The 72,089-nt window shown below is 40.6% G+C and overlaps 1 protein-coding gene across 1 annotated transcript; it reads left to right on the forward strand.

The window, feature by feature from the left end:
- The first annotated feature begins 4,978 nt into the window (after nucleotides 1–4,978).
- Nucleotides 4,979–58,416, forward strand: SENP1 (SUMO specific peptidase 1). Its single transcript, XM_080659077.1, has 18 exons — nucleotides 4,979–5,610; nucleotides 8,787–8,834; nucleotides 10,812–10,942; nucleotides 12,168–12,252; nucleotides 19,822–19,981; nucleotides 24,444–24,615; nucleotides 29,771–29,874; nucleotides 29,954–30,237; nucleotides 32,050–32,104; nucleotides 38,989–39,027; nucleotides 40,319–40,403; nucleotides 40,636–40,791; nucleotides 41,950–42,081; nucleotides 53,089–53,292; nucleotides 54,533–54,612; nucleotides 55,737–55,821; nucleotides 56,349–56,444; nucleotides 57,447–58,416. The coding sequence occupies exons 1-18, from the start codon at nucleotides 5,559–5,561 to the stop codon at nucleotides 57,507–57,509; spliced, it is 2,031 nt and encodes a 676-aa protein (XP_080515203.1). The 5' UTR covers nucleotides 4,979–5,558; the 3' UTR covers nucleotides 57,510–58,416.
- The last annotated feature ends 13,673 nt before the right edge of the window (nucleotides 58,417–72,089 follow it).

Consider the following 72,089-nt stretch of genomic DNA (forward strand, 5'->3'; position numbering starts at 1 on the left):
CTGGCCTGCGCCCTCTCGCAATCTGGGACCTCTGGGGGGGGGGGGGGGGGATGTAGTAGTGCGCAAAGCAGCCTGAGCCCTGCTCCCGCTCCTCCCAGCCCCGCTGTGGCTGCCGAAGCTGCTGCAGTTGCGGCAGGAAAGGCTTGCACCACCACAGCTGTGCTCACCAGCCATAAACCTGGTATCTGGCACCCATCAGTCAGATGAGCGGCGCTCCTGCTGTGGGAGCTCACTGACCACCAGGGGGCAGCTCCTGCGTTGAGTGTCTGCCCCCTGGTGGTCAGTGCGCATCATAGCGACCGATCCAATGGTCGACCAGTCGAAGGGTTGCTTAGGGTTTTATATATATAGATGTATGTGTTGATTACTATCTTACTCCCACAAGACTGTAAATTTCATGAGGGTGGGCAATGTATCTATTTTGTTTATAATGCCTGACACAGTGTGTGCAAATTTTCTTGGAAGAAATGAAAAGAAGGAGGGAGATAAGAAGGAAAGAGGAAATATAATAGGGAAGCAGGCAGAGAGAAGACAGAAATGGAGGAAGGGAGATCCCAATGGGGCAAATAGGGAAGATGTATATTTGATACTTCCTCTTTAGTGGGAAAGCTGGAAGAGTTAGATATAGCTCTTATCTGAGGCCTTAATGCTTAAAGGCAGAAGTTGAACATCGGAATTTTTTCCATGGGATACTGCTGAGTTCAAAACACAGAAGTAGGTCCAAATGGGTCATCAGAGCAAAGGGAGTCTGAGGAGAGTATTAGGTATAGAGCAAAATGAGAATGGGAAAAGCAGGAAAGTTGAGGGAAAATAAGAAAAACCTATCCCTGCCAGGTGGCTCAGTTGCTTAGAGTGTGGTCCCAACACGCCAAGGTTGAGGGTTTAATTTCCTGTCAGGGCACATACAAAAATCAACCAATACATGCATAAATAAGTGGAACAATGAATCAATGTCTCTCTCTGTCGCTGTCTCTCTTTCTCTCTAAAATCAATAAATAAAAAGAAATAATCTATACAAATTCAAAAGAAATTGTAGGACAAGGCCACCAACTGGGTTTATTTCTTGTACCTAGTGGCTTTTCATTCATGGGCAAGCAAATCTGATTAAAGGGACATAAACCACACACACACTTGATATATATGAACAAAAAAGGAGTCACATACTATAAGCAAAGAGGAGGCCAGCATCATAGGCCCTACAAACTCAGAGACTAAAAGTAACCATATCAGATGGTCTGAACATAAGAATTCCTAACTAAAAGGGGCTCATGGCAGGTCCTAGGCCTGTAACTTCCTTGACAAAGATCAGTCTTTATTTGAGTAAGCCTGTCTATGGCCTTTTTGAATCTAAGATAACATACCTCTGGGTTGTTTCTGGTGGGTTTTTTGTTGTTATTGTTGTTTGTTTTTCCTCTTTGGAATGTCAGAGTAATCTCCTTTTCCAGACCCTTCAGGGCACCAGAGTAGAGACCACAGAACCCCTCATTGTTATGTTGTTCCTGAATACCATCTCTCTGTGCTGTAAATGTGAATTGTTAACTATCCTATACCCACCAATGTAAAAGATGTGTCTCTCCATTTTATTCTTTATCCAATCTTAGTGATTTCCCCACTTTGCTTTCTCCAGTAAATTTCATGTAAACCCCCTTATGGCTCCTCCTTTGAGTCTAATGTATAAAACAAACTGTAAAATAGACATTCTCCAGAACATTTTCTCAATTTGTTGAGATTTTGCTTCCTGGCAACTGTGACATATCTTTTGAAATTCAACTTTTTGAACCTAAGTAATTTAACATTGTCTTCTATTATTTCTCTCCTTAACCCACAGCTCCTGGGGGACAGGGAGTCTCTAGTTCATTTTCTCATCTCCTGCTGAGTCTAGTACAATGACTTCAAATAGTAAATGCTCAAAAGATTATTGAATAAATAGTATTATATATTTCACAGGTGCTGGGAGTAATTACTTCAATGAATTTAACTTCTTGAGGAAAACCTTTGTAGATCTGAATTCCTTCTGAAAATATAAAGAGTTGGAGTAAATAAACTCTAAGGCATTTCCAAAATACAAACTATTGGGACAATGGTAAGGTTATGTCATATATATATATATATATATATATATATATATATATATATACACATACATACATACATACACACACACACACACACACACACATATATATATATATATATATGTATGTGTATATATATATATATATATACACACACATACATATTTAACCTCTTTATCATTTTTAGTATATTACTGGGCACATAGTGGGAACTCAATAAGTGTTTGCAATGAACTCCAATATGTCAGACATATTTAAGTTGAGAAGAAACAAAGATGTGTTTCTGAAGTTTCATATAAATTGCTTATGAGATGAACACTACGTAAATCATACAAGAGAAATTTGTTATTAAATGGTTCCTAAGGTGAATTTTTTTACAATATTTGGAATTACTTTGCAATATAATAACTCCTTAATCTAATCCATTTTAAAATTTCACATTTTTATGTGTCAAGGTTGCTGATAATAGGATAAACCATATTGGTAGCTTACAATTATAAGGGCACCAATCGACTTAACTATTGACTAAATCAAGCAATTATTCTGAGAGAATTTTCCCTCTTTCTAAAGTTCCCAAGATGGTATCTATTTATCTCTCTCCGTCTCTCTCAATCCCTGTGTTTTAACTCATAATTCAAATTTGGTAGATCTATCCTAAATTATAATGCTATGCATAAACTTTTCACTTTCCAATACTCCTTTCCACATTCCTCCCCCTTGTTTAACCACACGCCTCACCATTTGCGACAATAGGTATGCCTTCCATGGTGTCTGGATCATCCATAGTGTCTAGACTCTTCGAAACATCTGCCTCAGGTGGCGGCTTTTGTATGAGCATGCTGGAAGTTGAAGCTTCCTCAGCTGAGAAACAACATCTTTAGGTCACCCTCAAGGTGAGATTCAGGAAAGGGAATGCTCCTTATTCACTTTTACTTTCTCTATGCCTCTCGGCTGTCCAGGGCCTTTTCACCATAAATCCAGTGAAAAATTAGAAAAGTAATGACTCTCCTCAACAACTATCTTATCTCAAAAAGGTTCTACTTCTTTGATACAAATGGGGAAAAGCAGAAAATGTAACTAGATTCTTTGAGACTGGGGTAGAAGAGAAAGCCAGTTTTCTTTGGGACTCTTTATTTTACAACTTTTAGAGTATCAATTACAATGGGAACAAGGACTCCCATAGATGAGCCCAGAAAGGTTAAAATAATCCACAAAGGACAAGAAATCAACTACTAGCTCATGTACTATAAATCTCATTCTCTCTCAATTCCCAAGTCCTCCTCATCTGCCTAGGGCTTATCTGTACATATCAGGCCAAAATCTCACCTGATACTTGTACCATGAAATAAAACGACTGAGTGACAAATATTTTATCATGGAATAAATAAGTCAGTTGACCCCGAAAGCCTGCATTTACATTAGTTAAGTCTCACATCCTGTATCGAGCCTCCATTCAAGAGACAAAGGTACCTGTTCTCTGAGGAGTCCTGACTAATTGGCGAGATTGAATCACACACATGAAAAATTTCAGATGCAATTCCTCTTTATGCATGGCTGACTCCTAAAAATAGAGAGAGTTTAATCCGAACGAACAGATTTGTGAAGTGATTAAGATGAACGAAAGTGACACAGACCAGGTATGATCACTAGTAACAGGACTTATGACCTGACAGTCTAAACTTCAACCTATGAAGTGATACAAAGAGTCTACTTTTGTCCATGTGACAGAGCAAGATCCCCTGAACTCAGCAAGCACTCCTTTCCCAGCTGCTAAGAGTAGGTAAGAGGCTGGGGGCCTCCAGAGGCTTCCATTCTTCAAGTCTGAGCTCAGACTATGGCTATCAGTTGGGTTTAGAACACCTACTCAGGAGCATTTTTCCTGGCCCAAAGAGCTGAATGAACAAACATATTTCTCTCCATTATTTCCTCTTAAAAAGTATGGCACATTTAAATAAACCTGTAATATTTTATCTGAAGAAAAAAAAAAAAAAGGATGGCACAGATTACAGGTTAATCAATTCAGTCACAGGAACACCACCAGGGCCATTTAGTTCTACAGAGGACAGACTCTTTGGTCCTTTCCTCTATTTAGGAAAGTAGATCTCTGGTAGATCCCAATGGCTTTCCTCACACCTACACCCCTGTTTCAAACTCCTCAAGAGTTCTGGACGTTTCTACATGTTTAGAATCTAATCTATGCCAATCCTAAACTCCCCCCCTCGCCCAACCCTTTTTTTTCCTTTCCCCTAATGGCCAATCAAGCATCATATGGTGCAGAGTACAGGTCTGCAAGTTAAGAAACTTATTTCCTAATCCCAGATCTGCTACACACTTTATAACTTTGGGAAAATATTTCACTTTTCTGAAACTATTAGATTAAACTATCTCCAAAATCCTCTACAATCACTAACGTTCTGTGATTCTCAAAAGACAATATAGCCTGAGCTTGATTTAGCTCTCAGGTCTAGATCTGCCAAGGTGACAACAGGTTCCAGCAGATGAAAGGCCACGGAGAAGGCTGCCATGGAAACCGGAGCTGTAAGCAATAATCGCCCCCGGAACCAGAAGACGGCGGGTGAGGGGGTCGGGGGAACAGAGAAATGCGAAGGACGAAAGGCACACTAACAGTATTCCGGGAACAAGAAAAAGCCCAAACTGAAAGTTCAGAGAAATTATGACTACAGCCTTAGATGCTTCCTAGGTTTCTGAGCCTCGCCATACTGCGCAGGCGTTTCACGGTACTTCACTGTGCTCTTTGACCTCCCGCCCCAACCCCTTCTTCCTCAGCCACCGAGCGGCTCTTCCGGTGTTGGGGAGGCGGTTCCGGTTCGCGGCCGTTCCCGGGTTTTGCGTTCCGCGCCCGGCCGGAAACCCCTTCGTATAGCAGCCGGTTCCGGTTCGGTGAGTGGCGGCGGGAAGCTGGGGGAGGGGGAGGATGGAGGGATCCTGGCCCGGAAAGTTGTGCTGCTTCGGGCCCCGCAACCTGGGCTGCGCTGGGCGGAAGCGAGGACGGCTGTGGGGACGGCGCTTTTTCCTCTGCCCCGCCCCCTGGGACCACCTCCCCTCCCCGGAGCTGTCCACCGGCGACCTGGCCGGCGGCCGTTAGGCTCCTAGAGCCGTTCCTTCAGGCCTTTTCCTCTTCGGCGGTGGGGAGGCGGTCTCCCTGCCATTACGGAAGCCCCCGTCTCAGCGCCCAGCCCTCCTTGTGGGGAAACAGGCCGGTTGGGAATTCGGAGCTTTCCCGCCAGAGCAGGGTCATCTCACGGGAAAGCTGTTTTCGCCGGGAAGATCAGCTTATTTATTTATTTTTTTTTACACCTGCTTCCTCTCCCGCCTTCCTTGAGACCTGAATGGTATTTCTCGACTACTTCTGCGTCTCACGTAAACATTTCTCCAACTCGTTTACGCTGTGGTATCTCCCTGAGATGTGAGATCGCTAGTGCCACCACCAGAAAGAAACGTCTGGACCCTCCTGCCCAGGCTATGAAAACCCCCTTACCTGCCACGGTTTGCTTACCTGGCTCATCGCCTTCTGGTAATTCACTTGAGCCGTCTCTCTCGGTGTTCCCTAACGTGGTCTCTCTGGGTATATGCCCAGCTCTCTTGAGCTTGGTGATTTCTGTTTATCGCTGCCTCTGCAGTATTTGCACTATCTTGTTGGCAATAACTTGCTCCTTTATCACTTTCAAGTCAGCCTTGTTAAAGTCATTTCACTTCACGTTTGGTACACTTATTATAATTGGAGTGGTGGTGATTCTTATAAAATTTATGTAAAACCTTTTATAGCCTACCAACCATTTGACTTAGGGTTCTTGTTGGGCATTTTGGATGAAATAGACCGGACCTTTATTCTTTATAAAGATAATTTGTGTTAAGGACGCCTATTGAAAGATAAGTTACACTAAATTGGGAATTACATTTATAGTGAAACTTTAAGCATCTCTTTAAGCATGATTCCTTAACTTTCTTCCAATTTAGAGATTCCCTACCTTGCCCACCCCACTCCAGTTCCATTTTGTGTGTGTGTTTAAAGAATTAATCTTTTTTGGTTTTTGTTAATCTTCGGCTGAGGATATTTTTCCATTGATCTTTTAGAGAGAGTGGAAGACATCCATGTGAGAGAAACACATAGATTGGTTGCCTCCTGCACACAACCTGACTGTGACCCAGGCGGGGGAGGAGCCTGCAACCAAGGTACCTGCCCTTGACCGGAATCGAACCAGGACCCTTACACCGGCAGGCCGAAACTCTCTCCACTGAGCAAACCGGCCAGGGCTCTAGTTCCATTTTTGGAAGCCTCATTCATTTTTAACCTGATTACAATTAATATATCCCAACCGGCTAGGGCTCTAGTTCCATTTTGGAAGCCTCATTCATTTTTATCTGGTTACAATTAACATGGTCTTCATATCACCCATCTGATGAGATAAATCTAGAGGGAGCAAATGGATTAAAAAACTGGTTCTGCTACTTCAGGCTAAGATGATGTAACTCTTAACTACTGCTTTGGAAGTCTTTACCTGACTCCCACATCTACTAATCGAATTAGCTTTATTGTCTTGCTATAAATATCCATTTATAGATCTTACTTCCCCCAATAGACAGTGATCTTCTCAGCAGCAGGGACCAGTTTTTATTCTTCTTATCCTCAGTATCTTGTATGTAATTGGTATACAGTAAATGTTTGTGTGTGCAAGAAGTTTCTTAGTGTATAAGGTGTTAGAGTGTTAAAGTGTTTCAGGTGTTAGAGTCTAATTGGGAGATAATAGATGTAAAAATATCAAAAACAAAAACATGATACAGTACAAACTGTATCATATACAAAGTTTTCCAGAGCACAAAGTAGGGTGATTCACATGATCACTTCCACACCCTTTTCTTTTTCTTTTTTAAAAAAATATATTTTATTGATTTTTTACAGAGAGGAAGGGAGAGGGATAGAGAGTTAGAAACATCAATGAGAGAAACATTGATCAGCTGCCTCCTGCACACCCCATACTGGGGATGTGCCTGCAACCAAGGTACATGCCCTTGACCGGAATCGAACCTGGGACCTTTCAGTCTGCAGGCCGACACTCTATCCACAGGGCCAAAACAGTTAGGCTCCACACCCTTTTCATATCATAAATGGTTCTAATCACATCTTGGCCCTGGCTGAAGCTAATTGTACAGTAGTTCTCTATAGTATATACTTTCTAGTAACTTCATAGCTCTAAACATTCTCTTATAATCACCTCTTTGCATGTATGTAAGCATATAAATGTTTTATCATACTTCTTACATTCTGTTACTGTCAGGACTTTGCCAATTTTTTCTTTCAGATTTCCTGTTATCTTCTGTTCAGTTACTAAATTGACTTCACATGAATACCTGTAACTGTTTATGTTCTTTCAGTAAAATAAATGAACAATGTGAACTAGGAAATTAGTTATTAGAATACTTTTCTTAAAAGAAAAAAACGTTTATGTTTTAAGAATTTAGGTGGCACCAAAGGTTCCAGATCCAGCATTTCATGTTGAATCTTGGGTTAAACGTCCCTTCTCCCAATGCAACTGCAAAGTGGCAAAGTGAAAGTACCATAAGCACACTGAAGAAGCTGGATATATTTGCATGAAAATGTAAATTTAGGGCTTTAATTATTAAAATCATAAAACAGCATAGATTCCCTAGAATTAGCTAGGGCTTGCTTTTATATTGCTAAAGCGTATGAGTCCTTGTTGAGGGTATGTTAAAGGATGAGACGTTTTGTGATATTTGTTGAAAATCACATTTGCTTGGAAGTCAGGATACCTGGGTTTTAGTTTTTCCTTTGCTCCATCTGTGTGATTTTAGGCAAGTCACTTAACCTCTCTGGACATAATCTCTCAAATTCTTTGATTTCTTGTTTGCTGAAGCAGCCTTTCTTTGTGTGTGCACTTCGTTGTGATCATAGAGAATATCTGTTACCAATCTGTAGTTGATAAAGTATTCCATCTTTTTTAAGAATAATGGTGATAAGATTATGAATAATATAAGTGTGACTATTATCATGCCTAATCTTCTCTTGGAAATCTGCCAACAAGTATGTGTGCCCAGGGTATGTTTATTAACCTAGTCCCAAGCAGTTAAGCTTTTAACTTCTTTTTCTGGGAAAATTAGATCCATCAGAGGAGAAAGTAATTTCATATAGGCAAAAGAGCTTTGAATTTTAGCAGTTTGAATAACTATGGGGAGAAAGTAGTACTACTGGGACATTCCTTGACTGTCCTCAGAATATCAGTAGCTTTATGTTTGGCTACTGAATAAGACGTGTATGGAAGACAAGTCTTAATAGGACCACCACAAGATCTATCACTTGTTTATGAAATAGTTTAGCATAAGATAATAGCAAGAGCATTGGGTTGGGAATTTCAGTGTAGTCAACTTTATGACCAAATGCAAATGAATGTCCAAAGGGTTGGCTCTCCTAACTTGCTTCTTGATGTAATATTCTGTGATTGTGTGGGTAGTCCATAATTGCTGTTTAGTATAGCACAGATTGTAGAAATGTTTAGAAATACCTCAGGCTAGTTATAGTTCTCATTTTCTTCCCATCAAGTCAACTCTCCTTATCATCTTATATTTTTCTCCACTAAAAACACAAATTTCACTTCTGAGTGGTTTCCTGTTTTATAATTAAATGAAGAAGATATTCCAGTGTATAACCTTTCTGTTTTCTGCCTTCTTTTACAGGTCTTTGTATTTCTGCTAAAGTCAGTGATGTGAAAAGACCTGACATGGGTAAGACTGATTATGAAGTGGTTATTCAGTCCTTTTAGTTGTAGTTACTCTGACTAGTTAAGCTGAATTGGAAGAATGGGTTTTCTTAACATTTTTAATATTTGCATTTTTGTGCTTAATAATTTTAAGGGAGATCTCATACTAATTTTGTAATACAGTATACCAAACAATTTTCTTTTAGTTGAGACATTGTCTATAGCATTTTGGAAGCATTTTCTCATTCATTGTATTGAAAAAGCCAAATAATACACACCAGCAGACATTTACTATGTGCCAGGCCCAGTTCTAATTACTTAAAATGTATTTATTTAATTTACAATCATCTTACAAGGGTACCTATAGTACCTATAAAATAGGCACTGTTATTATCGCCATTATATCGATGAGGAAACTTACACACAGAGGTTAAGAAACTTGCCTAGGGTCACACACTATAACTGGCAGAGCCAGGATTTAAACTCAGGCAGCCTGGTTCCAGAGTCCTTGTCTTTTAGTATTTCTAAAAGGTTGCGGAAATATTGTATTTCCTTCTATATGAGAAATAATTTGATTAAGGTACATTTTAAGTTTTATTTAGCTAGTGGCACTGACAGTTGTGACTGGAACATTTTCCACTATTCACAGTACTTTATGTCTGTAAAGGGGGTCAATATAAGGTCAAGACTAGTAGCCAAATTAAGAATAGATTGAGAGCCCTGGCTGGGTAGCTCAGCTGGTTAGAACATCATTTACTAGTAAAGCAGGGGTGGGGGACCTTTTTTCTGCCAAGGGCCATTTGGATATTTATAATATTCTCAGGCCATACAAAATTATCATCTTAAAAATTAGCCTGCTATATTTGGTCAAACATTTAATTAACTCACCCCTAATGCCTTGCAGGACCAGACCAAGTGATTTCGGGGGCCTTATAGGGCCCAAGGGCTGGATGTTTCCCACCTCTGATTTAAAGCATCATCCCGATACACTAAGGTGTGGGCTTGATCCATGGTTAGGGCACATATAGGAATCAGCCAGCGAATGCATAAATAAGTGGAACAACAAATCGGCGTTTCTCTCCCCCTCCCTTGTTGCTCTAAAATCAATAAAATTTTTAAAAAAGAGTACATTGAAAATCTATACAGTTAGATCTTACATTCTATTTGCTCCTTTTAAATTCACTTTGGTCCTCTCGTTTCTGTTTTTCCCTTTTGCTTTGTGTACCTTTTCTGTCATTTGTTTCCCTTTTTTCTCATTGCTGATATTATAAGTCATTGAGTTCCTTTATTATTTGTTTCTATTCTACTCTTTTATAAGAAAATAACAAAGTTCTCAAAAAATGGTTGTGAAGTAAGATTCTGCCATAATATTACAGTGATTGAGCTGATGTCTGTTAAGAGCCATATGAATAAATGTTGCTTTTGGCAGAACATTTTTTAGGTCGATTAACTTTTAAAGCACTCTTTGAATTAAAACAGAAGAAATAAACTACTGTTAACTAGTGTTTGTTTTTTGAATTGTGAAATTTTTCTCCATTTTTATAATTAAAATTTTTTCTACAGTTAAAACATTCAAAAATTTCTTTGGGGGAAATGTCATTATTTTAAAATTTTGCATTTAACTCTTGACAGTTTTGAGATTTCTTACCAATGGTTATTTATGAAGACGAGATCTTATTTAATTGCATGGCTGGTTTTTGGGAATTATTGTTATCATCCTTACCCAAGGACATGCTTTTATTGATTTTTAGAGGGAGAGAAAAGGAGGGAGAGAGAGAAAGAGAAACTTCAATGTGAAAGATAAAAATCAATCAATTACCTCTCATAATTACCCCAAATGGGAATTGAACCCGCAACCTTTTGGTATATGGACTGATGTTCCAACCAACTGAGCCTCCCGGCCAGGGCTGGGAATTATTTTTATTAAGTGAAAAGACTGGTATATAGTAAAGTAGTTATTAAAACATTATGTGACTTGAACTAATCTGGACTCTTTCTCCAGATGATATTGCTGATAGGATGAGGATGGATGCTGGAGAAGTAACTTTAGTGAACCACAACTCCATATTCAAAACCCATCTCCTGTCACAAACAGGTTTTCCAGAGGACCAGCTTTCACTTTCTGACCATCAGGTTAGAAATAATTTTCTTTTGTCAGTTAATGAATTATTTTGGCTTAAGTTTTCATCTTAGGTAGTTTAATGGCAAACTCAAAAGTAAAAGCATATACAGTATATAACCTTTTTAGAATCAGTGATTCTAATGTTTGAAATTCTGTTTGATATATTAAAGTTAAGACAAGAACCAGACTATGCATGAGTTCTTTGACAACAGTACCTTTGAGAAAACTCTTTATTTCTCAGAATTTTACAATTATCAGTACCCAGATCTGTGTTGTTTTAAACTGTATCTTAAAATTGCTGAGCATTAAATGGGGTGTGTATATTTGTAAATATACAGCAGCTCTGAGATTTTTCCATGCTGTAAAGCTTGTATTTATATTCTCAAAGAACCAGCAGCATCAGCATCACCTGGAAGCTTGTTGGAAATGCAGAATTTCAGGCTTCACCCCATATCTACTGAATAAGAATCTACGTTTTTAAAAATCTCCAGCTGATTTATATGCACATTAAAGTTTGAGGAGCAATATTAATAAAGCAGTCTTTCTCAGTAGGAAAGCCATTACTAATTTGAATAAGGTGATTCTTTGCTGTGTAAATCTGATTTAAGCATAGCAGAATGTTTAGCATCTTTGGCACCTGTGTACTAAATACCTTTAGCATCTGCCCCAATAATTATTTTAATAACTGAATATGTATTCATGCATTTCCAGATTTATACTGGTGTGCAGCACTACCCCTGATTAAAAACTCTGTCAAGTTTTCGAAAAAATCAAAGTCAGATTGATTTTGCCTGCCTTTTTGATATATGATACACTGGTTTTCAGAACAGGAAATACTAAATGCATAGTTACCTTCTCATGAGCATTTTTTGAATTAAGTTGTATAACAGATATTTTGCCTATTTTTCCCCCTGAAGCCTCATTTTATCAGATTGTCTGTTCATTCTGACATTCTTACTTAGTAGTATGTTGTTTAATTTATAATACGTATATATATAATTAGCTATACAGGGATGGGCAAAAGAAGGTTCATATGGAAAATAACAATAATAAATAATAATACAAAAATAAACTGTTTCATGTGCTCACAACTGTAAACCTAATTTTGCCCCACCCTGTATTGAATTCTGAAATAGGTCATAATCTTGTTTAATGATACATTTTTTTTCTAGTATAAATTCTTACTACATTTTATTGTCAGAATATGATTTCAGAAAAATCTTCTGCTTTGTTTAGATATTACCTTCCAGGCAAGGAAATTTGGACGGATCTTATACATGTTCTACAAGAAGTGCAGCTTATAGTCCAAATTATTATTCAGGTATGATACATTACTTGGAGTCAAGACCTTAATATCTTTCAGATTTCTTCTTAGTGTATCATTTGTGTTTACCATCTGTAAAAGTGAAAGCATTGTCAAAAGCAAAATAGTATTTTCTCCACTAACACATCATTTTAGTAAGCTGTGTATCTGTGTATGTGTATGTTGTTGCTATGATACTTTACTCATCTAGTCTGGACTAAATATTTTTTAATGGAAAAGTTGTTTTGAAATCCATTCTCCTCGTTCATTATGTCATTGTAAAAAGCACTACAGTTTTGTGGAGTTTTTTTTAGACATGTCTATGTGATGTAAAGGTTATTTGTTTTATTGATTTAAAGCTCAAAGTTAGCCTATTTCAATTCTACTTGAAACCATGAATTCTGAAAATTTATTTCTGCCCAAGTGTATCTCTCCATCAGGGCAGGAAATGTTAACTACATGTCTCTATCTAGCACCTGCCACAGCCATGCTTGCATATTTAAGGGCTTGCCTATTCAACTTGTGATCCATGACAGAAGTCAGCATTCTCTAGGCTATTCTAGCCCCTGGTCTGCCTGACTTTGCATCTCCCCTTCCTACGATTTGGACTTCCAAAGATCTTCTGGTTCTGTCTTGGGGAAACGAAGAATTTTTGTTCGTTAGCCTCCTGGCAGTATGACCCAGGAAGATATTAGTGTTTTCCTATGTCTTTTCACTCTGCTTCAATCTCCCCATGTTATCACAAACATAGGAATATTAGTAATACCACTGAACCTGCCGCAGTGAGATTTTTATAAGGATAAACAGATAATAAGTATGAAATGCAAGTAATAATTATTGTTGTTATTTGGCTTCCTCAGGATTCTTTGTCAGCAAGATGAGATCTCCTCCCCTAAAAAGACGTTAGTATGATGCTCTTTCAGATTTATATTATATTTAAATGTCATTTAGGTGGGTGGTAATTTATCCTGGGCACTGGATTTCCTCTACTGGGATGGGAAATGGTCTCCACATAGTATGTGCATAATTTATATAGAAAAATCAGTTGTCATGATTCTTCTTATTACTGTTTTTTTGTTAGTCCTCACCTGAGGATATTTTTCCATTGATTTTTAGAGAGAGTTTAAGGGAGAGGGAGAGACAGAGAAACATCGATGTGAGAGAGACACATCAACTGGCTGCCTCCCGTGCAAGCCCTGACTGGGGTCAGGGATGGAGTCTGCAACCAAGGTACCTGCCGTTGACCAGAATTGAACCTGCCACCCTTCAGTCCATGGGTTGATGCTCTAAGCACTGAGCCAAACCAGCCAGGGCAGTCATCATTATTGAAAAATCCTTCCTGATGAGCAAAGAACCTGAAAGCTTGTTTGATAGCTCATTATTAATCCTAGGGGAAGGGTAGTTGAGTGGATAATGAAATCAGATCATTAATATTTTCATTTGAACTCAGTTTGTGTTTCCTTGTAATTTCACATGCTGATTTACATTTTTCCTGTATTTGTCCTTATCTACAAGACCTCTAAGGTCACTGTCTAACAATCAGAATTTTAAATCTTGAATATCAAGGGTCTATATACCTTTTTCTTAAAGTCTTTCATTTAAATCTACTTTCTATCGTGTACTTTTTAAAACTTTCTTTGCCATACCCATTCCAGTTCATTGCATGTCCTACAGAATTTTGTCTCAGCTATCTCCTTTGGCTGTATTATTTTCTGATAATCTCCACATTGGTTTCTGTGGTCAGTCACTTCGAGCTTTACCTCTTAATTGGGCTAGACATGGGTCCTAAGTTTACCTGCCTTAGTTTTCTCGTTCTGACTGTATTGGTATTTGTCTCCTCTGTCACCTTGCTATCCTTTCCTCCACCAAAATGAAAATAAACACAGGAAAATCCCAAACTTTAGAATGTAGGGTTTGGAGCTTTCTGTTTATTGCTTTACTGGATCTGACTCTTTTTTTTTTTTTTAAATATATTCCATTGATATTTTACAGAGAGGAAGGGAGAGGGATAGAGAGCTAGAAACATCGATGAGAGAGAAACATCGATCAGCTGCCTCCTGCACACCTCCCACTGGGGATGTGCCCGCAACCACGGTACATGCCCTTGACCGGAATCGAACCCGGGACCCTTCAGTCCGCAGGCCGACGCTCTATCCACTGAGCCAAACCGGTCTCAGCTGAGTAGCCTTCTCAGTAGCATGTGACAGAGAGGCATATCAAGCTTTTAAAAATCTACTTATTTTTTTTATTTCATAATTTAATTTATTTGAAAATAAGTTTATTATCTCATAATAATAATATTTCATCCTAATGCTCATTTGCAAACATACAATGTTTACAAATTAAAATTTGAATAAAATAGTAAAGTATAAAGAATAAATATTCTTAAAGTCCACTTTCTTACATTTTGGGATATATATATATATATATATATATATATATATATGTATATATTCTTTTCAAAACCAGTAGTTGCTGAGGATATGTATAAACATATATTTAAAATGTTTTAATTTTCTATTCAATTATACTCTTAATCAAGAGGTCTTGAAGTCTGACCAGCACTAAGTTATTAAAATGAAAGTGCTGTGTTTTTTCTGTTTTCCAAAAAAAATTTTTAAATCAATGTTTTTAATAGTCGAATCTTAAATGGATTAAGAAGTAGATTTTGAACCCTAAACAAAGAAGAGTAAGGTGAAATGATTTTGCTCATGCTTAGAATCTTTATCAATGTCTTCTCTTTAGAAAATACGTTAAATTAGGTTGCCAAGCTGGCATTTAGTAGATGAAATGATTTAAAGCATCCTGCTATTTATAATTAAATAAATCCCAAGGAAAGCAGGAACTACTTAACTGTTGGTTACTTTCATAGTAAGTGATTGGCTGATACACTTTTTTTTGATGAAATAATATTTATCTTTATTATAAGCAAAATGTTCTGCTATTTTTATTCTCTTCTATTTTATTTTTTTAAACAAATCTTTATTGTTCAGATTATTACAGATGTTCCTCTTTTTCCCCCCCATAGCTCCCCTCCACCTGATTCCCCACCCCACCCCACCCCATGCCCTTACCCCCTGCCTCTGTCTTTATCCATAGGTGTAAGATTTTTGTCCAGTCTCTTCCCACACCCCATCACACCCCCTTCCCCCCAAGAATTGTCAGTCCACTCCCTTTCTATGCCCCTGATTCTATTATACTCATCATTTATTCTGTTCATCAGATTTTTTTATTCACTTGATTTTTAGATTCACTTGTTTATAGGCTTGCATTTGTTGTCATTTTGTTGTTCATAATTTTTATCTTTATCTTTTTCTTCTTCCTCTTCTTAAAGAATACCCTTCAGCATTTCATATAATCCTGGTTTGGTGGTGATGAACTCCTTTAGCTTTTTCTTGTCTGTGAAGCTCTTTATCTGACCTTCAATTCTGAATGATAGCTTTGCTGGGTAGAGTAATCTTGGTTGTAGGTTCTTGCTGTTCATCACTTTGAATATTTCTTGCCACTCTCTTCTGGCCTGCATAGTTTCTATTGAGAAATCAGCTGACAATCGTATGGGTACTCTCTTGTAGGTAACTAACTGTTTTTCTCTTGCTGCTTTCAAGATTCCCTCTTTGTCTTTTGCCCTTGGCATTTTAATTATGATGTGTCTTGGTGTGGTCCTCTTTGGATTCCTTTTGTTTGGGGTTCTCTACGCTTCCTGGACTTGTAAGTCTATTTCTTTCACCAGATAGGGAAAGTTTTCTGTCATTATTTCTTCTAATAGGTTTTCAATATTTTGCTCTCTGTCTTCTTCTGGCACCCCAAAAATTCGTATGTTGGTATGCTTAAAGTTGTCCCAGAGGCTCCTTACACTATCTTCATACTTTTGGATTCTTTTTTCTTTTTGTTTTTCTGGTTGGGTGTTTTTTGTTTCCTCATATTTCAAATCTTTGGTTTGATTCTTGGGGTCCTTTGGTCTACTGTTGAATTTCTGTATATTCTTTATTTCAGACAGTGTATGCTTAATTTCTGACTGGTCCTTTTCCATTTTTAAAGGTCTCACTAAGTTCCTCAGAGGTTTTTAGAAGATTCTTGAGTAACCTAATAAATGTGGTTTTGAACTCTATGTCCAGTAGTTTGCTTTCCTCCATTTCTTTCATTTGTGACATGTTTCTTTGTCTCCTCATTTTGGTTGCTTCCCTGTGTTGGTGGGGTGGTTTTCTGTGGTAGGTGACCTATAGGGCCCAGTGGTTCAGCCTCCCCTATCACCTGAGGTGGACACTCTTGGTGCACCCATTTGTGGGCTGAGTGCAAAGTCTTGTTGTAGTTAAGCCTTGATTGCTGTTGGTACACTGGGAGGAATTGACCTCCGGGCCAATTGGCTTGAGGACCTGCTGTGTCTATAATGGAAGAACTGCTGCGCTGGAGACACGCTTATGGGGCAGGACTTGTTTCAGTGTGGCTTTGGTGCTCACTGAGTTTGCCTCTTGAATGTGCCACTTATGGATGTGAGGAGTTGAAATCTGGTGTTGTCTCATACTGACCACTAGGTACACTGGCTTCTGGATCTCCATTGGGGTGCAGGTCTGAGGCCACCCAGCAGGAGCTACAGCGAGAACTACAGTTTTCTCCTCTTTGCTTGGGGTTTGGAGGTTTTGGAGCTGTAAGACCCGGGCTGCAAGTTTGCTAGTTTAAGTTGCAGATAGGCCAGGCCATTTATATGCTAAAGCCGCTGCTTGGAGCTTGGGTGGGTTTGTAAATTGTTCGGGGCGGGGTCTCAGGGAATCACTAGGCTAGGGCGTGGCAAACAGTGATGGCTGCCAGTCAGCCGTCTCAGCGTCTCCAAGTTTCCGCGTCTCCGCGCCCTGCGCCCCAGCGCAGTAAACAACGATTCCTGTGTGCACCTCTGCAAGAAAGCCACCCTCACTTTCTGACCCGATGGCAGACAGTCCAGCTTCTCCCCATAGGAGTCTGGGTCCCCAGAGTCTTGCTGGAAACTGGAGTTCAGAGTAATTGGGAACTTGTGTCTCCCTTCGTGTTGAAAAAAAAAAGCGCACCCAGTCGCCAGTCTCCAGCCCGATTTGCGCGCCTCCGTACCTCAGCTTTTCCACGCTTGTGCATGTCTCAACGCTTTTTTCTCTTTCTTTCTAGTTGTAGAACTTAAATTCAGCCAACTTTCCCCTGGTTCTGGGTGATAGACGTTTTGTCTTTTAGTTGTAGTTTTGGTGTGGTTGTGAGAGGCAGCACGTATGCCTTATGTCGCCATCTTGGTTTTCTCCTGATACACATTTTTAAGATAACTATAAAAATATTGCCTGTTCTTATAGAGAATTAATAGAGAAAAGTAGGAAAATACCCACCATTTTATTAGAACACAACCAAATTTAAAATTTGGTTATATTTCCTTATAGTTTTATGTGTGTTTATATACATGTGATAAGTAATCTTTTTTTAAAAAAATATTTTTATTGTTTTCAGAGAGGAAGGAAAAGGGAGAGAGAGAAAAATCAATGAGAGAGAGAGAGAGAGAAAGAGAGAAAACCATTGATCGGCTGCCCCCTGCATGCTCCCAACTGGAGATCGAGCCTGCAATCTGGGCATATGCCCTTGACTGGAATCGAACCTGGGACCCTTCAGTCCACAGGTCGACGCTCTATCTGCTGAGCCAAACCGGCTAGGGCTGATAAGTAATCTTATTTGTGGCATAGGCAGTCTCATTTCTTAATGATGACAGAAAACCAGGCTAAATCATCACCAAAAAATGAGTGTCTGCAATACCATTGGTCCTTCTGTATCTTTGTTTGGTCACATCAGCAATAGAGGACTATTCAGTGATTTCATTGAGTAAAGATGGAACCACCTTATTCTGGTTAAACAGACTGCTTGATTCTGTGCATTTCCCTTGCATTTTAAAGCTGAAATCTCTGTCACATGCCCTTGAGAAGGCTACTCTAGTTTATCCTTATTCTCAAATTTCACACCTGTCAGGGTAATTTTCATTTTTTGGTAGACATCTATAGTGAGATCATTCCCTAATCAAATTTTAGCAAAAAAGTATGAGAGACAAAAATGTCTATTGTTACTACTTTGCATTTAATTTGAAGATAATTTTCTGGTCCTTTAATGAGACTCATTTTCATTAGCCTCATGTCTCTATCTTGAAAGTAATGGTAATAGATACTAAGCATAGGTAATGATTACAAAGAAGAAAGGTTATAATTCATTTTGAAAGTAAATTTATTAGATTAGGTTTACCCACTGATGAATCAACTGGTACTAATATCACTCACCCTGACTGCTTTCTATTTTATATCTTATTTACCCTAAATCCTGATAATCCTGATCAACTGGAAAAAACACACACAATACAATGCAAAACGTATACTTTTGTCAGCTGCCATACTTTTTGGAGAGAGTATCAAAGGCTACATTAAATATTTTAAATAACATAAATGTGTAATGTTAAAAGTCCTATAGTAATATGCTTTGAAAGAGGATTTTCAATGTGATATTGACAGACCAAGAACTTTAGGAAGCAGAAATATCACTCTTGTTTTCCACTGATGCTCCTCAGAGTTCCATAGCCTAACATCTGAAGTTATTTTGAAGGCATGTAAATTGTCCAGTCTTGATGATTAGGAGAGGAAGGTATAGAAATTATTTTGTTCTTAGCTGAAACTTGGAAATACAAGGTGTCAAAAAAATGTATACACACTTTAAGTTGAATTTTGAAAAAGAAATGTATTTTAGTAAACACTGCCTTTATAATTCTTCAAAGTGTGTGTACACATTTTTTGGGACATTCATTTTGAAAGTAAATTTAATTATTAGATTAGGTTTATCCACTGGTGAATCACCCTGGCTGCTGCTTTTTTATATCTTACTTACCCTGAATTCTGATAATCCTGATCAACTGAAAAAAAATTGATTATCCTTGCTTGTAAGCCACAAGTCAGAAAATTCAAAAAAACAAATAATTCTCACTTAGCCTGATTGCAGCAGAAAGCACTGGAGTATTGATATGTCTGTTGATTATGGCATTAAGTGAGTGAGATATCAGATCAGAACCAGATATACATGATGGGTCATTCTTGCCATAAACTGACCAGAATAAGCAGCAATTAAGTTATCTCTGCTCTTAGAGAGAGCCTCTGAGTTGTGAACATGGTAATTAAAAACAGGAGATACCAGCTGCTTATTAAGCAATAACTGTTGTTCATTTGAATTACAATTCTCGGCCCTCCACCTGCTTTCTTACTGGTCTGGCCTACCTTCTTTCAGGCCCAGGCCTGGGAGTGCTTGCAAGATATAGTTGGGGTAAAATGTTGACTTTTGGTGGACACCACGGAGTCACATTGATGCAGATAAGGCACATGGCTGTGGCAGGATTCAGCTCCTTCAACAATTTTCAGGTTAGTATGGCTGAATCAATTATAGTTTGTAGAAGTTCCCTTACTGCAGACTTGACTGGCAGTTGAGACTGGGATCTTCCATGAGAGACATGGTAATATGCCACATTGCTTTAGAATTCAATGTTGGACATGGTTGCAGTCAAATGGAGAACCACAGTAGGTATTTAATTTATTCAAACTTTTATTCCTTTAGATAAACCTTCCTCAGACAGTTTTCTTGGCTCAGGAGACTTAAGAACCTTTGGCCAGAGTGCAAATGGCCAGTGGAGAAATTCTACTCCAGCATCAGGTGCAACTTCACAAAAATCAAGAAATAGCCGAAGTCTTTACCTCGAAACCCGAAAGACCTCAAGGTAGGTACTCTGGCTGCTTAGTTCATAAGCCCTTTCTGCAATATAAGAGAAAATGGCTATAAGATAGTTGTTACATTGGTATTTTAAAAGAATAACACCATTTTTGAACTTTAAATCATAGAGATAAGGACAAGTCCATTTTAACTTTCAACATTTAATTTACTTGGTGCTGAATTTTGGTGACAGCCAAATCTTATTAAAGGAGAGAGCTTTTTAAAGATATATTTTTATTGATTTAGAGAGAGGAAGGGAGAGAGATTAGAAACATTGATGAGCATATCAACATCAATCGGCTGCCTCCTGCACACCCCCTAGTGGGGATTGAGCCTGCAAACCCAGGCATGTGCCCTGACTGGGAATCATCTGGTGACCTCTTGGTGCGTGGGTCGACGCTCAACCACTCTGCTACACCGGCCAGGCTAGAGGAGAGTTTTGAGGGAAATCTTGGTAGATATGAGTATATTAGGACCCTTGAAGATCTATATAGCTATTATGAACCTCAGAGTGAAAACCAGTATCTACAACTTCAGTAGCAAAGGAACTAGCACATGTGAGCTCTCACATAACCGAGACTATTTAAACCCAGGCAGCTCTGTACCTCATGGCCTTAGTCCTCTAGACATAAGCTATTTCTGTTAGAAAATAGAGTCACAAAGTACTTGCTCCTATTTACTATTTAGCCCAAATTTGTAAGCCCTACCTATTCTCTCACCAAGTTTATATTGATTATTAAAGGCAGATGAAGTTTGGCTTAGAAACTTTTCCATCAGGTGCTTTATTATATTAGTAAAATATTGCTTCTTTAAAATAGTATTTATGACTTCTTAAATTTTACAGTGGCGATGGGTTTTAGGCATGTTATATCATTTAATTTCCTGCTTAGTCAAGGCTAAGCTTTCTGGTGTTGATTGAAACCAATAAGATGGCTTTTATTTTATTTTATGATTATTAGCACATGGACTCTGGAAACGTGTCAGTACTCCCAGAATCATATTCCCATTTCTTAATATTTTAAACAATTATACCTGAATTCATGAATACATTCACAAAATTAAAACATTACTCATAAAACTAAAGACCCATGACCACTACCCACAATCTCATTCTCCTTCCCTTAGTGTATTTCCTCCCAAATCTTTTCCTATGTTTGCTCTTCTTTCACTGTCTCTTACTCATATATAGCATAATATATATGCTATGTATACTATGATGAAATGTATAATATCATTTTGTCTTCATTAAAGATATTGCGTCTCTTGGCAGGTTGCTTTTTTTGCTAAACAATGCCATACTGTTATTTTTTAAAGTAACATGATTGCAAAAACAGTACATGTGCTTTATAAAAAAATTGGAAAGTGCAGATAAGCAAAAATAAAAAATAGAAACCTCACATTCCCACCAGTCAGAGATCACCTTTGTAATATCTTAGTATATATCTTTCCAGCTTTTTTTCTCTTCATTTATACACACTTTTCCCCCCCAAAATGAGTTTATACTGTGCATATTCTTTTGTTAATCTGTTTTTTCAATCATCTCCTTTTTACCACTCAGTAAATTTTATCTTACACTTAACTAAATTATATTTAAGTTTTCCTAGTTGACCCAAACTATCCTTTACAGCTAATTTTGTTCAAACCAGTATCCAATCTAGGATCACATCTGGTAGTTATTTCCCTTCAGTCTCTTACAATCTAGAACAGCCCCTTTAATTAATGACATGATTTTTTTCCTGCATAATGTCTCACTTTTTGGATTTTACACGTTTCTTTGTCATAACGTCATTATTTTGTCCTCTATTCTCTGTATTTTTTCTAAACTTGATTTTTGACTTGAGTAAAAGGTGATGTGGTCTTATTTCACATTTAGGAAACCTGCTCTATCTAGTTCTCCTGTCATTAGTGATAATGGATTGATCTCTGGCTTAGAGAGATAATAGTCTTGTTCTTATTTGTACAGTTAGGTTTCTGTCCCCCTTGTGACTAGAACGTAATCTAAATGATGTTACTTTGGCATTATATGAATGACCAGTTCCATATCATTCTAATAGTTATTAATCTCACTTGATAACTCTTATCTGGTAACAATTTTTTAAAATTGAGTTATGATTGACATAGCATATTAGTTTCAAGTATACAACATAATGATTTGGTAGTGAAATGGTCACCACAATAAGTCTGATTGACATCCATCACCATACATGGTTACAGAAATTTCTTTTTCTTGTGGGAGAACCTTTAAGATCTAATCTTAGCAACTTTCAAATATGCAGTACAGTATTAACTATATTCACCATGCTGTACATTACATCCCTATGACATTTTATAACAGGAAGTTTGTTTGGATTTTACAGATTTCTTTGTCATAACATCATTTTGTCCTCTAGTACAGGAAGTTTGTACCTTTGGGCTTCCTCTGAACTTATAATAATTTTACTAGAGTTAATGAAATAATATTTTTCTAATTTTATCATTTTTTCCTACACTTATTAATTGGCACTCTGCTAAAGGAGAGCTCTTTTTCTTCATTAGCTGGGGCTATTTGGTGACCCTGGAATACATTTCCTACTGGCAAGGCAGGATATATGATTAGGTCTTTCTTTTTTCTTACCTATTTTCAAAATAAGTTTATTTTTATTGATTTCAGAGAGGAAGGGAGGGAGAGAGATAGAAACATCAATGATGAGAGAGAATCGTTGCTTGGCTGCCTCCTGCACGCCTCCCTACTGGAGATTGGGCCGAAATCTGGGCATGTGCTCTGACCAGGAATTGAACTGTGACCTCCTGGTTCACAGCTTAATGATCAACTACGCTGGCCGGGCTCCATTGGGTTTCAGACAGAGTAGAAGGGAGGGGAAGAGACAGAGAGAAAAACATGGATTGGTTGTCTCCTGCATGCACCCAACCAGGGCCAGGGGTCAAGCCTGCAACTGAGGTACATGCCCTTGACTGGAATCGAACTCAGGACCCCTAAGTCCAAGGGCTGACGCTCTAACCACTGAGAAAAACTGGATAGGCCAAAGAAAGTTTATTTTAATAGCCACTTCAAGTGGTTCAAATGTATTTTTTTGTTCTTTTTATTTTTTTTTTTTAGTGTCACTATGGCTTTAGCGTGTGTTAATCCACTATAATCATTTTTTGATGCTCACATTCTTGCAACTTTAGCCAGTGGGAGTCCAAGCTTACTTCTGTGCCTCACCCAACATTGTTAATTGTTGGTAGTACACTTGCTGTCTGGCATTTGAAGATGCCCTTCTACTGTTTCTTTAGAAAAAATAATCTTTTATTAAAAACACAGATACAATATACTCTCTAGGAAGCATAAATACAAAAGACATTGAGGGTAATTCATTATATCGTCACCAAATTATATTACCATCTTTTCCTAGCTGCATCCACCCATCCTAAGAAAATAAGCCAGTTCCTGAAATTCTGAGTCCTTGCTCCTTTCTCCACTCTAACACACATAGAAATCATTAGAGTTTGAAGAGTTAGAGTATATGTGTGGTTTTTTTTTAATTTTCTTTAGACCTAGTCTGATTCATTTGGGCCTAGACCACATATACTGATTTAAAGAGTTGGTTTTATTGAATTCAGTTTAGTCAGTTCTGTAACTCTATTTTGCAGACTCAGCAAAAAAGAAAAAAAAAGAAAGAAAGAAAAGAAAATTCATTATATTGATAGCAAGTACCTAAGACTTATTTGGTAACAATAAATGAGAAAGAGCACATTTTAAAAAATTTTAAATTATTTATCTGTCCTTAGAGATAAGACTGGGTTTGAGTTTACAAAACTATTTTTTCCTGCCAATTTTTCACATTATTTGGGGTGCAAATAATATAGAGAAGCAAAAACAAAATTTCCTTCAGAGGAGGTAAACAGGCCAGAGGAGAGTTCACAGAGAGTGGTACAGCCTAATAAAAGCCTCCGGTTGTTTTTAATGAAGGATGGGAGCCCTCTGTTGGTGTTTTAGGAAATGTTAAAATTCAGTTTAAAAGCTTTGTTGAGAGGCTTTGGTTTTATCCATCTCTGCAAATTTAATCTTAAAATAATTCCCTCCAAAGGTCTTGGGGCAGGGGGATGTGAGGAGTAAAAAGGAAGTGTATTGTGTATGTTTGTAAACCTAGAACTCAGATTTTCTAAAGAGATCTAATATGGTATGCTTTCTGTCGTACCACACAAGTATGTAGTTCCTGACTAAAGGAACTTATAGATCCTGAAGCTGAGACATACAATTTTAGGTGTTTGATAATTATATAGCTTGGCAATCTAAGACCTCTTAGGTGGCAGAACTTGATGCAACAACCCATATATCATTTCTTGTATATTTCCCTTAAGTGGTACATCTGTCATTCTACCTGCTAATTTTTTGTTGTTGTTATTTCTTAAAAGTGAAATAATCACTGGGTTAGATTTTCTTACAAACTTTTTTTTTTTGTGTTTTTTTGTTGTTGTTTTTTTTTTAGTGGATTATCAAACAGTTTTACAGGAAAGTCAAACCATCACTGCCATGTGTCTGCATATGAAAAATCTTTTCCTATTAAATCTGTTCCAAGTCCATCTTGGAGTGGTTCATGTCGTCGAAACCTTTTGAGCCCCAAGAAAACTCAGAGGCGACATGTTAGTACAGCAGAAGAGGTAAGGAAAACCTGCAACAAGAGCTATGGTTAGAATCTTTCCCTACATTCAGCCATTTCTCCCCTCCAATTTTGATGTTTATTAACCATTCCATTTACTTAATCTTGTCTATGGTTTTCCTTTCTTACTCTTTTTGAGTGCTGTTATCTGTTCTAAAGAAATTGAAGAGATATTTTAGTGTAGGACTTTATTATTTTTCTTACCATCTTTTATTCCTGTTGGACAGTAGACTTAATCTTCATTATTGTCTGAATACTTCTCATACATCAAACTATCTCTCTTCTTTCTTTTTTGGACCCTTTGGAAACTTGTTTCATGTGGCAAAACTGTTAACCTTGCTGGATTTGATTAAATACCCACCCTTACTTACTAGGACAATTTTTTCTCAATATAAAAGAAAAATCAAGAAGCCAGCTAAATAATTTCTATCCTTTCATTATGAGTAAGATCTTTGAGATCATAGATTTTCCCAAAAATGAAGATGTTCTCTTGACAGTTGGGTTGTTATATTTATTCAATAAACCTAAAGGAAAAAAAATTCTGTAAATATAATATAGCAGGTAATTTATACTATAGGAAATGTGCTTATACCTGTTCAGTTTAAATATTTTTTATGCATCTCATCAGCTTTGTAATGATTTCTGTGGAGATACAAATGAGTAATAATGACCTTACATTTATATAGCATTAGAGTTTCCAGTGTGCTTTCCACATGCATTATTGTTTTGAATCTGTTTAACCCTGTGATACAGGTAGAAATGAGGTAATATCCACATTTTACAGATTTGAAAAGTAAAAGAGGTCATACAACTAGTAATTAGCTAGCCTGCAACCTCGGTCTTCTGAACGAGTCTAGTCTAGTGTGCTTTTTTGTTATACAAGCTGGTGATGTGGTTCCTGCCCATTGCAGCTTACATATATTTTGGAGTCAAGAATCTTATACGAATAAAAGGGTAATATGCTAATTAGACCGGGAGACCTTCCAGACGTCCTTCCGGACAAAGCCATGGTGGTGGGGCCAAGGCAGAGGTGGTTAGGGGCAATTAGGCCAGGAGGGGAGGGCAGTTGGGGATGATCAGGCCGGTGTGGGGGGGGACAGTTGGGGACGAGCAGGCCTGCAGGGGGGGCAAGTTGGGGGCAAACAGGATGGCAGGAGGGGGCAGTTGGGGGCAAGCAGACCAGCAGTGGGGAGCAGTTGGGGGTGATCAGGCTGGCAGGAGGGGCAGTTGGGGGCGAGCAGGCCGGCGGGTGGGGGGCAGTTGGGGGCGAGCAGGCCAGTGGGGGGGCAGTTGGGGGTGATCAGGCTGGTGGGGGGGCAGTTGGGGGCAAGCAGGCTGGTGGGGGGGGCAGTTGGGGGCGATCAGGCCAGCAAGGGGGGGCATTTGGGGGCGAGAAGGCCAGCAGGGGGTGGGGCAGTAGGGGGCGAGTAGGCCAGCAGGCAGAATGGTTAGGGGCGATCAGGCAGGCAGGCAGGTGAGCAGGTTAGGAGCCAGCTGTCCCGGATTGCGAGAGGAATGTCCCAGATTGGAGAGGGTGCAGGCCGTGCTGAGGGACATCCCCCACCCCGTGCACGAATTTCGTGCACCGCGTCACTAGTAATTATATAATTTGGTAATGAAGATCTCTTAAGTGGCAAGACTTGATTATTTGTGACTTAGTAAAAATGCTATAAATTTTTTTGGTTTGAAGTTTGGATTCTAAAATATTCAAGTGGAAGGTGGCAGGACTAGTAAATCATAGTAGGAAAAGGATAGACAAACTGGCAGGAGTATGTGATAAGAGCTGAGCAACAGTTACAAAAAGGACTTACTGCTCTAGCCAGTTTGGCTCAGTGGATAGAGCATCGGCCTGCAGACTGAAGGGTCCCAGGTTTGATTCCAGTCAAGAGCACATGCCTGGGTTGCAGGCTCAATCCCCAGTAGAGGGCATACAGGAGGCAGCCAGTCAATGATTCTCATCATTGATGTTTCTATCTCTCGCTCCCTCTCCCTTTCTCTTTGAAATCAATAAAAATATATTTTAAAAAAAAGATAAATAAAAGAACCACTAGCTATTCTACCATAGAGGACAAGAGTAGAAACAGGAAAAACAGGAGGTTCTTAAACAACTCTCATTCCAGAGTGAGAGATGTTCAGAGTGGTAGTAGAAGGAGTGACAAATTTCAAATTTGTAGCAAAAAAAAAATTAAGAAAAAATTTAGTCCCTTTTTACCTTTGTATAGATCATTGCTTAGTTCATTCTGCCTTTAACAAATACTTGTAGCTGAATAAAATGCTGATGTGCATATTGAAATGGCACAGTGAAAGATGCTGCTAGCCCTGGCACAAAGTATTATAATTATTTTGTGAAGATTGGTGTTTGTATTAAACTGTATATAAGATTTAAAGGAAGAAAAACACTGGGTATATATATTATTTAGTGAATGCACCTTATTGCTTTAGGGGATCTGTATAGAATAGGTGCTTTACCATGGTTACAAGTCCTTATGTAATCTGTTTTTCTGCTAAGTGACCTCTTTTCTTTTTTTAAAAAAAAATTTATTATTTTTTTGATGTTAATCCTCACCCGAGGATATTTTTCCATTGATATTTAGAGAGAGTGGAAAGACAGAAAGAGAGAAACATTGATGTGAGATAGAGACATCTTTTGGTTGCTTCCTGCACACACCCCCACTGGGGCTGGGGACCAAGCCTGCAAGCAAGGTACCTGCTCTTGACCAGAATCAAACCCACAACCCTTTAGTCCATGGGCTGGCGCTCTATCCAAATCGGCCAGGGCTAAGTGACCTCATTTCTTACTACTCTTCTGATTCACAATGACCTTGCTCTTCCTTGAGCACATCAAAGCACATTCGTGTCTCAGGGCTTTTGATTTTGCTATTCCTTTGTATGGAATACTCTTATAAATTTCTTTGACTTCCTCCCTTGATTTAGGTTTTTGTTGAAATATCACAGTTTAAGAGCAGTCTTACCTGTTCCCAGTGTTGCCCCTCCATCACTTTCTATTATTTTCTTATCTTTGATTTTGTTCATAATGACTAATGTTTTGTTTTTCAGTCCTTTAACTCTAAGGTAAACTCCATAAGAGCAGGAACTTTATCTTTTTCAGTACAATAACTACTGACTGGAGCATAGTTGGTATTTAAGTCAATAAATAAATGAATGAATCTATGGAGCATGTGCTTTCCCCTAAGTTTTGGGAGTTAAGAAAAATAAATAAACGTGTTGGAGATGAAAACCATCTCTGGAAAAAGCATTCTTAAAAAATTAATGGAATAGACAATTGTTAGAAAGATATTGCACTTAGATCTTGACTGTTCTGATTACTTCCTTGTGATTATCCTAGCAGGTATCAAGAACCAAGGGTTTTGTTAGAATCTTAATTTAGAGGTCCTCAAATGTTTTATTTCTGGGACTCTATCAATTGACTCAGAAATAGTTGCCTTTTGGCCTTCTGATTTCATATCCTATAGCTTCTTTGCACTATTATTTACTTACTAGAGGCCCAGTACATGAAATTCATGCATGGGTAGGGTCCCTAGGCCTGACTGGTGATCAGGGCCAATCAGGTTCCCCTCTCGCCCTGCCTCCCCGCCTCCTCCTTCCCTTGCCACCCATGTGCCACCAGCCACCATCACTTGGCTTCCCTCATCTGCTGCCTCCCTGCCTTCCCGCCTCCTCTTTCCCTTGCTCCCTCAGCGCCCCCACTGCTGCTGCTGGTCGTCCTCCATGTTCCATGCCACCCCCTGGTGGTCAGCGCACATCATAGCGAGCAATCAAACTCCCGGTCTCCTGGTCGAACTCCCAAGGGGACACTTTGCCTATTAGCCTTTTATATATACAGATATGCCCCATAATTCTCTGACCTATACTATCTGGTATTTATTTCACTAAACTCCTGTTAAATATATTACTAGAGGCCCGGTGCACAAAATTCGTGCACGGGAGTGGGTGGGTGTGTCCCTCAGCCCAGCCTGCACCCTCTCCAATCTGGGACCCAGTCGGACATCCCTCTCACAATCCAGGACTGCTGGCTCCCAACTGCTCGCCTGCCTGCTTCCTGATTGCCCCTAACCACTTCTGCCTGCCAGCCTGATCACCCCCTAACCACTCCCCTGACAGCCTGATTGATGCCTAACTGCTCCCCTGCCAGCCTGTTTGCCGCTAACTGCCCTCCCCTGCAGGCCTGGTCACCCCTAACTGTCCTCCCCTGCAGGCTTGATTGCCCCCAACTGCCCTCCCTTGCAGGCCTGGTCCCTCCCAACTGCCCTCCCCTGCTGGCCATCTTGTGGCAGCCATCTTGTGTCCACATGGGGGCAGCCATCTTTGACCACATGGGGGCAGCCATCTTGTGTGTTGGAATGATGGTCAATTTGCATATTACTCTTTTATTAGATAGGATAGAGGCCTGATGCATGGGTGGGGGCCAGCTGGTTTGCCCTGAAGGGTGTCCCAGATCAGGGTGGGGGTTCCCTTGGGGCATGGGGTGGCCTGGGCGAGGGGCCTGTGGGGACCCAAGCAGAGGCCCTGGTATCTGGGATTTATTTATCTTCTATATTTGAAACTTTGCAGCCTTGAGCAGAGCCAAGCCTCCTGCTTGCTTCGTGGCCGCAACCATTTTTGTTGGGATTTATTTATCTTCTATAATTGAAACTTTGTAGTGGAGGCCAAGGCAGGCCAGGGCTGCAGGAGCTTGGCTTCCTCCATCACCGGGGGCAACCCAAGCCTCATGCACTCTCCAGCTCCGTGGCTGCTGCCATTTTTGTTGGAATTTATTTAGCTTCTATAATTGAAACTTTTTAGCCTTGAGTGGAGGCCTGGGCCCGCCAGGGTGTGCGGAAAGCTTGGCTTCCTCCATTGCTGGGGGCAACCCTAGCCTCCAGCTCACTCCGTGGCCGCAACCATCTTGGTTGGGTTAATTTGCATACTCCTGATTGGCTGGTGGGCGTGGCTTGTGGGTGTAGCGGAGTGATGGTTAATTTGTATATTACTCTTTTACTAGGATATCATTTTCTAGAATATCCTTAGTCAACCGTAATTCCTAATTACCTTGAGGACTCTGTCTGAGCTTTGGCAGGGCTTCTGGGAATCTAGATGCTACTTTGAGAAACACTTGCCTCATTGGATGTGTTTAAGATTTTTTTTTTCTTTTACAGACAGTTCAAGAAGAAGAAAGAGAGATTTACAGACAGCTGCTACAGATGGTCACAGGGAAACAGTTTTCTGTAGCCAAACCCACCACACATTTTCCTTTACACCTGTGAGTCACGAAACATATTTCAAATGAATTTAATTCTGCATGCATTATATGATATTGAAATATATTCTTCTCTTGCTAGATCTCGATGTCTTAATTCCAGTAGGAATACTTTACAAGACACACTGTTTCAAAATGGAAACTCTTGTGCAGCTCAGATTATTGGCTCTGATACTTCATCCTCTGGATCTGCCAGCATTTTAACTACCCAGGAACAACTGTCTCATAGTGGGTGTTCCTTAACGTCTTATACGCCAGATATTTCATTCAGATCCAAAGATTCTGATCTACTCCATCAACTCCAACATCACCACTCTCTTCCACATCAGCCAGATAACTTGTCAGCTTCAAATACACAATCCAAAGGTAAAAATGGTATTGTACATCATATTTTCAATATAATTTAATTGTACTTCCTTATAGCCAATTTATTGGCTCTATGTGAATTATAATGCAAAGTTGTAATGCACATGTAACTTAATTAACATAGAAATACCTTAAGTATGTATAATTCACTTAGCCATGCTACAGGTAAACCTATAAGTAACCTTTTTCTTACATGGAAATGCAAATGATTTTATATAGTATGTAAAAGATTAACTTCCAAAGCAGCGTCTGGAGTCAAAGTTCACTAAGCCCAAAGTCTTCAGTACTTTCTGTTTCTCGTATTTTATAATGATTTAAACAGCATGAGGGGTAGGGAGTGCTGACCACCTCTACCCCATGCACTCGAAAATCCATGTATATGACTTCTAACTCCCTTTAAATTTAATTGCTAATAGCCTATTGTTGACCAGAAGCTTTACAGATAATGTGAACAGTCGATTAAAACATACTTTGCATGTTATATGTATTATATGCTGTATTCTTACAATAAAGTAAGCTAGAGAAAAAAATATTAAGAAAATCATAAGGAAAAGAAAATACATTTACAGTATTGATTGAAAAAAAACCACCCACATATAAGTGGACCTGCACGGTTCAAACCCATGTTGTTGAAGTGTCATCTGTACTCTGATGTTCTAGTAGTTTTAGTAAATCAATTAAGTATTGAAGTAAAAGTGCTTAATCAGCTAATATACAACCTGGATAATAGGTTTATACATTTTAGAATGGTCCTCAGCAAGGTTTGGAAACAAAAAGAGTTTTCTGCTTAACTTTCAGCTAATAAAAATATTTCTGTCCCTTAGCATTCTAGTTAGGTAAGGTTTTGCTATGACAATTTTTTTCTTTGCTTAGTTTCCCCTTCTTTAGGTATGTTATATACTAGTAGTTATTTAAGGTATGTAACTTATAAAATAAATTTTAGGTTAAATGGTTAGACATTAGGGATCTTTTGATAGATCCATCTCGAAGACTATCCTTCCTCAGGTCATTTGATTTTTTTTTTTCTTTTTAATCTATTCCTCACTTTTTTAAAATTCTCACTGGGGGTTTAAAATTGTTGGTGGCATCATTATATAGCTACACATATTCATGTAAACTTATATTAAATTTTGTGAGGTGATTTACCAAGAGCTATCATTCTTTTAAAAAGCCTTTAACCTCAGGAGCATACATTGTATGGCAGGTGCTTAGGTAAAACTAAACTGGGACAGATGTATTACATCGAACTGTTCAATTACTTTCCTTGTACTATTTAATAAATATTATAAATAAGGTTTTAATCATAGTGCTTTAGAAGGACATGATTCTTGCTTTTATCAACACAGAAAATAAGTGATAGAATGATAGAGTTTGTACTTTTTGACTCAACTACTCCTGTAGCTGTTTCTTTTTGCATTGCCATCCCCTTTACCTCTCTCTCCCCTTTGCTCTTTCACTTTGTTCAGTCTCATGGTAGTTCATGAGCGAAAGACTTTTGAGATATCTTGGCATGTTCTTGTTTCCCAGGAATAGAAAGAGGAATCCCAGGGAACAGGCATGGCCCAGGAGTAGGGGCTGAAGCCATATACTTGTATTTCACTCCTTTATTTCTGGGGCAAGCTCTTCACTAAGCCCTATTCTTGGCTCTGAAAATGGAACTGCCTCTCTCACTCCCACCTTATCTTTATTTTTATGCTGTGTTGTTTTTATGAAAATAGATTGTAACAGAGTATGGGAACTTAAGCCACAGACATCTAGAATGTATAACTGCAGTTTTATCAGTAATGATATGCTCTTGTGTTTCTTGTTTAGGATCAGACTCTGTGATTTTACTCAAAGTGCAAGATTCCCAGACTCCAGCTCCCAGGTAAACTTTGGAAAAAGGACATTATTAACATAATCCCCCCTTTAATTAGTTACTTTACTATGAGTTACATAATATAAAACTAAAACTGACTCTATTCAGACCTCTGTCATGTGTTATTTGAATTATTTCAATGACTTTCTAAGTAGTCTTCCTTTCCCCAGCTTCCATTTTGTTCTTCATTCCATCTTCTACCACGTTTTTAGTCCTTCTTCATTCTTCAGCCAGAGTGATCTAAAAGGCCATTCTTCAACCAGAGTGATCTAAAAGGCAAGCTGGTCATTCACTAAACTCCCTCAAGGGTGGTTTATAAATAGAAAGCAAGCCCAAACTTTTTAGTGTGGTAATCAAAGCACTTTTTTCATAAACCCCGCTTTCAATCACACATTCTTTCCTTCAACAAGTACTTATTAATAGCCTACTGTGTGTCAGTTGCTTGTACAGGCACAGGATAACAGCAGTGAACAAAATGAAATCTCTTTTCTCAAGCAGTTTACATTCATGGTATTGTTTTAAGTCGATACAGTTTCCCTTGCTCTTTACCCTTTAGCTGCTAGAGAATTGATTCATCCAAATCTAGAGTATTTCCAAGAATGCAGCAGGGATGGGGTGAACTGGGGTTAGGATGGGGGACGTGAAATCTACACACTTATATTTAATTAAAGAGTGTACAGCTCTAGTAAGCAGTCTGCAAATATTGAACATGAATAATCAGATAAGACACTTCCTAGTATAAAGAAACCAATAAACTTTTTGTGGTGCAAATTCAGATAAAAATTTAAAATTATAGCATAGCTAGAGTACCCATTTGATAGCTATGTATAAATTTATGTTAGAGATGTACAAGCACAAATCATGGAATGCCAGAGCAAGCTGATTTAGGCTGCTTTTTCTCTAATGTAAATGATGCAGCGTGCTGCAAACATTCAAGTACACTGAACTGAACATAATTTAAATATTGGAATATATTTTGAAAATAATTAAGTAGTTAAAAGTATCTGTAATACTAATTCAAAGTGATAGTATTATGGTGATTATATTATACTAGAGGGCCCGGTGCACGAAATTCATGCCCCGGGGGGGGGGGTGTGTGTGTGTGTCCCTCAGCCCAGCCTGCACCCTCTCCAATCTGGGACCCCTCAAGGGATGTCCGACTGCCTGTTTAGGCCCAATCCCAGTAGGATCGGGCCTAAACGGGCAGTCGGACATCTCTCTCACAATTCAGGACTGCTGGCTCCCAACTGCTGGCCTGCCTGCCTTCCTGATTGCCCCTAACTGCTTCTGCCTGCCAGCCTGATCACCCCCTAACCACTCCCCTGACAGCCTGATTGATGCCTAACTGCTTTCCCCTGCAGGCCTGGTCACCCCTAACTGCCCTCCCCTGCAGGCCTGGTCACCCCTAACTGCCCTCCCCTGCAGACCTGGTTCCCCCCCACAACTGCTCTCCCCTGCAGGCCTGGGTACCCCCCAACTGCCCTTCCCTGCAGACCCGGTTGCCCTCAACTTCCCTCCTCTGCCAGCCTGGTCACCCCTAACTGCCCTTCCTTGCAGGCCTGGTCCCTCCCAACTGCCCTCCCCTGCTGGCCATCTTGTGGTGGCCATCTTGTGTCCACATGGGGGCAGGATCTTTGACCACATAGGGGCAGCCATCTTGTGTGTTGGAGTGATGGTCAATTTGCATATTACTTTTTTATTAGATAGGATAGTTTACCCAGTATATTTGTTTTAAAGTACACTAATAAAATTTGCATTTAATAAGAAAAAAACGGAACTTGCATTCTAGCTGTAGATGGTATAAGGGGAGGGGTGGGGGGCAAATAGTGAACAAATAAATAAAAATACATGTCTGGTGATGATAAGTGCTATGAAAGAAAAATAAAGCAGGCAGTTATATACACTGGCGGGAGGGGATAGGGAGAGGGGCGTTATTTAGGATGGTCTTGGCAAGGTGACAGCCAAGATACATGATGGAGGTGAGAGAAGGAGCCATATGGAAATATGGGACTCTTTCATGTGTTTATTATATGCTGAACTATAATATGATACCTATTTTCTTGCCTTCATATTCAGTATTCTTTCTGCTATTATGTCCTTCCTACTTCAGCTTGTCTATCTGGCAGTGGTGCTTTCTTATCTCTTAAGTCTCAATTCAGATTTGATCTTCTATATGAAACTTGACTCCTCAGGGAGATATTGAGTACTTCTTCCTCTGTAATCCAATAGGTTACTACTTAGATTGCTATGTCCTTGCCATATATGGCATGAGCAATTTAATTGCTAGGGTGGTCATAGTATCAGTTTTCTATTGAGAAGGTTAGGGATAATAAAATGTTTTTCTCATCTTAGTCCCCCTGCCTCTTTGCAGTTTCCCCTCTATGTTCTAAACTTAGTTATTTAAAAAAATTATTTATTTGTTATGGTTTCTCAAGGAGGTTTTACAGTTTGGATATTTTTATTTTTTTTTGAGTCACACCTGGGTTCTGAGCTTGTCTTTTCCAGGCTTCATGTAACTTTGGACAGGTTACTCTTCTGAATTTCAGTTTCCTTATCAATAAGTTGCCAGTATTAATACTTTACTCTTGAATTGTTGTGAAGATTAACTTACAGATAAAGCATTTATAAAAGTTTTCCACAGGTACTACACAAAAGTAGGAATTCTTTCTTGAGAAAAAGTTGATCTCATGTAAAGAGTGCTTGCAGTTCTATAATGGTTCTTCACTAAGTCTGCCTTTCCTTTATGAAGGATTTCTCCTAGTAATAACTGAAGAATGAGATGAAAGGAGAAAGATACACTGGGTAAAACTAATTAGATAATACTGTTCATGGAAATTGGAGGTTACTCTCACAGGCTTGGTTGATTGGCTATTTATTCTTAATCTCCTACCAGCAATGAAGATTTGCCCTTATTTCCCAGAATATGCCATGCCATTTTATGCCTCTGTGTCTGGAATTCCCTTTCTTTCCTTGTCCACTTGTTAAACTCTTACCTGGCTTTTTAAAATCTGATGGGGGTGTTATTTTTTCTCTGACTTCTCCAGGTAGCATTAAGTCTTTCCCTTGAGCACTTCTATCCCTGTACCTTGTTAGTTACTAACACCTTTGCATTTATCGCCCAGGGCCAATCATAGTATATGATGTGGGTCCTTAGTAAATAAATCTTTGTTAAATAAATGAATTTCCCAGAAAGCCTGCAGTACTCTCTTGACTAGTTCAGGTACTTACCATCTTCATTTTGGTTTGATGCTTTGATTTATTAAAAGGCATTTTACAATAATAGAAAGAACACAGTCTTTGGAATTGGACAGACATAGTTTCTAATCCTGGCTCTTCCAAGACAAATTATCCTTCTGGACCTCAATTTCCTTTTCTATATAGTATGAGTAATAATTCCTTATTGTCTATTATTGAGCTTTAATTAATACTAGTATATGAGAATTATTGTGAGACTTAACTAATAGAGCAGAGTTTTACATATAGAGCATTAAGTAGATGTTCAGTAAATAGTTGTAGTTATTATTACTGTATGCTTCAATTATATGAGGAACAATGTATAATTTACTCTTTGAAAAGTAAAGAGATTTTGCTTTTCCCCCTGAATTTTGCTTTCCTAAGCCAGGAGATAACCTTGATCCTTTGAAGAGAAGTGCTTGTCTTACATTATTCATTTATTCCATAAATACTGAGTGCCTGCTGTGTGCCAGGCACTGTTCTTGGTGCAGAAGATACAGTAGTAAATTCAAAAGACAAATTTTGTCCACATCAAGTTTATATTCTAATATGGAAGTAGACAAATTTGAATAGCATAACCCAATACGGTGCAATTCTGTGTGATTCTTGTCAACTTTTTATATTGTGCAATATATGTGTTCTCACATTTTTAGTATCATACACTAAGTAGCCACTCACTGCTGCCACAGATATCTGTGGCTTTCTGTGTTGGTTGTTATGTCATTTGTTCACTGCACACCTCCTCTTATGTTCTACCCTTATTAACCTCAGTGATGGTGGAGAGGCAATAGAATAGCATTTTCATTGCCAAGCCCCAGGCTAAGGATGATTAGGAATACTAATTCTCAAGAATTAGGCTAAGAAGCAAGGCATATCCTCTGAGCCCATGCTCTTGCCTTAACTAGGACAGATTGTAGAGATTTAAGAACTGAAAGGGACTCTAATCTCCAGAATTTACAAATCTTAAAACTAAGTCTCATGGAAATGACTTGCGCAAAATCACAAAATGTAATTAGGGGCAGCTCCAGGAGTTCCAGGTCTCTTAACTCCCAGCTTGTTTATTTGTTCTACATGTCTAAAAGGTTTCTTTGGAAAAGAGTTCACTCTTTCATTTGTTTCTGTGAGAGATTTTTCAGTTAGTGCTTGGCAAGGAGATGAAGTTTGAGAAGAGCAAGAAGACCTAGGACATACAGTTAACATGGCTGCGACTCTGCTAAGCATTATTCACTCAGGTTGTCAGCAACAGCTGCATCAAATAGATTTGATCTCTCATCTTTGGAATGGAATTGTGTTGCTGGTTCTTTGTTTTGGTTCATTCATTGACTCATTAGCTGTTTTATATAGATTGTTCTGTGGGTGGGGAATTTCAGTATCTACTTTGATTTGGTTGGAAAATACATATATATATATATACACATATATATATATATATTTATATTTATATTATATATATGATTTGTTGTTGTTCCAAATATACTTTTTTATAATGTCAAGTGCTCCCCCCTATCATAGTTGACATTCAATATTATATTAGCTTCAGGTGTACAGCTTAGTGGTTAGACATTTATATAACTTAAGAAGTGATTCCCCCCAACAAGTCTAGTACCCCCTTGACACCATACATAGTTATTACAATATTATTGACTGTATTCTCTATGCTGTACTTTACACCCCATGCCTATTTTGTAATTGCCAATTTGTACTTCTTAATCCTTTCACCTTTCACCCATCCCCTTAACCCCACCTTCCCTTCTGGCAACCATCAGTTTGTTTTCTGTATCTATGAGTTTGTTTCTGTTTTGTTTGTTGGTTGGTTGAATTCATTTTGATTCAATTGGACTGACAAGTCTAAGAACCCATGAGATTTGACTAAATTATTAATAAATCTGTCAATCTGAACCATTTGGGAAGTGTAATATTCTAGCTTAATGTATTATCTTGAAAAGTGATGTACTCTTTCACATAATGTTGGTCTCATCCAAGTAAGGAGCTATGCTAAACTTAGTTTCTCTGCTGAATTTTGGGTCATCTTTTTAATTATAGTACAGGTGTAGAAGAAAATAGAAAAGTAAGAAACAATAACATGACAATTACATTCAGAAGAGTTTCTTGACTTTTAAGAGTGTCCAAATACAAAAGCAGTTTTGCTGAAATAAGTGGGATGCAGCACAAGAGAGGTAGCTTTGCATGTCAGAATATTTACTGATGCAAAACCCAGAGCTGGACCAAGAACATGAGTCATAAGGTTTCTCAGACGTGACGGAAACCTGTTCTATTGGATCTGACCTCATCTGTTTGGGAATTCCTCTTCACTCATGCCCAGGGGCAGGACACATTTGTCAGGCATGTTACTGCTATATTCTTGCTTAGAAGAGCTGCATTTTATGAAAATGTGCCTGAATATCATATTGATGCTCATGAATAAAAGCAGGGACATAACCTAATCTATCTGCAAGTTCAAAAACTCACCCTTATTCAGTCATGAGTATCTATGGAGCTAGCTCACAAGAGGTAATAGTTAAATTTTTAGGAATTTTGAGAGCTAGTTATTAAACACAGCTACTATTTCAAAATTTAATTATATAAACTTGCAGTTACATAAATTATATTGAAAACAAAGGTAATAAGTATTCAAAAGTCATCATTTCCTACTCATTTTACTATTATCCATCTAAGGTTATTGGCATGTATCATATCTGTATGGTGGAAATACTATAGAATGATGTGCTATTGCACATCTCTTCCCAATTTCACATTCATTGATGTCATGTTGGTAGGTTGAAGTGGGCCATGGTGGGAGCATTTACATCATGGAAAATTCCCACACCACAAATCAGGGCTTGACTTACTATTATTATTATTTTTTTTTAATATATTTTATTGATTTTTTACAGAGAGGAAGGAAGAGGGATAGAGAGTTAGAAACATCGATGAGAGAGAAACATCAATCAGCTGCCTCCTGCACACCTCCTACTGGGGATGTGCCCGCAACCAAGTTACGTGCCCTTGACCGTAATCGAACCTGGGACCCTTCAGTCCGCAGGCCGACGCTCTATCCACTGAGCCAAACCGGTTTTGGCTTGACTTATTATTTTGTTGATGGACTAGCCTTAAGAAAGTGATGGAGAAAATGTCAGTAATGCCAATTAAAAGTGTGTTATGTTTGCAGTGATTACATTGTGAATAGTACAAAAGATTGAAGATAAATTCTTCCATTATTTAAAAACTTATTTAACAAAGTGCTCACATTATTATTGACAAATGCTGAAGTTACGACGTGTCCTTGTTACTTTCATCTTACCTGTTAACATAAATGAAACTATCAACCACCATGCATGTTGGACCTATCTATACTCATTTGTCAATTGCCACCACAAAGTTGCTATGGATACAGAAGTGTGACAGAAATCAAGGAATGCATTCTGTAAGAATCAGTTATCATGCAATCAGTAAAGTGTATTTTATTATGGAAAATGTAAGCAAATGACTCATTTATATTTCTTTAGTTCCCAATTACAATTTTATGTAATTTAGTCCTTGTATTTATTCAGTACTTGTAAAGCATTCTTATAAATTATTTAAATGATTGGTTTTTCTGTTGACAATATTTGAATTTTCTCGTAAGCTGCCTGCTAATACTTTTCTTTTCCCATCCATAGTCCTACTTTTTTCCAGGCAGAGTTGTGGATCAAAGAATTGTAAGTTACTATTTTTGGTATCATTTTTTCTTCTCCATCACTTCCTAATTTTAGTTAGGATGATTGGCTAATTGATTTCTTCTATCTATACTTAATCAGTAAAAACTCCCTATTTATAGCTATTTATAAAACAACTTTTAAGTTTTTGGGGTTTTTAATTCTATAGGTATTAGGACATTTCTATGTTCAGTTTTATTAAATTTATAATAGTTGAAGTTAACTTGAATTGGAAAAATATGTCAAAATTAGCAATTATATAGAAAAGAATATAAATGCCCTTATTTTCACGTGGATAAAACTAATTTATTGACTAATTTCTATTTCTGGAGTTTGCAAAATCACTAAAAGCTTTTAGTCTCCAGTTTTAAGAACTCACTTTAAGTTATCCAAAACCCATAGTGTTGATTTTCGTTTTTAAAGAAAAAAAACAACACAACCCATATTTTTCCTTTTGGTTCATAAATACAATATTTGAATTAAAACCTCAATGACATTTTGTATTATTTTCTCCTTTGGGATTCAGTCTCACTTTTGGGTTTCCAAAATGAAGGTTAATTTTCTCTGTAATCTTAGAAGCATGTGTGTTTTTGTTTTTGTTTTTGTTTTTTAATATATTTTTTATTGATTTCAGAGAGGAAGGGATAGGGAGAGAGAGATAAGAAATATCAATGATGAGAGAGAATCATTGATCGGTTGTCTCCTGCACACCCCCTTCTGGGAATCAAATCCGCAACCCAGGCATCTGCCCTAACTGGGAATCAAATTGTGACCTCCTGGTTCATAGGTCGATGCTCAACCATTAAGCAACACTGGCTGGGCTACAGCCTTGGGCAAACTACGGCCCGCGGGCCGGATCTGGCTCTTCTATCCGGTTCTCTTGCTCTCCCCTCCGCTCCTTTACTTTGAATTTATATTAGTTCACACAAACACTCCATCCATGCTTTTGTTCCGGCACTCCGGTCCAGTTTAAGAACCCATTGTGGCCCTCGAGTCAAAAAGTTTGCCCACCCCTGGCTTAGAAGCATGTTTTTAGAAAAAGACTACACATTTACAAATATCCGCAAAAGCCACCTGTTCATATTTGGCAACAAACCAATAATTTTCATTATTTCAATAAAAACAGTAGGAAAATTTGAATAATACCATGTGGTTTCACTTATAGTGATAAGTTAGTGTCAGGATTTTAGACTGTGTATATAAAGGTTTTATATTTAATGCTCATTGTACATCAACAATGGGCTGATATTAAGAGAGTGATCTGCTTTTGTGTCACATTCCTTTTCACTTCTAGAACTAGTGTTTATGATTCTCGAGCACGGGAAAGATGGCGCCAGATTGAAGAGCAAAAAGCACTGGCATTACAGCTTCAAAACCAGGTAAAAAGAATTGGGATAAGATTATAAATAAATAGCATATCCAAATTGAAACTAATTTGAAAGGTTATCTATATTTAGGGGTCAAAGCTATTGTAATTGCAAGGTGGAATGGTACCATTGCATTGTGTGATAAATGATAAATGTTCTTGGTCTATCCAGCTAGTACTACTCAGTTTACATAGAGAGATAGCATATTTCTGTATTCCACTTATTCTGAAGTTCTGTCTTTCAGAGATTGCAGGAACAGGAACATTCAGTACATGATTCAGTAGAACTGCGTCTTCGTGTACCTCTTGAAAAGGAGATTCCTGTCACAATTGCCCAAGAAACAGAGAAAAAAGGTCGTAAATTAACTGATAGTGAAGATGAATTTCCTGAAATCACAGAGGTAAAATATAATTCCTGTACTAGCAAGTGTTGTATTTAGAAAGAATGCCCTGGACAAGTTTAAAACATAAATGTAACAGAACACATGGTATTTAAATTATATTGCATATGCCAGAGGGGAGGAGAGTTGGGGGACTGGGTGAAAAAGGTGAAGGTATGAAGAAATATAAATAGGTGGTTACAAAATAGTCAAGGGGGGAAGTAAAGCACAACAGAGGGAACATAGTCAATAATAGTGTAATAACTATCTATGGTGCCAGGTGGGTACTAGACTTATGGGGGGGGGATTACTTCATAAATTATATAAATAATTTATGTTGTACACCTGAAATTAATACAAAATAATATTGAATGTAAGCTGTAATTGAAAAATAAAATTTTTAAAAATGAAAAATATTGTATTGCATACTCCTGCTTTCATTTGTACTACAGCCCTGTGTTGGCTTTATTTTTAAATGATTATTGCATATTGAGGAAAGAATTATGGGTGGCTTTTAGCAACTTCAGTGAAAAAGCATTTAATAAATTTGTGTTTCATTTCATGTACAGTAAGCTGAGACTTACTATTTTTATAAGTGATAAAAACTTAGTATAAAATTTGGAAAATACATAAAGTCTGTGTACATTTTAAAGTAATCTGTTCCTTAATCCAGCCTTCTGTTTGAAAAACTCACATAGCTCGTGATTATAATACATGTATTATAGTTGTATTGGATTCTATGTTTTATATTTAAAAAGAATAAACAAAAAATCCAGGAAAATGTTTCTATAAGAAACTACCTTTAAAGAAATGAAATAAAATAAAAGAGACTACCTTTACTTAGCTCTTCCTACCTTTGGGGAAACATTCTATTTCTCAGAAAATTGTTTGGATAAAAATATAATTAGATCTTCTCATAGACTTAGAATACCATATTTCAAAGCAGGAATAAAATGAAACAAGGGTCTGAACTGTTGTGCTGAAAAAGAGAAGGGGAGAACAAGGTGGGATAGAAGGAAGTAATCAGGGAGATTACTACTGGAAGGAATAGAAACCAAAATGTTAGAAGTGAACAGTTGATTAATGATAAATTGTCTGGGGATAGAGTGGGACTTGGTGAGAAATCTGGTGTATCTGAAGCCATGTATGCTTAATCTCTGACACCTCTTGCTTCTCTAGGAAATGGAGAAAGAGATAAAGAATGTATTTCGTAATGGGAACCAGGATGAAGTTCTGAGTGAAGCATTCCGTTTGACCATTACACGCAAAGATATTCAAACTCTAAACCATCTGAATTGGCTCAATGATGAGGTAATCTTGCACCTGATTTTATGTTCAAACTAGAGGTCCAGTGCACGAGATTTGTGCACTGGCAGGCGGGGGGCGGGGAGTTGTCCCTCAGCCTGGCCTACATCCTCTTGCAGTCTGGGACCCCCACTGGGGATGTACGCCTGCCGGCTTAGGTCCGATCCCTGGGGAAATCAGGCCTAAGCTGGTAGTCAGACATCCCTCTCCCAGTCCAGGGCTCTCATAGTCTGGGATCCCTTGCTTCTTACCACCCACCTGCAGCGAAGGCGGGAGAGGTTTCTGCCACCGCCACCGCCACTGCACTTGCCAGCCGTGAGTCTGGCTTCTGGCTCAGCGGTGCTCCCCCTGTAGGAGCACACTGATCACCAGGGGGCAGCTCCTGTGTTGAGTGTCTGCCCCCTCATGGTCAGTGCGTGTCATAGCAACTTGTCGTTCCGCTGTTTGGTCGATTTGCATATTATGCTTTTATTATATTGGATAGTAAGTGAATAGTAAGTGGAAATTAAATCAAGGCATTATCTCACTGTTTGAGTCTCAAAGTTTGGTCCTTGGATGACTTGGATCAGAATCAACTGTCACATGCTTCTCAATTCTCCTGAGTAAGTATGAAGCAGTGTGGTAGAGATATGCATTTTAAAAAAACATCTCAGATGATTTTTATCTACTTTAATGTCTGAGAAGTGCTCATTTACCTTTTTATATATTGACAGTTTGTACACTGGGGAGAGGACATTCACTCATTCGTATTGTTTCTGTCTTTAAGGCAGCTCACATCTTCAGAGAAAATAATAGCTGACCATGGTGTAGCATGAAGGAATAGTTTCTATCTAGGAATCCATTGCTACTTCCCCTTCTATCTCTGCTTGTTCTTTGTCACTTAGGTTATTATTTATAAGCTTTCCAAAATGGCCTATTTTTAAAACTGACATTTTAAAAAAGTTATATTATTAAGTAGTTGATATATTGGGTTAAAAAAAGTTATGGATCTCAGCTTTTGAGAGTTCAAACTATTTTAAGTAAATATATTACATTATAGTCTTTAAACAGATCTGTCCTATTCCTATACCTGGAGGAGCTTGTTTTATTTCAGAAGGGTATTTCATAGCAAAAGAAAATAGTTTGCTTTTTTCCTAAGTACCTGCCCCCTTTCTTAGGCTCACTAGCAGCATCCCTGCCTGATATTTTGGGGTATATTCAAGCCTCACAACTATGGAGGATTTTTAGATACTCGGAATAGAAAGTACTGGATAGTCTACATACCTGTATCCTTGTCTTGTATACTAAGGACTTTCCAAATAATAATAAAATTGGTTAACATCTATTGAGCATTTACCTCATGTAGGTACTATTCTAAGTGTTTTATGCTTTCTGCTCATGTAATGGCCACCACAACCCTTGGAGGTAGATACTATAATTTTATCATCTCTATTTTATAGATGAAGGAACAAAATATAGAAAGATTAAGAAACTTGTGGGGTTATATGGCTAGTGAACAGCAGAGCCAGGATTCAGACCCAAGCATATATTGTATCATACTGCCTCAGAATCTTAAATTGGATCCTGTTTTAGGATTAGATGTATGGAGGTTGAGAGCCATATGTCATGCCCAGCATGTTAATTTTTTTCTGAAGCCAGCTGGACTGGCCCTTTTCTCTTTGCCAGTGTGAATTTATAAGATACAAATTTTCATCACTTTCTGAATAATATCTTTGACCAAGAATAGTAAGGAACGTATGGTTTGATATTGCTTTAGGGGCTTTAGGGGAAACCACCTTTGCTTCTTTTTTTTAAAAAAATATATTTTTTATTGATTTCAGAGAGGAAAGGAGAGGGAGAGAGAGATAGAAACATCAGTGATGAGAGAGAATCATTGATCACGCTTTCTGCATGCCCCTTAATGGGAATTGAGCCTGCAATCTGAGCATGTGCCCTCATCAGGAATGGAATCAGTGACCTTTTGGTTCATGGGTTGATGCTCAACCACTGAGCCACATGGGCCAGGCCATTCTTGCTTCTTTGGCTCAAAATAGTTATATTAGAACATTGAAAAAAAATACAGAAAAAAAAAGGCTTACCAAATCAAAAGGCAAAATGAAAATCAAGGACAGTCAAAAGTATCCACCAATTAAGTGTTTTTGATTTGGAGTCATTAATCTGTGGTCTCTTACCATTTTTTGCCTGCCACTGCTAAGTGGGAAGGGGTCAATTATTCTACAGGAATGTAACCTGTTTGTTGTAGATTATGCAAAACCTTCTAGGGGGCAGCAATGAGTAGGCTATGAGCTGAGTTCTTGCTCTTTACTATGGTGGTTACCTCAGTGAGATCCCTTACAGAGGCAGCATTCACCAGGACATATTTTCCATTCCCCGGTCCCCTCAGAGGCTGGATTTTTAGCAAGCAAAGTTAATGGAAATTACATTATTTAGAATGTAATATAATATTAGAGAGGAAGGAAAGATTCTTTGTCTACTTTACCTCTGTCAAGCCTAACCATAACTTGGAGGGAATACTTGTTCTGAGTTCAGAATAATGGTAACCTTGAAAGCAGGTGCCAAGTCATATGTCCACGATGATGATGAGAACCATTTTAAAAAGCACCATTTTTAAAGTACCTTACTTCTCAGGCTTTCAAAGTTATTGCCTGTTAGTAACTAACATTCTGATGGGGAATTAGTAGCTTTTCTTAAGTATTTGTATTCATTTTAAAACTAGAGGCCTGGAACATGAAATTTGTGCACTGGGTGGGGGGCAGAGGGGGCGGGGGCGGTCCCTCAGCCGGCCTGTGCCTTCTCACAGTCCAGGAGCCAGTCCGGTAGCCCCGCAATTGATCACGCCAAAGAGGTAGGCCCTGCCCATCCAGCTGGGCTTCACGATGGATCACTCCTGCAAAGGGAGGCCCAGGCTACCTGCTGCAGCGCCAATGGCCAGGTAGCCTGGGCCCCAAAGAGGGAGGCCCTGCCCACCTGCCGCGATCGTGGAACCCCCTGACTTACTGATTGCCCCGCCGGTGGGTGGCCTGGGCCTCCTTCTGCAGGGTGATCATAGGGCGATGGCAGGGCCCCCGACCAATCTCATCGCACCTGCCTTGGCTGGCCTGGTGCCAGTGCGTGTCATCACTTGGTGGTCCGGAAGGTCATCTGGACGGTCGTTCTGCTGTTTGGTCGTTCAGTCAATTTGCATATTATGCTTTATTATTATAGATACTTAATTCAGTTGTGAACTCTCAGTCTTCTTTTGCAAGTAATTTGTCCTCTCTTCAATCCTATACATCTTCCCTCAAATAGATATTTTCATTAATAACCATTTCTTATTTTTTTGTATCTCCTGTCAGTTTTATAGGCTGCATTAAGACTTTCTCCAAAATAAGGTGACTGACAAGTTATTCTTACCATTTTTTAGAAAAGGAATATAAGATCCTAGAAGTGAAATGGAACAGATTTAGTTTATAAGGAAAATAAAATCCAGAAGTTTTATATTTGGGGTATGTGTAGAAAACCAATTGGCTACCCTTTTTCTGGTCTTTTTCCTAAAAGAAGAGTAGGCCACAGTGCCTTTCATACAGTAGGCTTTTAACTATGTTTTTATGAACAAATTTTTATTGTGAGTAAATAGTTAAATTCCTGTGTAGTTTCAAGGACTAATGATTGACAGGATTGACATTTTTACCTTACTATTAAGAAAATAAAACTTCTCAAAAATGGAATGTGGGAACTGGCTGTCTTGTAAAGAATAGGAAAGGAAGGCTGGTAACATCAGGGACATTGTAGATGGGGGTGTCTATACTGGGTCTAGTGATTAGTTATTAATAGAAATATCTAATCAAGGGAAGGAGGAAAGGTTATAGAGAGGAGGAATTAGTTGCAAAAGTAAATTGAAAGTCACAAACAAATGGAAATATTTTAAAATGGATAACAATACTAGAAATGATTGATTTGTGGAGATTTAATTGGATAACTTCTGGAATCCAACTCTAAGATTCTAGGTTAGTGATCCTGAGGAGAGGACTACTTTGAGCTTTGTGTTTCTCTTTATGGTCTGATAATTGTGCTGCTTAGAAGGTCTAAGAATTGTTTAATAATGCATCACATAAACTTAGAAATACATGGAAAGTATTTAGACATGCAAGTGAATGGATCTGACTTCTGCTTCTGGTCATGATGGAATAAAACAGATTAGATTTGCCCTTTCAATTTACCTACAAAACCAGACAAAACATGAAACAACAATTTTAAGACATTGGGTAATAGTGATCCCTGAGAGAAAGTAAATGAAAGGGATGAGCCTATGATTTACCCAGGTTATACTTTTTTATTTTGGGGGTGTTTTTTGTTGTTGTTGTTGTTAATCCTCAATCGAGGATATTTTTCCATTGTTTTTCCCTTCTTTCTTCCTTTTTTTTTTTTTAGAGAGTGGAAAGGAGGGGGAGAGGCAGAGAGAGAGAGAAACATCAATGTGAGAGAGACACATCGATTGGTTGCCTCCCTCCTGCAGATGCCGTGGCTGGGGCTAGCATGGAGCCTGTAACTGAGATGTGCCCTTGACTGGGAATCGAACCCGGGACCCTTCAGTCCGCAGGCCGATGCTCTATCTACTGAGCCAAACCGGCTAGGGCAATGTTATACTTTTTTAGAATTTATCACCAGCAGACCTGTACTAAAAGAAATATTAAAGGATTCATCAGGCAGGAAAGGAAAACATGAGGTGGAAATTTCAATCTACACAAAGGAATAAAGAACAGTGGAAATGCTCTCACTTTTTAATATCTCTAAAATACAATTGTTTAGTTAAAGCAGAAATAAAACAAGGTACTATGGGGTTTATAACATGTAGAGGTTGTTTCCAAAATGTAAAAGCATTAGACTGTTGGATATCGTATTTCTAACTTTACTGGCTGGGGAAAGGCCATGAGGAAAAGACTCATAACAAATATGGGGAATGAAGGAGTACAGGAGGAATTAAGGTAGACTCTACATAGCAGACTGTGACTTCATGAATGACATAGCTAAACAGCAGACTAATTGCCTATTTTGTTAAGTCTCATTTCTGAAAGCAAAGAGATGTCTTATCTATTCGGCATTACTGTAGCCTTGTGTATAAAGTATTTTTCCTTGATTGATAGTGGAGAAGTAAGAAGACTTTATGAGGGATGTATATCAAGGTCACTTGATTTTTATTGCAGAATCAGGATCTAGAATCAGAGCACTTAATACTTTGTCTAGCATTCTGACTTTCAGAACACAAATCTTTGATGGAAATGGGGAATTGGTAGTTTTCATAGCTTTCTGTTTCCAAGGAGGAGTTAAATTTAAGTGATGCTCAGTAAAGAGAGGAAATAGCTTGCAAAACATTAAGTCCAACTAGATAAACCTAGCACAGGGAATAAATTTTCCCCAGGGAATAAAAATTGATTGCTTAAGAAGGGGAAAATCTAGGTAAAATGAGATAAATTGGTTAAGGGAATCTGATAGGTCTACTATATGCTATGCACTCTTACATGTGGAATAAAATGATCAGAATGGAAGTTTTAGTGTTTCTAACGTGAGTCATTGGTAGATTAAATATCATTATAGTTTACTTCTTTAAGTGTTTTTTAATAGAACTAGTCCTTTTAATTAACCAAGGACTTATGGGTGATAACACGGAGAATCGTAATTACAGTTATCATGACTCCATAAAAATCAGTATTGCCTACCTTTCTCTAAAACTTTAGTAAGTAATTATAGTAATTTGTTGCTTAAATTTCCATGTGAGAAAAAAATAGGACACATGTTCACAATGAGGGATGCAATACACAGAACTTTACCTGAAGTCTGCCTATTTGGTTAATAATATTATTAGGTTAAATCTTAGATGTGAATGACCTTCTGACTCATGATATTCAGGTGCTGATGCTTGGTTAGTTTTTTGGGCTTTGTGGTTGCCTAGGATAGGTTTAATTTAAAAATCAGAATAGTCACAGGTCCCTGTTGCTCAGTCATTAGAGCATCAGTCCGCACACTGAAGGGTTGCAGGTTCGAATCCTAGTCAAGGGCAAGTAACTGAATTGCAGGTCAATCCCAGCCCCCAGTCGGGGTGTGTGTGGCCGGCAACCAATTGATATATCTGTCTTGCATCTATGTTTCTCTCTCTCCCCTCCCTCCCAATTCTTTTATATATATATATATATATATATATATATATATATATATATATATATATATATTGATTTCAGAGAGGAAGTGAGAGAATGAGAGAGAGAGAGAGAGAGAGAGAGAGAAACATTAGTGAGAGAGAATCATTGATCGGCTGCCTCCTGCACGGCCCCTACTGGGGATTGAGCCCGCAACCCAGGCATGTGCCCTTGGCTAGAATCAAACCCAGGACCCTTTGGTCTGCAGGCCAATGCTCTATCCACTAAGCCAAACCAGCTAGGGCCCTCCCTCCCAACTTTTTTAAAATCAATGGAAAAAATAACCTTGGATGAGGATTAATCCTATATAATAAAGAGGAAGTATGCTAAATGACCGTCACGCCATCACAAAGATGGTGGCGCCCACAGCCAATAAGTAGGGAATATGCTAATTGACTGCCACGCCCTCAAAGATGCAGTGCCCACAGCCACAAGATAGCAGCACCCAGTCCCCTCAAGCCCTGCTGGGGCGGCAGGCGCGCGGCACAGCCAGGCCCGCCCCCAGGTGGGTCCGGCTGCTCCGTGCATCTGCCTCAGGAGTCCCCCAGTCCCCTCAGCCCTCCAGCTGCCCAGGGCCAGCCTGAGGCACAGGCAAGCCTCGGATGGTGGCTGCCCAGCCACCTAGGGCCGTCCCGAGGTGCAGGAAGCCTTGGATGGCGGCTGCCCAGGGCCCGCCCGAGGCTCAGGCAAGCCTCAGATGCAGCTGCCCAGCCACCCAGGGCCGTCTGAGGCTTGTGCTGCTGGCAGTGGCAGCAACAGAGGTGTGATGGGGGCGTCGCCTTCCCCAATCATCAGGTCGCATCCCGGCCCTGAGGGCTCCTGGACTGTGAGACCGGGCAGGCCGGGCTGAGGGACACCCCCACCCCCGCCAGTGCATGAATTTTCATGCACTGGGCCTCTAGTAAAAAATTAAATAAAAATTAGGATGGGAAGATCAAGGTGAAAAAACTAGGAGAGGTAAAGTATAAAAAACAGCTTTGTTTCCCATAAAAGTTATCTTAATCTCTGCTCAGGAACACTGTCATGCTTGGAACTTTGAGAACATTTTTTTCCTAAGCCAATTTGAGGGTTTCAGACTGTATCATTGGGAAGGGTTAAAAGTCAAGGTTTTACTGTTAGTGAGATGTTTTACTTCTAAATGCATGAGAAAACAATAGCTTGGCTAGTTTAGTGGGCAAAAAGGAAGATACAAATAGCAGTGGCCATTTATGTCATTGTGGTAACATACAGGAAAAGGATTGAGTCCTTAGTTTGAAAACATTGTAGGCTTTTCTTTTAAAGAGAAGGTTTTTTTTGGCTTTAGCCTGGCCACTCTTCAAATAAAATTACAAAGGATCAAGACACTATAAACAACCATCCCACCCCCAAACAGGACTGCATAGACAAGCAGGCACTCATGGCCAAGACTGTGAAGGCAGCAGGAAGGGCAGCTCCTTAGGCACCAGGAGCCACAGCGAGCAGAGGCAAGTGTGGGTCCCAAAACGAGTGACAAGTAGACCAACACTGGCTGTCGTCCTCAGATGTTGATATATTGGCAAGACAAACAGTAGGCGCAGGGCTGATTTGCTACTTTTAGCCCCTTATTTCAAAGGCAGTTGAAGATCTTCTGGAGCTAAGAGAGTCTTGTGTATAGAAAGGTTCTCTCCATGGGAGGGGAGGGACCCTTGTCTTCACAAAATATAAGCAAATACTCTGACCATCACTGCTTCTTTTTCATCTTAAGTACTGTGATCCCTTCTCTCATTTCTTTCTCCTTCATCTTCATCTCTCCTCTGTGAGATGACATGTAGGATTCTTTTTGTTCTCTAATTCCTAGCTTGTTTTTTTTTTTTTTGTATGATTGTGTCTTGGCTGAACTATGGCAGTTTTCTTCATTTGGACAGAGTAATAGCTGAAAACCAAGGAGAGAAACTTGAATCTAAATTCTGCCTCAGATGTCAGATTATACATTCTCAGCTAATGGGAGGGAACATTGAGGCCACCACACTCCCTCCTACTGGGATACAAGAGAATGAAAAAGAACCCACATCACTTCTTAGAGCTAATTAATAAGCTGACTTTGGAGGAGGCCATTTCCATCTCAGTGGAGAAATGTTGGTTGGAGGCAGAGCTAAAGCAATGGAAGAGGGATTCTTAAAGGAAACAGATAGTGTTAGATATCCTGATTACTAGGTCTTTGTTTCTGTTTGGAGAGGTTGGTCTATAGTCCACTCTTTCGAAAGAAAAGCACACACACAAAAAACCCCAAACAACTCAGGCAGTGTAAATTCAGCTAAACTTCATTGGTCTGTAGCAGTGGTTGGCAAACTCATTAATCAACAGAGCCAAATATCAACAGTACAACGATTGAAATTTCTTTTGAGAGCCAAATTTTTTAAACTTAAACTTCTTCTAACGCCACTTCTTCAAAATAGATTCGCCCAGGCCGTGGTATTTTGTGGAAGAGCCACATTCAAGGTGCCAAAGAGCCGCATGTGGCTCGTGAGCCACAGTTTGCCGACCACGGGTCTATAGCATTCTTTCCTCCTAAAAATTAGGATAGTCATGTGTAGCTTGACATTCATTTATGTCATCCTTTTTTACTTCAGGGTAATTATCCCAAAGGTCATAATTATGGGCACCTGGGGAAGAAATATCTCCATGGCTTTCATTTGCTTGGCTGTCCTTATCTCTGCCTGATTCCTTCCACCTTTCCCTTGAGTCATCATTGCCTCAAATATATAACTTGCCTGCCCCGAAGAAGGCTGGCTTACAGTGACTGGCAGGTCATCTGCCTATTCACTTTACCCCTTAGACTGAAGATTTAGTGTCGTAACATGACTAATATTGTGGGGTGGGTAGAATGCCGAGAAATCAGTCCCTTCTTGCTGGTTTTCTCTCATTAGATAATGTAGTTTATAGCCTAATTACAGCTTAATCTGTGCTTGCTGGGCAGACCCTCCTGTATTCCTGGCTGCCTTCATTCCTGCAAGCATCATTAGCACCATTGTCCTTGGGGGCAGAGTTATATAGGAAATCTAGACTGAGAAAGCTATAATCCTAGTTGTGTATCGATTCATTATCATTATTTAAAATAACCGAGTTCCAAGTATCTATTGGGAATCACACTAGATCAGTGGTCGGCAAACTCATTAGTCAACAGAGCCAAATATCAACAGCACAACGATTGAAATTTCTTTTGAGAGCCAAACTTTTTAAACTTAAACTTCTTCTAACGCCACTTCTTCAAAACAGACTCGCCCAGGCCATGGTATTTTGTGGAAGAGCCAAACTCAAGGGGCCAAAGAGCCGCATGTGGCTCGCGAGCCGCAGTTTGCCGACCACTGCACTAGATAGAGAATTAGCCACAATCTAAGCTCTCGGGGCCTGCTGGGCCCATTGCTCAGTCTTCAGAGATGTAGGCAGAACAGTGTCTTTCTTCAATCCTAGTCATCCCCTCTCCCCCCCCAGCTCCCAGTTCTGCCTCATGGCCAGTGTGGTTTCCCTGCAGCTGCCTAGGCATCCTCATCTATAGGCCCTTTCTCTAGTCTAGACCATGCTCTGGTGTGTTCCTGGCAGTGGTCCCTGCTGCCTGCCCAGTATGTAGGTGCCTACTGTTGGGCAGTAGCTCATTGCTCTGGCATCCTAATGTGTAAATATTTGTCAAAGGACCGGGGCATTTTCCCATTCCCCAAAAAGCATTCTGAAAAACATGCCTGTTTTCTTAGTCATATTTCCAAACTGTGGATCAGTTAGCCCATTCATTCCTTGCAGTTGACAGACACTGGCCTGGCCTCATCTGACCACATAAAGTAAGTATGCAGTACTTCCGGCCCAGTAACTTTCAAGCTTTAGTACCAAGGAGTCCTGGACCTCAAGGAACCATAGACAACATAGTCACAATTAGAGAACACATTGCTTCATTAATAGAAAGAATCACATATTTCCTGTTCAAGCATTTTAATTTCTTTCATTCATACTTGACATTGAAGGTGTAAATGGAATCAACAAAAATTAAAAAGCTAACCATACAGATACTGGGGAGAACTTTACTCTTTGGTGTGTAACTTTACTTCCAGGTCTCATGTTGTATTGGTTTCTATACTATATTCAAGTGTGCCTCTATAAAAGGTAACATTGCTGAACTACTGTCAGTTTATAAGTGTTTTGTCCAGTATAATTGATGATTTATCCTGTTATCCAGGTCTGCTTGAAACCAAAATAATTTGTCTCTGCAAGCTAGCTTAAAGGCTAAAAGACAATCTTTAGCATTGAACCAAAGTTTTCTATCTTTGTGTAAAACTAGGTGACCCACGTATAAGAACTGAACTGTTGGTCTTAGCCTTGTTAACAGATTTAACCCAATCCTGTCTTCTGGCCAGCATCTGCCCATATGTATCCCCAACTCCATCCTATATAATAAAGTTGTAATATGCAAACGGTCATTACACCATGAAGCATAACAACTGACTGCATAAAGACCAGATCACGGAGCTACAGGACAGGGCAGGGCAGCAAGATGTAGGGTGGAGGCAGAGGAGAGGAGGGCGGGGGGAGCTACAGGAGGGCGGGGCAGCAAGCAGAGAGCTACTGGTGCACAGATTCGTGCGCAGGGCTACTAGTTATATATATAATCTCAGCTTTTTGTTTTCACTGTTTATAACCACCTCACTGTTTATAGCCTCCCTTCTAGTCAGAATTCGATATAGGGCCATGAGGCTGTTGCATGTTAAAGTCTTAATTGAATTAATTAGGCAACAGTAGCATATGTTGTACAATACAACAACTGCTTTTCCTTCATATAACAATTATTATGAAAGGCCTGATACATATAATACATACATATATTTTCTTCCCACAGATCATCAATTTCTACATGAATATGCTGATGGAGCGAAGTAAAGAGAAGGGATTGCCAAGTGTACATGCATTTAATACCTTTTTTTTTACTAAGTTAAAAACAGCTGGTTACCAGGCTGTGAAACGCTGGACAAAGAAAGTGGATGTATTTTCTGTTGACATTCTTTTAGTGCCCATTCACCTGGGAGTGCACTGGTGTCTTGCTGTGAGTACCCACTTGTTTTTGGTAAAATTTTAAAGGAATTTATATAATTATAGAATACACAGAGAATAGTGAGTATTAGTTCTATGTCTTCACTGGATGATTGAGAGAACAGTAGTATTTAGTTGGCTAGAAACTGGATAGATCAGTGGTCGGCAAACTCATTAGTCAACAGAACGGCAAACCGCGGCTCGCGAGTCGCAGTTTGCCAGCCACTGGGATAGATCAATGAACTTTCTGTCAAGAGTGAGAGATACTTAGACTTTGAAGAAAGCTGTGGAATTTCCTTTTCTGGAAATACTTAAAAAGGAATTATAAGTCTAAGCAGCCTCAAGGCAAAAGCATGGGGAGAAAAGTGACTTTTTAAATTTTTACACTCCCATCCTCTTTATTATGCAGAGCAATTCAGTAATTTCTCCACTGCATTTGTCTTTTCAGGCTCTATCCCATCTTTTAAAAGCTACATGTGTCTTTAAGGTATTTTCCTAAACAAAAAGAATTCCCTCCTGTAGAGGGATTCCTGCAGAGGAATTTTATTTATTTTTTAGTTTAATCCTTTATTTCCTTCACTTGTACTTAGATCATACTTGACAATTTTGGAACTCTTTCTAAGGATATCAATAAACTACAAGGCAAGAGAATCAAAATAAAATTTAGCTCAATTTATCAAAACCTGTATAAAAAGTGATTTCATAATGATGCTGCCAATTCAGATCCTGTGGCTATTATTTTCTGCCTAATCATGACTTGGCCTTGCATACTTGGTAACTGAATATTTTTTATGACTCTGAGAACATGGCTTAGTGTATTAATGAAAGTATAAGAGTTATTCCACAGTCTTTTTTTGAATTACATTTTAAAAACATAAAGCCAAAGGAAATTCTCCAGGTAAAGAAATGACATCCATAATCTATTATCATCTTTCTGAAACTGTGGAAATGACCTCAGTGAACTTACATTCTCTGAAGAACATGTTGTGTCTTCATTGTTGCCCACATTGTGGATGTGGACCCTGAATACAGAAAAAGGTTTTAGGGCAATTAATGGGGTCAGCAGTTGATCACCCCCCACTGTAGTTCTGTATTCTTGTGTCTTCTGCAGATTAAGCATGGTATGATGCACAGTATCAATCATACTTGTTATGATTTCACAGAAAATCTGGCAGAAAGTTCCAGGGAAGGGAAAAGCTGAGAAACCAGTCTTCTTCACTTTATAAACACAGATTTTTTTTTTTTATTCCTAGGTTGTGGACTTCAGAAAGAAGAATATTACCTATTACGACTCTATGGGTGGGATAAACAACGAAGCCTGCAGGATCCTTTTGTAAGTAAGGAGTTGAGGACGGAAGAGTCTGGTGTCAGTCTTCCAGCTATTGAACTCAGTTATTATTATTTTTTTTAAATATTTTATTGATTTCTTACAGAGAGGAAAGGGAGAGGATAGATAGAAACATTGATTAGAGAGAAACATCGATCAGCTACCTCCTGCACACCTCCCACTGGGGATGTGCCCGCAACCCAGGTACATGCCCTTAACTGGAATCGAACCCGGGTCCCTTCAGTCCGCAGGCGGACGCTCTATCCACTGAGCCAAACCGGTCAGGGCGAACTCAGTTATTTTATACCTTCAGTGAACTAATTAATAAAGGAAATTCTCATATTAAGTAAGAATGGATATTTTACATCTAAGTAAAGTTTAATAATGTACTAATACCAAATATATGCTCTAATGGGGACAATTACTGTCCTAGTGCACTAAAATAGAGTGGGTATGTACATATAGATACAGAAACTATTTAGAAATCATCTAATCCAACCTCCTTTTAGATGAAGATACCAAACCCACAGAGTAATTTTTATTTGCCCAGGTCTTACTAGATAGTGGCTTAACGGGGAACCAGAATGCAAATCTGTTTATACCCTATCTGTTTCTCTTTCCAAAATGCTTATTCCTCCCTGTACCACTCTGGTAGATAGATTCCAGAATGGTGAACAGGTTGCACTTGTGAAGAATGCTCCACATGAGGTGTATACTCAACAGATTGTTGGCTTGGATTGAATTTTTGCACAGGAGACTCAAGACTAAAAATAGTAAATAAATAGTTTGATATAGCTAGAGAAACATTCTTCTTCCATTAGATTGAATTTTAAAGGACCATATAAATCAAGGAAGTGAATCAAAACTCGTTCCTCAGGAGGAATAGTAGATAGAAGGAACCTGAGTATCAGAGAAGCATCATGTTTCTCTTGGGTTGACAGGATAGGCATGAATTGTGGGAGTCCCAAAGGAGGCTTAGCAGTGTAAAGATACCCCACCCAACATTATATACTGTTTTTCTCAGAAACATATGTGAAAACTCTCCCTAAGGGTTGTCTGCTCCATTCTTTGGGTGGCAGTGGTCATTCATGTTCTCCACAGCTCATCTCATTCTCTCCCAATACCTTTAGGCAATACCTAAAGCAGGAGAGCATTGACAAGAAAAGGAAAGAGTTTGACACCAATGGCTGGCAGCTCTTCAGCAAAAAAAGCCAGGTACATTTGATCTTGATAAGATAAAAGTTCCTGACATGAGAGTGGTTGGGAAGGAAAGGGTATTACTGTTTGATTCCCAGGGACCTTCTTAGTGTCTGTCCTGACTTCAGCTTGGTTGTTTTGTTCCTTGGGGAAAATAGAGAAAACTATTTGTGGGAAAACTGGTAATGTGTTTCTTATTTGGAGCTAGGTTTTCTAAATGCCCAGCTATTTTGCTAAGCTTTTCACTCCTGTAAGATGTGTTTGCTGATTGTTTGGCCCTACTGGAGGGACCAGTTTTTACACCCTTAGGTGCCATGGAAGTCTGAGATAGTTTCCTATGTGGTTAATATGAAGTCCACAGGCCTAACTGAGAAGCTCTATTTTTTTCTCTGAGCCTGTGTTGTTCTGAGTGGGGAACAAGGGGTCATCTCTTCAAAATTCAGGGAAACCTGTAAAATGTATCTGCTTTGGTTCTTATTTATAGTCTAACAAGAAGGAAGGAACCTTGGAAAGATATTACCTTTTCATTGTTTTTGGTCTTTCAGGAAATTCCACAGCAGATGAATGGAAGTGATTGTGGGATGTTTGCCTGCAAATATGCTGACTGCATTACCAAAGACAGACCAATCAACTTCACACAGGTGAGCTGAGGCCTCAGGGGGAAGGGAGCTCTCTGTCCACCCTGTCTCCAGGTGCCTGCTAGGTGTTTTTTTCTCTACTTGCTCTGCTTAGGGGGCTCTGCTTTGGCCTGTAGCTTATAACACAGGTGGTTACTGCCTGCCAGATCATAAAACAAAGAAGAAGAATAGATCACATCCTGGGTTCCCATATATCACATATTGAAGTCAAATCCTGGGCAAAAGCAGAGCCTTCTTCTCTGCACATCTCCCCCACCTACTTCAAAGCCTGTAAAAAACAGAGAACTGGGACCAGAGCACATTTTCTTCAGTTTCTCTATACTTTGTTAGCACTCAAGTTTTGCTAACCTAAACTAACTTTTTACTTCTGTTTGAATTAATAGCTTTACTGGATTTTTCCATCACTCTTGCAGTTCCCGTAACTCTTCCTCTAAAAAGTGACTTCTAGATTTTCAGGCCTCAGATCTTACATCCTCAAGATTTCAATGTAAGGACTTGATAGACATTCTCAGAATTCTAGAGACATTTTGGTATAGCTGGAGGATACCTGGCAATGCCCAATAAAACTTCTAAGGACACCACAATGGAAAATAGCAGTGGATGCCTGGTCAGTGTGACTAAGTGGTTGAGTATCGACATCTGAACCAGGAGGTCATGGTGCACTTCCATGTTAGGGCACATGCCCAGGTTTCGGGTCCAATCTCCAGTAGGGGGCGTGCAGGAGTGCTGATCAGTGATTCTCTCTCATTATTGATGTTTCTATCTCTCCCTTCCTCTCTGAAATCAATAAAAAAAATATTTAAAAAAATAGCAGTAGAGATAGCAATAGGAAAAAGCAATGGAAAGGAAAAAGAATCACATGTAATCAAGAATGAGAAATTTGAAAGACCAAAAATGCAACTGAGACTATAGTTGAAAACCTCAAGGAGGAAAGGAATATGGGGAAAAGAGTGTTGGGTCGGGATTAAAGAAATGAAAATGAAGGGTGTCTCTGTGTCCCTGCAGCAACACATGCCATACTTCCGGAAGCGGATGGTCTGGGAGATTCTCCACCGAAAGCTCTTGTGAAGACTGTCTCAGTGAGCAGGCATGGACGTTGTGGGACCAGCTCTTTGTTGTCTACAGCCAGAGACCTTGGAAACAGCCACTCCCAACCCTCTGTTCTTGTAAAGCCCTTGATCCTGGACCAGGCCCTGGCGAGATGCATTCACAAGCACATCTGCCTTTCCTTTTGTATCTCAGATACTATTTTTGCAAAGAAACTTCGGTGCTGTGAAAGGGGTGAGGGACATCCCTAAGCTGAAGAGAGAGACTGTTTTTCACTTCTTCAGTTCTGCCATCTTGTTTTCAAAGGGCTCCAGCCTCACTGTCCCTAATTAGGGGCTGAGAGAAGCTTGGAAAGACTCTTGGTTTCATATAAAACTCTTGTTGTTAGGCCTTACTGAGAGGTAGGAAAGGGCATGGACAAAAACATAGGGATAAAAACCACCAGCATATGCACACACACATACATACACACATGGTTTTCAATATGTTTCGTCAGGAAAGTGACTGTAAACTGGACGTTGGGGCACATGCCTAAGTCCCTCCTCTAGGACTTTTCCTATTTATATGCCCCATTGTAAAATCTGTTTGCTTCTATACCAGGCTGTTCTATTTGTAGCTTCCTCCCTCCTGAGGCACAACATATGAGCCCTGGGTGGACCCCAAAGTCCCGGGCAGTCCTTTTCTTAAAAGCAGGGGTTTGCATGTGCTCACAACACATGATACGGGGAAGACCCACCCAGGGAACGGTTAGTGGAGCAACAAGGCACCACTTTTACTGCCGCCTACTTCTGACCAAGAAGAAGGACCTCAGTCTTTAGCATAAAATTCCAGCATTGGACGAATGCAAGTCTAGTTTGGTCTGTGGCTAGTTAGTTTAAATATGTTTCTAACCACAGAGAATTTAATATATATATATATATGTGTGTGTGTGTGTGTGTGTGTGTGTGTGTGTGTGTATATATATATATATATATATATATATATATATATATTTCACAAGGATATGCTTTTTTTTTTAAGGCTGAATGTGTTCATCATTTTAGCCTGTAGATTTATTTCCATTTTCCAAATTTAGCTCCAGCACGCACAGATCCCAGCCCCTATGTGTAGGGTGTTTCCTAACAGAATATTTTGAGACCTGGATAAACATTGGCTTAGGCATAGAGGTTACAAAGGGAGGTGAGATTTTTCAACTGGAAAATGGGTGGAATTTGGACTGATCAACTTGAGATTGAAGAATTGCTATTCCTTTTCTTTTTAGCACCGCCCATCCCCTCTGAGAATTTCTCAGGCTAGACAGTGAAACGATCCAATGCCAGTGTCATTTTTGTACTTAAGTTCCAAAATAGGAACGTTTTATACTTTTTTCTGTATTGTAATAGGTAGTTTTGTATGAAAGATTTTCTCCTCTTCCCTTGTACCTCATCCCTTCCAGCATTGTGCTTTCTCCCTAGGCTTATTTGAAAATTTTACTCTCTTTTATACCAAGCTTGTTTAGTACATTTTTCTATGTTTTACCACAGGTTACAATTTGAAAAGAAAACTATTTTTTTTTAAATATTCCATTGTTAACTGAATGTTACTGTTTCCACTCCAGTAACTAGATGTTCTACCCTTTTCATAACTGCCTGCCTTTTTTTGGGGGGGAGGGGGGTTGCGGGGGGGAGGGACTACTTTTGTTTGTTTTTCTTTTCTTCCTTTTTTTTTTTTTTTTTGGTGTTTTCTATAGGAAATAAATAGCTTCCTATATATGAGTTGCTGGGACCTTCCACATTCTCTTTTAGAAAGCAATGACATGCAGCCTCTTTGCAGGACTCCTGAACATTGCCTCTGGTACTTATGTGTTTAAGTGACAACTTGAAACATGGCAGTATGGTATAGATTTGGACTATGAATCAGAAGACCTGAGTTTTTCAGGCTCTCTCAATATTTCCGGGGGACTCGGAACAAGATAGTTTTCTGTATTTATTGTTTGTTTAGATTACATCTGTTTTACCTTCCTCACAGACTTTTTGTACAGACCAAAGCAACAAATATTTATTGCCATGTATAGCAGAAAATGAAACATGCAACAAAAGCACTATGAAAAATACATAAGATATTGTTGAATCTGTCTGAACTTGGCCCCCTTTTCTGACCAATGCAGTTTTATACAGGTAGGAGTTAGTGATCCTGAGACCACCCTTCATGGTAGGAGTGAGCTGAGCTGAGACCTAGGTTGTAGCCTAGATGGCTCATTGGGACCTAAATATAGACTGTTAGAGTGGGCTGTTCTTTCCAGAGGGCTCGCCAACAAGAGCAGGACCCATGTCTGGTAACTTACTTTTGCCTTCATCTGAGGGTGGGCTTTGATGACCAGGGGGGAAAAAAGACATTCCTGTATTCCATGGCCAAGGGCATGTTTCCAATATTTTGTTTAACCTTCTTTAAAGTAAATAAGCCTATTGCTTTTCTTTTCTCCTATTTTTCTCTTTCCCCTGGGCTCAGTGCTCATAGTCACCTACCTCCCCTAAAAAAGGAATATTTGAGGGATGATAAGCTCTAGGTGCCAGACATCAAGCCTTCAGCACAAACCATAGCCCAGCAGTCACTCCTGTGTCCTGTACAGCAAAAGCCAGACCATTCCAGCCCATTTGAAATAACATGGTCTGAAACACAGAGGTTAGTTCCATCCCATTTGTCATCTGGGACCCATTGTTGCTTCTGGGAGTCCTGTTTAAGGGTTGAATGTAAGTACTTTTTCCTCATCCAACCTGAAGACTTTGTGTAAATTAACTCTTCTATATATGAAGTGCTTCACACTTCTCTGTAATATCAACTTCTCTTTAGCCCCTGTAATCACACTAGCATCTACCCACTGTTCGTAGCAATATTAGCCCCAGGTTTTAGTGACCTTGGGATGGAAACATAATCTGGAAGAGCACTTCCAGCAACCCCATCCTATAGCCTATCCATCACCACCTGGCTTTACATGCTCATAAAAGGCTCTAGTGGGGAGAGGGAGAGGGTTAATGTAAGAGCCCAGTGTTTTTGCTGCCTCAGCCTCTGGTCTTTCTCCTTGGCAATCCCTCCAGCTCTCAAATATGCCTCCCAGATTGAGAGAAATGACTGACACTAGGGCTTTGTCTTCTCCCTTGCTGCACCTGCATGGGTCAAGGTGAAGTGGCATATGATGCTTTCACCCTGTGACTTCACATACCCAAGAGAATTGGAAGAGGAGGTGAAAGGCTATCGGGCCCTGTTGTTGACTCAAACAGGCTGCATGCTAAGCTTGTGACAAAAGTTGCCCTATTTCCCTAGAACAATCTAGGGAGAGCTTAAAATTCATCCTAAAATTTTGGGAAGGACAAGTAAGATTCAGCCCAGTTCCTTACCATCCAGAGCCTTACTTCACCTGTGCTAACTCCTAACATCTGTTCTATTAAGAGCCCATAACTACCATTCCCAGCTTTGGAGGTGGGAAAGAACATAAGAGCATGTGAAGTCATGCTGGTCACACATTAAGATAAGGGAGAACTTACACATGTGTCCTCTGGGACATAGAAAAGAGAAACTAGGAGACTTTGAGCTAGAAGATAAAGCTTGAGGAAATACTCATGTGAGCTGCCTCTCTGCCAATCAGGGGTAGAGTAGGGATCATTCCATTTGTGAGGGGTTGGACCAGATGTCTAGAGTCTCATAAAAGTCTTAAGATTCTGAAACGTGAGGGCCACAATGCTGCTTGGAATAGAAATCAGTCAAGGTGAGAGGTTCAAGGTTAAAGTTTAAGGCCAATGTTCTCATTAGCTTGGTCTTAAGAGTTAAGGCCCAGGTCAGTCTTATCCTGATGGGAGTAATCATAGCTGCTAATTTTTCTCTATTTTCAGCCGAGGAGTAACATCCACTGCTTAATTTCTGGAGATTGTCCTTCCACCCTTCACAGAATATAAGTGCATGAGGGAGAGGTGTGTGCCCAAGGAGCATAGTCTTCAGTCTGCTGGGTGCCCCTCATTCAGTTAATTACTCTTTTATTCCTTTCACAAATACTTACAGAGCACACACCCCCAAATCCCATCTCCTTGAAGCCTTCCCTGATCACATTATCTTAATATCTCTTACCTGGGCATCTGTAGCCCTTATAATCAGAAAACAGCATAACTCCACATGGTGTTTGCATTGACTCTGCCTCTGACATCAGAAATGGACTGAGACGTCACCAGGAGGACAGGTGAATGACTTGGTGTTTTTATTCCCCAAGCCAGGAGTGTAAGCTCGCTCTCTGGCCTGCCAGGGAGGAGTTAGGGATAACTAAAACATTTATTTAGAAAGACAATATTGTAGGACTTGAGGGAAGAAGGACCACTCATGGCAGCCTGCAATGAGGCTGCACCTCCTTTATGGACCCCAGCGGTTCATCTCCGGTCCCAAACCTAATGTGCTATTCTGCCCTTAACAAACAGGCCTTGCTCAGCAGTTCAGCATGCCCTTCGGAAGTCTCAACCCCTATCCTAGGGAGCTAATCAGAATAAAAGTAATTAACTGAATGAGGGGTGCCCAGCAGACTGAAGGTTGTGTGTGTTTTTTCCCTAACCACATATTTTTTTAAAAATATTTTTAAATTGATATTTTGAGAGGAAGAGAAACATTGATGTGAGAGTGGAATATCAATTGGCTGGTGCCTGCAGCCCTCCCACCCGCCAGGAGATTGAGCCTACAACCCGGGCATGTGCCCTGACCAAGAATTGAACCTTTTGGTACATGGGACAATGCCCAACCAACTGAACAACACTGGCCAGGGCCACATATTTCTATTATGTATAGTTTTCTCCATTTTTTTTAATTTCCAGTGATATTGTACAACGCTTATACATTGAGATTGTGGGTCCCTTTCTGACTGCCTTGTCTTTTAAATGGACTGTTTTACATGCTGCCTGTACTGAGTCTATTAGCCAAAGCTAAGTTCCTGGAGGGCATTTGCCTTATACTTCTGGGGAGCCCATTACCCTAGGTCAGTGGTCGGCAAACTCATTAATCAACAGAGCAGCGGCGCGGTTTGCCGACCACTGCCCTAGGTGTTTAATAAGCATGTGTTTAAGCACCGAGCTTGGGGGCCCCGACGGGTGGAATGAGATGGTTTGACCAAGGAAATAAAAGCCACCTGTCCTCAAGGGCCCTATAGTCTAACATTTGAGAGGTCAGGAAGACACCAAGCAATGTACCTTATGGAGAAGGCAGGCTCAAGGCACATGGTCCAGTGTGAAGCTGGAGGTGGGCAATGGAGAGGCAGGGATGATGTTGCCTTTCTCTGCCAGTGTGTGTGTGTGTGTGTGTGTGTGTGTGTGTGAGAGAGAGAGAGAGAGAGAGAGAGAGAAAGAGAGAGACTCCCTAGTTTTTAAAAGTTGATTTATTTAAAATAAATTATGTGGATTTTGCTTTCTTGCTTGGACTGGAAACTCTTGGTAGAAAAGACTCGATGGTGTTTGTCTATAACTGTCTCTCTGTCTCTTTGACTGTTTATTCTGTCTCTGCCTGTGTCTGTGTCTCCTGATCCAAGCTGAAGCAGTGATTGGATCCTCAGTGTGGTCTGGATTCCTGAGTCCACCCCTTAACCAGGAGTCTGAATGCTGTTCATTCATTCATTTCATTCCACATACCTGGAATTGAATCCTGAACGCAAATAACATGCAAATCTGTGGCTCCCTGGCACTTTTTAAAACCGGGTCTTTCTGTGGAACTGGCCAGAGAACCCTCCTGAGCCAAACACACCAGTCAAGACTCTAACCTACCCTGATCACAGCATCCCTTGTCTTCTTGCCCCTGTCCTGCACCCCTTTTCCTTACAATCTAACCTCAAAGAAATGCTCCCTCTGCTCTACCTGTAAAGCTCAGTCTCCAAAGAATAAGACATAAGAAAGCATCAGCTTCTGAAAGATCTCCCGCTATGTTGGTGAAAGCATTTTTATCTGTGTTGAGTTAGAAGAATCCCTTGTGGTCTCCAGGATATTCTTGAGTTTAACGTTTTTCTAGGCCTGGTTAAGATTTTTCAGCCATTTGAAAGTGGTTGAAGCGAGGAGGAAAAGCTTCAGGCCACCCTATATTCTGGTTCCTGAATGTGGTTAAAGATGGCTGAGGGTTGCTGGGTCTGCATGTATATTACCAGAGGGGAGAAAATGCCCTCAAAGTGGGGACCTGGGCCCAGTTTTGAGTCAGAGTCAGAGTTGCCTCTTCCCCCAGCTGCTCTGGGTGCCTTGTTTGGTCATAGGTGCTGCAGAAGTTACAAAGGCGGTGGGCTGGGGGCTCTTGTTCCTTGAGGAATTTGTGTTCTAGATGCTCTTCTTGAACCCCAGGAAAAATGCTTTGCTTCCTGTGTACCTGTGCCCCATTTACCATCAGCCCATCACCAGACAATTATGCCTACAATGGCCTAGGAGGCTCTGCACAACCCCCTCTCCCCACCGCCACCTCACCAACACCATCCCCTACCACTGTGCCCAGGCTCACTGGTCCCGGCCACACAGGCATTCTTAGGTGTTTGTCTAACAAACCAAGCTTGCTTTCATCTCACAGCCCTTCTACATGCTACTTCCTGTCTGGAAGGCCTTTCCCTAGATTTCCTCCTGACTGACTCATTTCCCCCAGGCTCTGGTGGAATGTCAGCCCCACACCCCAATTCTTACACTCCCTAGCTCTTTTCATTTCTTTCTCTGTAGCATTGATATCTGACTATATTATTTACTCATTTGTTTTGTCTGTCTCTCACTAAAATGTCAATGCTGTTCATACTGCGTCCCGGGTGCCTGGGATGGTCGGAGGTGAGAATTTTTGGAGTGGATGGATTACCGTTACTCAGCATCTCTGAGTTGTGCTTCCCTTCCATTTTGATAGCCTCCGCCTATTCAAGTCCTCATTTCCTCATGTCTGGTTTACGGTGAGACCAGAGACCCTCTCCTGGGATCTCTGGATTCAAATTCATCATCCACTTAGCAGTTAGAGCTATCTTTGTCCAAAAACATTAGTAATAAGAGTAAGCATTTGTTGAGACCCTGGCCCCAACCTTATATGCCAAACACTTTATATACATTACCTATTTAATCCCCACAAGTCTATGATGTAGGTATTATTATTATCCCCATTTCTCAGATGAAAAAATGGGTAGCATAGAGATTGAATAACTTGCCCAGAGTCTCACAAATTGGTCAATGACAGAAATAGGGACTTCAAGCCAAGAGGAAATGTCTTCAAAGGCCTTTAAAAGGCCTGTGATCTGCCGCTTCACACAACCAGCATTTTTTGTGTCAATAGGTCAAGTACCTAACCTGGACATCATGGGGCCACTAGTGTGAAACCAGGGAAGAGAACCTTTGTTGAGGTGCAGAGTCCAATCCTCCCTCTTTTTTCTCCTGAGCAGGACTGAGGTCCTTACTTAACTCTTCACCTTAGTTTAGAAGGTCAAGGGGAATGGCAGGGTCTCTCTGCCTTTGGGTTCATTTCCTCTTGGTTTCTCCAGAAAAGGGCACTAAGAAATTCCCTTCACCCCTCTCATGAAAACCCTTTCCCCAACTGTCCTTTTTTCTTATTGCTTCCTACTCTCCTCCCCAGAACTAAGCTACCCACATTAGCATACTTTTCCTTTGAGGTTCTAACCCAGAAAGGGGAAGGGCTAAGGCAGTGGTCGGCAAACTCATTAGTCAACAGAGCCAAATATCAACAGTACAATGATTGAAATTTCTTTTGAGAACCAAATTTTTTAAACTTAAACTTCTTCTAATGCCACTTCTTCAAAATAGACTCGCCCAGGCCATGGTATTTTGTGGAAGAGCCACACTCAAGGGACCAAAGAGCCGCATGTGGCTCGCGAGCTGCGGTTTGCCGACCACTGGGCTAAGGATTAGGAGGGTGGGGAGGTAGGGAGACACCACGCAGATCCAGATTACCCCCCAGGGCCTCAGGAATCAGGATGTGCATGTAGGGACATGTGAAGGTCATGCCACAGGGCTTCAGGAATCAGGCTGTGTATAAGCAGGGACATGTGAATGTCATGACACAGGGCCTCAGGAATCAGGCTGTGTATGTGCAGGGACATGTGAAGGTCATGCCACAGGGCCTCAGGAATCAGGCTGTGTATGTGCAGGAATCAGGCTGTGTATGTGCAGGGACATGCGAAGACACTTCTGGTTCTCCACAGTGTTCCACTTGATCTTTTCACTTCTGTGTCTCATGCTCTGTCCCCTCAGTATGAAGCTTCCTTTGCCATTCCATTCAGGCTGGATTGAGAATCTCAGGAATGCACAGCCCTGTGCCCTCCTGCTCCCCCTCCTACCTCCATACCCAGTGCCCCTGGAGAGGAGGAACTTAGTTTCAGCTAGAGCCAAGGGGGGAGGGGTCCTTCTCTCTGATGGGAGAAGAAAGACAGTCTCAGCCTTCCTCCAGCCTCTCTCTCAGATTTCTTTTCCCAAATCAGTTTGCTACTTTCAGCTTCCTCTTTAAACAGAAGGCCTTTCCCACCCCCACAGGGAGGCCTCTCTTGATGCTAATTACTCCTAATCATTTTCCCTTGGCTCTCAATGACCTTCCCTGCCTGCCCTGAGCCAACAGTTCTGTGTCTGCTCAGAAAATGGACTCAGACCAGAAGGAAACCCTTTGGGCCTCCAAGCCCCAGCTTTCTGGGTCTAATTCAGCTTTGCCTATGGATATGCTCCCACTTACCAATGCAAGGCTCCCCTTGGGACTCTCCTGAGGCAGATTCCAGTGGGGAGTAGTGATCAAACTTCAGGAGCACTTCCCAGCAGCAGGGCTGCTCAAGGAGCTCTGAGCAGTTCCTTCCATGAAAATCTCAGCACCAGAAAAGATCTACTGGGTTTGACCTGGGGGACAGGACTCCTAAATGGAGTCTTCGAACCCATAGTTTTATCTGGGCTTGGTGGTGTGGAGCTTCCTAATTTATTAGGTAAGCCCCCCTCCTCCCCACCAGCAGAATAGCCTTTACCCACCAAACTCTCCCCCCACACCCCCACCCGCTCCCCATACATCATCCTATGCCCGGCCATTGGGTGAGGAGGCCTTTGCCAGAGCTTGTGACCATCACACACACACACACACACACACACACACACACACACACACACACACACACACGCATGCACACACGCCGGCACGCGCGCACACACACACTACACACAGCGCAGCAGCAGCAGCTTTGTATTGCATCCTGCTGGTTGGCTGGAGGAGGAGGATGCGGGTGGGGAGGAGGACTGTAGGTAGTGGGGTGTAGATACACACATTGTTCCTTTTTCCCTCGACATGGCTGCTGACTGGTTCATTCTACCCCCAGAGGAAGGTCCTTAGTGGTCCAGAGCTTTTAAGAATCTATATATCCCTTAGAAAAGGATTTTGTTGTATAAGCCAGAGAGAAGAGGACATAGAAATGTTTTATTCACCCATTCAATAAGGGCCTACCCTATGTGTCAGGTGCTGGAAATGTTCTCCATCCTCTGGTTGCAGCACACAACACTACTCTAGCCGACATCGTTTTGTCCCTGCCCCTGTTCCATGGCAGGCCCACAACCTGAAGCGCACTCCTTCCACTGACTCAGTGCTTCTTAGCTCAGCTGCAGAGCACCTTTTCCAGTGGGCAGAGCAGCCTGTACAGAAGGAGCCTGAAGAGTGGATGTGAGGAGGTAGAAATGGCCAGTTTCACCTAACCAGATCTCCAGGGGAATCTCAAAGACACGCTACAAAGGATCGGGGCTAAGATACTTCCTTTAGATTCAGGGGTTCTAGACTTCAGTTTCTCCTTCCTTCTTTCCCATGTTTGGACCAAGGAACCAGATTAGGTTTTTATCAGAATGTCTACTTGGATCTCAGAATCTTCATTATTTATTTATCTATTTATTTACCCATCTACTCATCCATCCCATCCATGCATTTAACCATTCACTCACTCTTTTAGGACCTGGTCTGTGCCAGCCACTGGGGGACAAGGATAAATGTGGTAGGTTGCTGGTTTCTGCAGCCCAGCCTTTGGTCCCAAGGTATCTCTCTCAGCCTCAAGCTACTTCCTTAGATCCCAGATCTCCCTTCTTTCCTCACATTGGACTCCAACTGAGGAGGTCTCCCAATGGGTAACTAGAAGTCCTGAACTAGAGGCCACCGGTAATCAGGGCCAACCAGGGGAATGGAGGCCAGGCTAGTGGTTAGAGGGATGAGAAAGGCGCCCAGCCAGGCCACTGAGCCCATCAGTGTGGTTTGGCTCCTTTGGTGAAAAAATAGCAAGTTTGGACAAGTGTCTCCCTGTGTCCTGAGCTCTGGATTGCTCCCAGACAAGAGTTGCTCCGTTAAACAAACCATAGCCAAGGGCAACAGGGGCCCAGAGGGGACTAGAAGAGGGGGTGGAAACATGGGGCTCAGGACAAGACTTAAGCCAAGCTTGTCCATTACAGGCAGTGGTGCAATGAGGCCCACTCAGGGTGGGAGGTATGAGTGTGCACTGCAGGAGCTGCAGGTGAGGCAGGGGAAAGAGAAGCCCCACCAGACTCATGGACACACATCGTAGAAAACCAAAACAGCCACAAAAGCAAAGGGAGCCCACTCTCCAGACACTGTGTTAGGACATTACCTGGAGATTCTTCCCCCAAGTACCCAGATGAGTAACAGGAGATTGACAATAGGGTTAAGGAAAAGAGTCTAATCGGAGGGTGTGTGTGTACTCTATTCATATATGATTTTGGGTCTGTATAGTTCCTTTCTTCTGTGTCTTCTACTTCATTCTCAAATCAGAAGGACTGGGTGGTTTGGGCTTCTCTGGGCCTCTCCTCCCCTTTCCACATGTGGCCGAGGGCAAGTTAATGGACCTGTGCACACAGAGGCTCACACAGCCTTGAGGACAGAGGCCCATTCATACCAGGACACTGTGGCACCTCTCTCCCAGGCTGGCCTGCGCCCCTGGTCCTGAAGCACCAACACACGTAATGAGAGACGTGCACCTTTGCACATGCAATCTTGCTCTCGAACACACACACACACACACACACACACACGAAGCTACACTCATTTCTGTTAACCCTTCACTGCCATGTGCAGGGGCTCTTGGTTCTTAACCTGGGCTCTGGCATTGCCTTTCTCAATCTCTTCTATCCAACCCTGGACCCACCTGAATTAACCTTTAACAACCTTCTCAGGACCACAGGGAGCCCACTGTGGGCTTGCAAAGCCTCCCCAGTGCCTGGAGGGGGAAGGGAACATAATCTCAGCCAAAGAATAGGAGGGAGGCATTTCCCTCCAGTGAAGGAGAGATAACTGTTAAAGTCTTGGTTCAAGTCACAGCTATGCCACCTGCAAACTGTGGGTCCTCAGACAAATCATTTAACCCCTCTGGGCTTTAGTCTCTGACCTGTGAGATGAGTAGGGTTAAACCTGAGGTCCATAGATAAACCAACTGAAATTATATGCAAAACGTAGAATTCTACATTTCGTTAGAGGTTTCATGGTATCTTGAACTCCCTCATAGGTCCCTTACACTTCCTCAAAGCTTAAGAACCAGTGAACTTCTTAGACATTCCAGGACTCTGAGTCAAATGCTTTGTAAGTGATGCAAACATGGCCATTGTAAGTCCACTGAATCATCCAAGGTCACTGTCAACTACTCCCGGTACCTAATGCCTAAAATTTTCCCACATGAACCCCAATAATATACCCCCAGATTGGGGAACTGTACATACACCACATCAGCTCCATGAGGAGCCCGGCTCAGGGTCAGCTGAGGCTCTCTCATCTGATGGACCCATTTGCTGGGATGGGGTCAAACTTGGGTCAGGCTGAAGGTTCAAGCCCAGCAAGAGTCAAGGAGAAAGAGAATGGAGGATGGGGTGGATATTAGAAATAATAACCATGATACTGGTGCCTATTGAGTGTTTACTATGTTCCAGGCATTGTGTAATCAATCAATAAAGTGAATAAAAATCATTATTCCCATTTTACAGATGAGGAAACTGAGGCTCAGGGACTGTCAATTGCTTTGGATCACTCAACCAGTAAGTGGTAGAAACCAACACTAAAAGGAAGTCTGTTGGACTCCAAAGACTTTTACTCTTAAAAGAGAAGGAATGAGAGGACATAGAGGAGATGACTTCCTCTCTGGTGACATTTCTGATGAATTGGGCACCTCACCGGAGAATTTGGGGCAGAAAGCTGCATAAGGAATCCCCTTTTGGGAGAAGGGGCCAGAGCCAGTAGTCTGCCCAAGCCAGTCCTTGGGGGTATGTGGGCACTAAGGAGGCTTGGCTGAAGGCTCTGGCTCTTCGTACTCTCACCAAGGCCTGGCTCAAAGGCCTCTTTGTTTCACTGCTCTGACTTCTACCAGGAATTCTCCACCCAGGGTCCTCCATCTCCATCCTCAGGGAACTTGTGCTGCTCCAAACATACATGGGGGCTCTTCAGTCCCTCCTACCCTCTGTTCACCTTGAGAAAAGATAGCTCCCATCACACCATGGGGTCCCTAAGGGAAGATGGCTCAGGGACCAGGGGCAGGACTGCTAGGGAGAAGGGGTGGACAGGAGGGACTGATTCTCTGTCAGGGAGAATTAGAGGGGAGGGGCTGTAAGCTGGGTGTTCCCCAGATAATGAAACACGTTTTACTTCTTTTGAGACAGAGAATCAAAGACTTATTTGCTGTTTATTTTTATGTTAAGATTTTTGTAAATTCTTATTGATTTGCTATTAGGGCTCAAAATTTCCCCCAACCACTTGTGAATACTGATCCTCTATTCTCTTATTTCCATAATCCTCCCCATTGCCCCCTTCAGCCTCTGCGGGATCAAGAGGAGCAGGGAAGATGGGGAATCATGCCAATTGGATTATTGATGGGTCCCCCTGAACTTAATTCCAGGCTTTTTGTCCTCAAACTGAAGTCTAGAAAGACCCAGAGAACACAGGAAGGCACCCTAGCCCTCAGGAGTCCTGGAGGATGGGATCAGCTCCACCAGGGAGTGGGCAGTCATGGAAGCCCCAACTCCCTTCCTGTCCTCCTGGGGACACTCCTAAGGCTCCATTCCTCTCATTCCTTTCCCCTGACCCTTCTGGGTTTGGGCTCCACCTCCTTCCTGGGAGTAGGGACAACAGTCACTGCTGCCTTTCCCAAGCCTGGGAAGAATATGACTTACCACTGGCAGGAGCCTCCATTTCTGTGGCCTTGTTTCCTTGCCTCCCTTTTTCTCTCAAAGGAGAGCATGAGGCTGATCCCAGATGGGCTTTGTTCCTGCTGCTGACCTGGGCCTCACAACTTGGCGAGGGTCGTCTCTATGTTGCTGAAACACACACCTGTGGGTTATGTGAACAACAGTGGTTTAAATTAAAGGCAAATTTCTAAAAGGACTCCCTTTGCTAATTGCAAACACAACCCGACCAGACCTCAGGTAGGGCTTCTTGGTCCCTATAGTGTCATTGAGGACTGTCATCTCCAAGCTCATCCTCCTCCTGGCTGGGCCAGAATGTGGCACAGTGTGCTTTTTCCATCTTTAGGGCACACCGTCGCAGCCTACTAGTTGAAAATTGTCTCTCCTTGGACAGCCCTCAAGGATTGCATTTTTTTCAGCTACTCTCATCAGACCCACAGATGAATTTATCTTCTCTGCGTGCACCGTTTGGCTGTTTCTGTTTCAGGGAACCGCGAGCTCAATAAGCTCCACTGTTCTACCAAGTTGGCCAAACAGCCGAGTCTCTGTTCTCTCAGCCAGACCCTGGGGCCTGGAGTCCTGCCTCCGGGAATTCCAGAATGCAAGAATGTTAGAGCTGGAAGAGACCTCAGTCCTCACCTAATCCTGCCCCAGCCACTGTACAGATGGGGAAACTGAGGTCCAGAGAGGGAAAGGCTTTCAGGAGTCTAGAACATAGGCCTTTCCTTTCAGCCCAGCACCTGCCTCGGGCAGGCGCCAGTTGTGTCCTGGCCTGCTGGCCTCAGCCAAGGAGAGTGACTCTCCCAGGCAGCTCACTCCATTGCTAGACCATAGCAACTCTCTTCCTACTGTTGGGCATAAATGGACCTCCTGCCTCCTGTTAATGCTCCCTTATTTGTGCAGTCTCCATGGAGAGAGAGGACCAACCTCTACAGAGCGACTGGAAATCAATTCATCCTCGAAGGGAGAGGAGCAGGCCATCCCTGGTCACCAGATTGGAGAGATCTGGATGCTCTTGCTTAAGAGCTATGTGATGATGAGCATGTTACATAGCCTGTTTAAGTCTCAGTGTCCTTATCTGTAAAAATAGGGATAATTGTAGTTTGCCTCTCCAAAGGCTTTTGCGATGATGCACTGAGATGACGTGAAAAGGAAAGAGAAGTCTTTCCTTCCCTCATTATTAAATCAAGTTCTGCCCTACACTCCGTTTGGACCAGACTGAAGGAGTTCCTTTGGCATAGGTGATGGAATTATCCTGATTGGCCCAGCTCCACCAGGCCTACCCTTGGAGCTGGAACTGGGGCCAACCCTACCAAACTGCAAGTCTGCTACACAGTGGGGGTGGGGGTGTGACCAATGGCGACGGAGGCAACCACCGTGTACTCTACAGAGGACATTTGTAAGGGCTAAATGCGATAATTCATGTAAAGTGTTTAGAGCAGTACCTGACACA

This window comes from Plecotus auritus, assembly GCF_963455305.1.
Source record: "Plecotus auritus genome assembly, chromosome: 3".
Lineage (NCBI taxonomy): Eukaryota > Metazoa > Chordata > Mammalia > Chiroptera > Vespertilionidae > Plecotus > Plecotus auritus.

Excerpts from the sequence above, each read along its gene's own strand:
- SENP1 (XM_080659077.1), top strand. The coding sequence starts at position 5,559 with ATGAAAACCCCCTTACCTGCCACGGTTTGCTTACCTGGCTCATCGCCT. Across the intron at positions 55,822-56,348 it reads TCTTCAGCAAAAAAAGCCAG|GAAATTCCACAGCAGATGAA; the intron begins GTACATTTGATC and ends TTGGTCTTTCAG. Across the intron at positions 56,445-57,446 it reads GACCAATCAACTTCACACAG|CAACACATGCCATACTTCCG; the intron begins GTGAGCTGAGGC and ends GTGTCCCTGCAG.